The sequence below is a fragment of the Anoplophora glabripennis genome, unplaced genomic scaffold (assembly GCF_000390285.2).
Source record: "Anoplophora glabripennis isolate ALB-LARVAE unplaced genomic scaffold, Agla_2.0 scaffold690, whole genome shotgun sequence".
NCBI classification, from domain to species: domain Eukaryota; kingdom Metazoa; phylum Arthropoda; class Insecta; order Coleoptera; family Cerambycidae; genus Anoplophora; species Anoplophora glabripennis.
The window spans coordinates 7,963-80,051 of record NW_019416782.1 but is presented as its reverse complement, the minus strand read 5'-3'; the positions used below and the strand labels follow the sequence as shown (position 1 = coordinate 80,051).

Here is a 72,089-nt window from a genome sequence, read left to right as displayed (position 1 = left end):
CTGTTACACTGTCTTTTTTTTCGTTCGCAAAAATTTACCGCATAAATGGCGCAAAATTCAAATCTAGCATGAATTTTGGGACACCCGTTATTAGTTGGGAATGCTTGTTTTCCGAAATACAAAATGTTTATCAAGATGTTGATGGATACATTTTTAATAATTCATTCAATTAATGGCAAATATTCAACAGGTATACGGAGATACTAAGAGGAATTGTTAATTTAATTCTTTATATAATTTCTAAGAAAAAGTTACCTTTTAGTTTATTTGGGAAATGAGTTGTTTTTGAACTTAAAATAAGAATCATCCCTAACAATATTCATATTCACAAAAAAAACATAAGTATAAGCATTTTTGTTCAAAATATAATTTTTAATATAATGTAATCGACTTACATAAATAGTAACGTGATAACTGCTCGGTTTTCGAATATAGTCAAAAATTGTATTTCTTTGATTTTCTTTCTTTTACTAACTAAATTCTTATTCAGTTTACAATTTTAAAATTTTTACCGACAGTGCCTCTCAGTATATCCGCCGCTGATGATTAACAGATTTGTATACCAATTCAGTGAATTTCATTCTTTATTGTGTAAGTTATTAACCCAGGTTTCATCTTTCTACATCATACACCTTCAGAGATACTTGAATAAGTCTTATATTATACTTAACTGGCAAATTAAACATCTCGTGACCCATATTGATGGAAATTGTGTTTTTTATTTTCAGGAATTTGGCGTGTGCAATTGCACACCCTATATAAAGAATATCTTAATATTGACATATTGACGATTTAATATTTCTTCAAGAAACTTTCTATTGATACTATTTCCTCTAATATTTTGGCCTACTGTTATTATAATTTTTGAAGAAAAGTGAGAATGAATTGTAAATAAAAAACATTTGTAAACAGTATGAAATCATAAAAAAAGACAATTTTATAGACAATAATTAAATCTTACCGTTTGTGATACAAAAAAAGACCACCGGTTAACTTTTTTAGTAACTATACATTCGACAGTACTAAATTGGAATTACTATATTTCATTCAAAGTTAATTTGATATGATTTTTATGAAAATTATTTCTGGACATCAAAGAAAATCGCAACTTTAACTGTTGTCTATATTAGACAAGATACTGTTTAATTGTATATAACATGCAAAAACTATCTGTTGTTTGTAATTGGGCTCAATTTGAAAAAAGTCCCAGTTTAAAACTGACAAAATGTAATTGAAAAAATGTATACCTATATCGGCAATAGAATATTAGTTACAAAGGTAGAGACACATTAATTACAAAAGGTATCTTATGATCTTAAGTAATGATAATTAAGTGCTAGATGAAATAGTCAAGTTAACATAATTATATGAAAAAAAATTACAGCGTATACTTCATGCAGGATCGTTAGGAATTTTCGGAATGTTTTCATTTACTTTTTTTACACATCAGAGACAGCCTTAAGGTATCTTCTCACTGTCGTGAAATTTGCAATTTTTTAACAAATTTTCACATATTTTATCTTTTTTCTCATATTCAAAGAATGCGAAATTTGATTGGGTTTGCGACGTCGTTATAGAAAGTTAAATTATATTTTAATGTTTCTGACAACATTTTAGCATTCCAACCTAAAAATCGTCCTAAAGATTGTGGGTTATTCCTTGTAAAAGAGTTTCAGACTGACATGAACCTTGTCAAATAATTAAATCATTTAACTGAGACAGTTTATACCTATTTCTTTTATTAAATCTTGTTGTTTAAATCTCTGTAATAATGTTTCTCTCGCACAAAGAAAGAAAATGTACATTTTATAATAACAATAATAATATTACCTATTCACTTTTCTAGCTTAACCGAATAATTTACTATTTACATAAATTTAAAAATATTATAAATTTGTAACTAATTATGTATTTACATTTAGTTAATAAAATATAAGACATTTTTTTTCACAGAGGATACAATGCTGGGTATTTTTTTCTACATATTTATTAAGCATGTGGAAAAAAATAGATACAAAATACTGTCATGGTGACATTTATATACAGGGTGATTCAGAACTTATTCAAAAAAAAAATTCTGGATGTAGAGGGGACTCTTACAAATACAATTTTGTAAAGAAAAAATCAAAAAGGGCAATTCGAAAATTATTTAAAAATACACTTCTGTACGGCACTGGAAACTGGTCCACTGTAAAACCTGACCTGGTGCAATACGACCGTCACGGCGACAGTGAAAAAAACAGACAAAAACTTGAAAGAATTTCGCAAGGAAAGGAATAAATAGAATTTTATAGCACCTATTTTATATCAGCAAACTCAACTGATTTTGTTCAAATTCATTTGTGGCTTTAAATAATAAAATAATTTGACATGCCTGATGTTACAACAACTGTTCAAAATTTTGTCCACCGACGTGTAAACACATTTGGGTCCGTCTTACTCAGTTTCTATGAACTAATACAAATTCTGTCTTGTTTCACCATAACACAAATGCTTCACCATAATAAAAATGTTTTCTTGCTTCATCATAAACTAAAATGATATCCATCAACTCCAAGTTGTTATACACGCAAGCCATTTTTGACACTAACTACCAAAAAACTCTTGTAAACATCGGATTTCAGTGTTCTGAGTCGCTGAGGCCACGTGGCTCTCCATGCGTATTACGAATGACGCTAGAGACTACAGTTGTCCAGCTATGTAATGGTTGAAAGCACTACAACTTTAATAATTTTTTTCTCGGAAACTATAAGGATTTTACAAAATTTTTTTTTACAATATTGACTCCATATCTCATGCCGCATCTATTCCCAAATTTTTTTGGATAAGTTGTGAATCACCCTGTATAGTGCACCGTCACCATCTTCAAAAAAGAGGTCGCAAAATTGATCTGAAATCGAAAATCAAAAAATCTGTCTCGAACTTATCATCCTCGAATTAATATAATTTACTTTAAGTTCAAGAAGTTGATATCTTATTGCGTTCAAGCTCACGTATAAAGTTAATTTCGAAAAAATTGTTTGAGTACCATATTCTATTTATGTCTATCTACCAAAATAAGTAAAAAAAAAAATATTTCGATTTATGATTTGAGTTTCAAGTTAAATGACAATTTCATATTCCATCCCTTAACAATGCGAATTTCGCGACTGCGAAAACTTACCTTAAACCATAAACTAAAAATGGTTCAAAACGTCCATTCATGGATCATTGGTGGATATCCCAGGAACTTTCAGTTGAAAACAAATATCCCAGTGATGTCCATTATACATCCAATACTAGCATACTTTTTCCGATTTATACAGGGTGATTCAGAACTTATCAAAAAAAAAATTCTGGATGTACAGGGGACCCTTACAAATACAATTTTGTAAAGAAAAAATCAAAAAGGTCAGTTTGATTTTTATTTAAAAATACACTTCTGCACGGCACTGGAAACTGGTCCACTGTAAAACCTGAATTCGCACAATGCGACCGGTATGGCGGCGTGATAAAAACGGACAAAAACTTTCGCAAGGAAAGAAATATGTAAATAGAATTTTATCGCACCTATTTTATATCGGCAAATTCAAATGCTTTTGCCTTTATTAATTATTAATAAAATTAATTTGTGTTTTTAAATAATAAAATCATTTGACATACCCGATGCTGCAACAGCAATTGTTCAAAATTTTATCCACTCACGTGTAAACACATTTGGGTCCGTCTTACTCACTTTCTACGAACTAACACAAATGATGTCTTGCTTCACCATAACACAAATACTTCACCATAATACAAATGTTGTCTTGCTTCACCATAAATTAAAACGATATCCATCAACTCTGAGTTGCTATACACGCAAGCCATTTTTGACACTAACTACTAAAAAACTGATGTAAATACCACAGATAACAGGTAAAAACTACCGCAACGACGGATTTCAGTATTAGGAGTCACATGGCTCTCCACGCGTATTGCGAATGACGCTAGAGACTACAGTTGTCCAGCTATGTAGTGGTTTAATGTGCTATAACTTCAATAATTTTTTCTCAGAAACTATAAAAATTTTTTTACAATATTGACTCCATTTCTCATGCCGCATCTATTCCCAAATTTTTTTGGATAAGTTGTGAATCACCCTGTATATTCATCTCCATATAGGCGCGGCTTTTCAATTTCAATATGCGTACCGTCGTTAACTCCTATTGCAGTCGGGAAATATTTTTTCGCCGCCCATTTCACTTTGGCTTCCATTTTCGCGCGATGGAAACATGATCCAGCCAGCCGCCTTGTCCACAATGAGATGAGTGTGGTACTGAAGATTCTGAAGACTGTAGGCTATGTACATCACAGTTCCTCACCGATACCGCTCTGAAAGCCCGGATCTGCCATGTACCATAAAAAAACTTTCATTTTTTGTACTGGCGAAAACGCCTCTCCCCTGGTTTCGATTCTCGCCAATAAAATAGTCGGCTAACCACTGCACGTTTATTTCGCCAAACCGAAAGAGGGTTCGAAAGTCGCGCCCTCACGTGGAGTACTCCGTTCTTTGTACACTTTTCGTGCGCGTAGGTACGTGCACCACATCCGCCATGGGAAATTCGAAATTATAAAATTACGCGCGCACTTCACAACTAAAAACAACTTCGCCCTACAAATGCTATATACGAATGAAATAAATAATTCATATTTGCTACAGAAGCTTCTCTGGACTAGATGCATATTTTCTGAAGGAAATCCTTCAGTTTTAAAGCAAATGTTACTCTTTATGAATGACAAAAAGAGTAAAACCTTTTCCTTTGGAGCAACACCATTTTGCTCCAAGTCCAAATCTTTTCCTTTTTTATGAAGTAAATGTTTTGATTTCTGCAATTAAAAGCAAATCCTCTTCTTTATAAATACGGCCTATTGTCTCTAAACGACCGTCCATTGAACGTCATAATATCCATTAATGGACGTCCACTGTACCGAATATTTTGTACATCTCAGGGATATCCTTAGGACGTCCCTATAGTAGACGTCCAATTAGTGGTAGCTCTTGACTTCCATACCAAATTTAGGCATAACAAAAGAAAAATCATATAAATATAAATGGGTAGTTTTATTTTAAGTAGGTACTATTGAAATATAGGGAAAATGTGCTCAACATTATTTTTATAGTGAAAAGTCCATCTTCTGCTTTTGTCCGAAATAAACTTTTCAATTACTTAGGTGTTATTAAAGTTCTGTATTTCTCGCACCATTGATTTTTCAATAGATAGCATTACAAGTGCTGTTAATCTGTCTTTACAATCTAATTTACAATATTAAAAAAAAAAAACACATAAGAAACAATACGTAGGTAACAAAATTTTACACCACATGTAAACAAATTAAGTTTAATAAGAAAAAAAAAAAGGGGTAAATAGCTACTACTTGGATACTGGTGGACTAAACAGAGCGCAAACTGCATAGTAAATATGCACTACTCCCACTCCGTCTTTCACTGCTGCGGGACTGTAACCATGACCACCGCTGTAAACACTTTCCATATTTAGGGGCGAGCTATGAGGAGCCCACGTAGTCAGTGTCAAATGAACTTTGCAAGCCGAGTTAAATTACATTACAAATATAACATTTTCTTTTTGTGTTTCATAAGGCTAATCTATTTAATTATTATCTAGATTATATTGTATACTAAAGTTTAAATTCAATTTTTTTACTATGAAAATTCTTTCCCCCGCCCCCCACCAGCCGCCACTGCACCTAGGAAGTATATCAGATGTCCCTAAACGGACATCCATTGCAAGTCTCAATATCCGTAACGTCCTCAGGATGTATCTGTGCTATTTAGCAAACGACATCAACCAAAACTCTCCTTTTGACTGCACTTTAACATTTGCAGTTTATTTGTAAATGTACAAGAATTATCATATTCTGTTACTATTCTGAAATAATTGAAAATAATCAAAGTGGACTCTTAAAAGTTTCTAATCAATAAAAAATAAGTTAAATATACTGATTTACTGATATTTGTTAATCTCTCTTGTTAGACAAATCTAAACACGACATGTAAAAAAATACATTTAAAATACAAATCTCTACTTAAACATGCCATTAATCAAAGGTGTGGACATGCTATTCTCACATTTTACACGCAACCATGTGTAACTATGCAAATTGTTGTGATCATCGAATTATGTACATACAATACCTTACATGTGTATGCTTTTAAATTTAACGTATTATTTAAAATTTTATGGTTTTAACTCATTCTTTTCAGGTACCATACATTTATCAGATAACGCAGAAAACACTTTGTTTTCGTCTTATTACCACGATGAAGTGGAAATAAAACTTAAATACGTTACATTAAATACGTACGATAAAAATATTATTAAGGTTGTAAACAATTAACAACTCAATGCATTTTTTTAACTTTATTTATGGCGCATGTTTTTAACAGTTTGAATATGTCTTTCACAGTTCAAAAAAATTAATCTCCCGTCTCTTTTAATTTTCTTTTGACGGTATTATTTTCCTGTAATCATTGTGAAAATCATTATTTAGGCGCGTCTTTGACGACAAAGTCCGTAAAGTATTAGTTGTCTGGAAATCTCTTAATTTTAAATTTGTTACAGTTCGTACGATACTTGTTGACATAGAATTTGAAGAAGACCCCTGCATCACTTTCTTGGAATTATCCGCATTTGGCACTCGAGGTAGAAAGACATTGACGGCGTGGCATTTACCGTAGCAGCTTACAGTGCATACTGTGTTTTGCAGTTACGAAGGCGTGTTTCTTCGTAAGTGTATCTTAGAATTCTATATCAACAAATATTGTACAGACTGTACCTATTCTCCTTATTTTTTCTGATAATACAGGAACGTATGGAATTTGTATTATGGATTGTAATTTCCCATTGCTGACTAACAGAACTTTCCATATTCTTAAAAACTGTTTTCAACAAAACTTTCAGGGTATTAATTGTTTATTAGTACATTTTTCATGAATTTAAATTTATTAATAAATATTTAATTTTTTGAATTTGGATCTATCGTACAAACATTTAGTTATACCTTTCCTTGTACGTGAATTGGTTTTTTATAAACAGTTTTTAAAGAATTGCCATCTTTTTAATTAAATATCTAGAAAGAGTAATGTATTAATGTTTTCTATTTCCAAAGTAAAGTTGGTTCATTGTTATTAATATTATCTAGAAAAATATTCCTCAAAACCCAGACAGACCCAAATTGCAAAAACATCGTGGGCATACGTATCTCCACCAAATGGGGTTTTCTTTATTTAATTTAAATTAGTTTTTTTTTAAATCCATAAAAATATTACTTTAAATTGGTAATATTGAAGACCACATTTCCATTCCAAATTAATAATGAATAACCCTTGACTGATCATTTTGGCGCAAGAATTTATTTTATTTTTTTTTTCGCATGTTGCAAAATCTCCAATAAATACCATAAAGAAACCGAAAACTATTCAACGAATAAATTACTCCAGACAATACAATATTCGTATTTAAATTTGCCACATGGTTCATAAAAACTTGCCATATTTATTCCATGAAATTAACAGTACAGTAATATTATTAAGAAAATATTTGTTAAGAAAATACGAAAGGAGAGCAGTAGATTATTATAGCCGGTGCTGAGACTCCCCCCTCCATTTTCGACCTTGGGGTGACCCTGGGGTGACCTTGGTATGACCTTGGGTGATGTCATCCGTGACCTGGAAGACATTGATAGAGGTCATGGTGACCTTAATTTGACCTCTGCATTTGGGAGGAGGCATTCGACATTGAATGACTTTGAAGTGACTTCATGTCAATTAGTGACCTTCATTTGACCCCTGCCGAGTTAAATAGTAGTGATAAATATTTTATCAATCACCTTAACTGACCTTTGTAATTGCCATACATAGAAGTGGTGAATGAATTGAGCTGAAATTGGTATGACGTATTCGAATTGTAGTGGGGGATTTTCCATATAAGGGAGTAGATCACATTAGAGAGATACATTTAGTTCAGTGTCAAACATAGTAGTTAATAATTTGGTTAAAATTTTATTGCTTAGTTCTGCCCTGTATGTTCGTTAATTCGACCTCCAAATTCCTATAGGGTGTTCCTGGCTGGGTCAAAATTAATACAAATGAACTAAAGGACGATTCCGACTATTTCCGCAGATATAGCATGTTGAAGATCTAAAATAGTTATAGTATCGGTAGCAAATCTATACGTTTTTAACTAGTGATGACATATTTGTATAGCACAATAAACGAATCACGTGAAACTCATTCTTTCGTGGCTACTTTGATAAAAAAGATGTAAAATTAGTAATGTGAAAAAAAAATGTAGAAAACAGAATATAATATAGTTTGTTGTACTACATAATATACATATCTCTAATCTATCTAATGTTAATGGATATCTACTATTAATTATATAGTAATTAATAATAATTAATGTGAATATTACAGATTTTTGTTTCAGAATAACATTGTGTTTATATTTTACTCCAAAATCGTGCTCTTTTGCAAAACTTTTCAATAACAATATGTTTTTTAACTGCTGACACCCCCTCATACTGTAGGGTCGAAACTTTCAAATTACAAAAAACAAAAAACTGTACTTTTTTGTCAATAACCAAAAATGTGTACCACATTTTACTTATACTTTATCTGTTTAAAAGATATTAAAAAATGTATATTGTTAACAGATCCTATTCAAGCTGCAGTTAAATAAATTCATGTTCACTATAAAATTAAAAATTTTGCAAGAATTTTTTGTCTGAAATACAATTTTAAAATGCATTATAACTATCATAAGTCTAACAAAATCATTGCCATAAACATTTTACTATAATATTCTTAAAGCCTCAGCAAACATTCACTAAACAAAAATATTTACAAATTATTTGGTCAAAATCTATAGCGCCAATTGTATCCAACACAAGATATATATACAAAGTATCCACAAAATGGTGGACAATCTCTCGAAATTGGATAAACCTTACAAAAATAATATCGTAAGTTGGCATAATTTTTTATATAAGGCTCACCCTGTAGATTTATTAGTTCTTGATGTTGAGAAATTTTTCATTGTAACTTTGTTATAATATTTGAGTAAAAGCTATGTTATTCGAAGCTATTTTCACTAAAGTACCATTCAATTTACTGATACTTCTTCGGGATCGGGAGCAAAGTTCACTCGGTTTTGACTTCCAAAAAAATGGATAAGCCTATTTTTTAAATTATTATTGTTGCTCTTTAGATTTCCGTATATTTTTAAGTGTAAATGATATACTTATTTGATATCCATACAGCCAATCATTTTCAAGATTAATGTGTTTAACAATAAAAATACAATAGTATTTTTCCGACATAATAGATATCTAATAATAAAACTTGAAAACAACAATTATTTTTTGTCCAAAATAAATGCATAATGGCAATTAACTTTTGATGTTAAGTACGTATTTTGCTACATAAAGTACTTACTAATTTTTGTTTTCATGTATTTATTATTACCTCATGTCGAAAATAGGTTATCTTTATAGTTAAATATGTTTATCTCGAAAATGGTTCGTTACATCGATAACAAACAAGTATACTTTTCACTTACGGAAATCTTAAAAACGGCAATAATTTTTTTAGGTCAGACTACCCAGGGTGCTCTGCTCCTGAGCCCCCATAAATTGAATACATTAGTAGATATTGCATTCACCCAAAAATGTAGTGAAAAATAAAAAAATTATAACAAAAGATCGATATTCAACTATACTTCAAGAGCTAATAACTCTACAAGATTAGTCCAAAAAAAAAAGAATACTTATATAAATTTGTGACGTTATTTTTGTAAGTTCTTCTTGAATCCGTATGTGAATATGCCTCATCAAATATTTCTAAACGGACAACATCAACACGATACGACATTTGTTTACGTTTGACAGATATTTTGTAAGTGTCCACATCATCTACATCAGCAGGCTTAACAGATCTAGATATTTATTATTCATCTTATTAACGTTTTGTTTTTTGTTTCAGAAAATTTGGGCTCCTAGAATTAGCAGCCCCATACTGAAAGACAATATGCCACCACATATTCAGTATTGTTGACAATTATTAAGTAAGTTTATATATTTTCATTTAGATTTTATCAATGAACATAAAATACCATTACCTTTTATCTTCCTAGATAAAAATCTATCTTAGTATATTTTATTTTAAAAATGAGTTTATCTTTCTTATGTTCATTTGTCTGAATGTTAGATTACACATCTTTTATCTGAAGAATGGGTTAGGTAAGAGATAATTTTGTGATTGGAAGACCCCTTCAAAAACTTTGGATATTTTAAGTGATGGGTCAGTTTTTTCGAAATAATACTACTTGTTCCCTACAATACTAATCCGAAATTATTATTTTTTTAAATCAAATAAATAGTCGAGTTATATTCGTTTTTTAAACTGCGTTTAAACTCTTGTACACCGTACAGTTTCCAGACCGAAGTTGTATCAGTGTTGCCAGATGTTACCATTTTAAACCTATTTTATGGAACTAACGGAGTGGCATTGCTTTTGTATGATTTAAAGTCACTATATTTTTTTATATTAACGCAGAAGAGCCGCCGAACATTAAAACACATTTCCTCTGTTTTTTAAAAATTTATACTTTTTTGCATGATTCATAAATGTTGTTAATCTTAGAGATTTGAATTATTTTTTTAAATAATTTCAAGTTTTTAATAAAAAGCATTTGTTACTGTATTATTAAAGTACTGTCTTTAGTTTATGATATCTATGTTAATGTTTACTAGCATCAACCTAGTTTAGGTGAACGGTCACTTTACATATTCCAACGAAATAAACAATTGCACACAGTCACGGCGTGACGTTAAGAATGTTAAAACTATTCAAAAGTTATAACATTCTAAACAAAATACAATGTTTTACTCTTTTTTCTTACACAGCCATTCCATGAACCAAATCAATGCTAGAGATCTTAAATTGATCCAAAACAACATAAAACATAACATAATTAAACCACGAATGATATGTGCTAAATGAAAACTATTTTATAATGTGAAATCCTGTTCTGCGTGAAAGCATGTCTTTGGCGGGGGGTGCAGTTCAATCTGTTTCGACTAATGGTTGAATACTTTCGTAGCTGTACATACTTGACCATTGTTTACACGATTGGAATATTAGAGTTGATATTACGAATATTTAAGAATGCCTTCTGGATTAGAAAATGCTCCAATTACTTTCCAAAGAATGATTGCTAACTTGAACACATTAAAAAAATTTGTTTAGTTTATTTAGATGATATAATAGTTTTTTTAACCTTTTTGCAAGAACACATTACAAATTTAAAAAAGATTTTCCAAACTTTAAGAAATACAAATTTAGAAATACAGTTATACAAATCAGAATTCCTGAAGAAAAACGTTGAATTTTTAGGACATATTGTTACTCCTGACGGAATCAAACCAATTCCTGACAAAATTAATGCAATCAGAAAATTTCCTATCCCTAAGACACACAAACAAATAAAATAATTTTTAGGCCTATTAGGATACTACAGAAAATTCGTTAAAAATTTTACGAAAATAACAAAGCCACTTACAAGTTGTTTAAAAAAGACCAAAAAATTTAATTAACACCTGAATACATCTCATGTTTCAAACACTGGAAAACTCTGTTATCAAATTACTTACAACGAACTTACAACTGACGCATCAAATTTCGCAATAGGCGCAGTGTTTTCGCAAGAAGGACACCCCAATGTCAACAGTGTGGTAGCCGAATAGGAAACAATGTCAATTCGATATAATTTTATTACATTAATTTTATTTCTCAATTTATCGGTTTACGATGCGGTGTTTGTGACACGGTAGGTAATTTCGCGACATTCTCCTTAAAGTATGTTTTTGCTTGAATCGAAGTAGACTTTGTATAGGGCATGTTGAGTTTCACTAAGTTTCACAATATTTAAGTATTTAGTGAAGGATCTTTGTGTAGGGAATAACATTATAAAGTTATTTATTTCAACGTTTAGTTATGGTACGGTGTGTTTGTGTCTTTACTGTTAAATTTCTCTGTGATTTTAAGAAAAAACATGTATGTACAATATACATATACGAACCACAGACACTATAGCTTCGCCCCAGACCACTACTGGAAATTTCCGAATTGCCGATAGAGTACACCACCAGCAGAATTTTAGGAAGAATCAAATGCAGCGGCCCGCATTCCTACGTGTATCCTAGCAACATATTAACAACACTTTGGCAATGTTACCAGGCGTACCTACTTACGGATTTATTTTGTACACTTTTTTATCAACATCTGTTTTTTGCATTACTGTATTTACTTAAATGTATGATGTAGGTATTGATAAAAATGATTTGAAGAACCAACGAATATCTATGTAGTTCCATATGATATTCTGCAGCGGTGTCACAGTTAGGTTATTTAATCATAATTTCGTTAATTAACTACTATTTTCATTTTTTGGTATTGATGTACTGCAGAAAATATATATTTCCAAATAAACTAAATTCGTAATGATATTTTAAACAGCTTGTAATATAATTTTTTTAATATTTGATGATGATTATATATTTATTTAATATACAAAGTGGGTTATTAATACGTCGCGGAATGTAGTTACATGTTTTTTTGTATTTTGACATCCACTTATAGGTTTAATAATTAAATATAGAAAGAAACTTTGAATACAAATGTACGACATTTCCTTTATTTCTTTTGACATCAATATTTACTGGCATAAAATATCTGTTTAAAGTAAAAAAATCATTAAAAAAATTAAAATTCATCCTTATTGAAATAACAAACAACGATTTTTATAACTAACCTTTACAACAACATAAGGAGAATACCTAAAAACGAAATAACATTAAAATACGAGGGGTAAACCGCTCCCTGAATTCTGTACAAAAACTTCTCTATACTGCCTCAAACTTCCTCGGACCTTCTCTAGACTGCTTCGTAATTCCTCCACATAAATGTTTAACATTCTCCGCATTTTTCTACAGGGTGATTCATTAACAATGGGAAAGTCGAAAGCTGAAGATACTACACGTGAAATGGTGACGATTGGTGCAAACATGCCTTATCTGAAAGTTAATAGTTTCGGAAATACAGGGTGTTGAATGTTAAAATTTTGAATCGTTTTTTTTGCGATTGTTCTGAAAATATGTAGGTTAGGAACTTGAAAATTTGTGAAGCTATATTTTTTTAGGCGACAAATAAGATGCGTGTTGTTATTTCAGCATTGCTCGTAGAGGGTGCCACTTACGACCAATTTTACCGAAAATTTAGTTAATAACTTTTTACCCTTTATGTCTAACATGAAACTTGATTCAAAACCTGAAAGAGCAATCATCCATTAATTGTGTATTCTTGTTTCATTTCGATATCTCGATCCGTTTTCGAGAAAAATCGATTTAACGAACACTATGTTTTGATAATACGAGAAATTAAAAACAAAACAAACCAAGTGTTTCTTCGTGTTATTACAACAATTAACAATAAAACAAATACAATTCGTAATAATGATTTAAAGTCAGTGTTCGAAGAATCCACCGTTGACATTTACACACTTTACACAAGAAGACATGTGGTTCATGCACGACGGAGCTCCACCGCATTTTTCTTGGCCAGTGCGTGCATATTTAGATGCAGTTTTTCCAAATCGCCGGATTGGCTATGTAATCATTTTTGCTTGGCCATCCAGAAGTCCGGACTTCAATCCTCTTGATTTTTCTATTTGATCTCGAATGAAAGATATAGTTTGGCTCCTGTGAAGAGTTGTGGCAAAGAATACAAATCGCTGCCAACGAAGTCAGACGCCATCCCAATATGTTGTTTCAAACTCGAAGATCTCTCAGAAAACGTGTAAAATGTATCAGTGTCAACGATGGATTTTTCGAACAATTACTTTAAATCATAATTACGTATTTTATTTGTTTTATTGTTAATTGTTGTAATACCACGAAGAAACACTTGGTTTGTTTCGCTTTTAATTTCTCATATTATCAAAACAGAGTGTTCGTTAAATCGATTTTTCTCGAAAACTGATGGAGATACCGAAATGAAACAAGAGTACATAATTAATGAAAAAATGACAGCTCTTTCAGATTTTGAATCAAATTTCATGTTAGACATACAGGGCAAAAAGTTATTAACTAAATTTTCGGTAAAATTGCTCGTAAGTGGCGCCCTCTACGAGCAATGCTGAAATTACAGCACGCATCTTATTCGTCGCCTAAAAAAATATAGTTTCACAAATTTTCATGTTCCTAACCTACATATTTTCAGAACAATCGCAAAAAAACGATTCAAAATTTTAACTTTCAACACCCTGTATTTCCGAAACTATTAACTTTCGGATAAGGCATGTTTGCTCCAATCGTCACCATTTCACGTGTAGTATCTTCAGCTTTCGACTTTCTCATTGTTAATGAATCACCTCGTATAAAAGATAATACTGCGCATGCGTTTACCGTTCACGCATGCGCAGTTTGGTTCCAACTTCCCGACTTCCTCCAAACTTCCTCCAGACTTCCTCTATTTCACTGGTATTCCTAAAAACTTCCCCGACTTCTTTCGGAATTCCTTTCATACGGAATTTCTTTCAACTTCCTTAACTTCCTTATAACATCCTCCAACTTCTTCTCGACTTCCTGGGGACATTTACAAAAACTTCCCCAGCGGTTTACCCCTCGTTAAAATACCTATAATTTTTAAAAATTTTCAACATGCAAGTAATTGTGATGATACAGTTGAAAATTGAAATACAGTTTAATTTGTTTTATTTTTCGTTATCAGAATAACCCATTTTAATATTTTTAAATTAATATGAGTTATTCTGATAATGGTAAATCCCATGTATTTTTAAAGGAAAGTTCGTTTCTGTAATTTTTGTCTGATTGTATGCGAGAGAGATAGATTTATAGTGTGCGTTAGAAATAGAGTGACTTTGTCCTCATATAGGGCTTTTCTCTCTGTGTCTCTCTTTCTCTGCTGTCTTCAGGAGTCTCTGGGGCTTCCCCAGCATATTGAGGACACCTAGGGTAGAAGAGTGGAGCAGAGCGTGTGGCCTTTTTAGTCTTCGTCATCGGGCTAGGACGTCACAATGTATGAGAAAAAAACGTTTTTTGCTCGTAACTCGGATATGGCTGGAAATATAAACAAATCTCCCCTTGGTTCTGAGTAGAGCACTCGGTGGATGAGGCAGAGCGGGGTGTCACAACATATGAATGAAAAAAAAAAAAACAGTATTTGCTTGTACCTCGGAAATGACTCGAAATATCAAACAATCTCCCATGGTTCTAATTAGTGATCGAGTGAAAAACGGTCGAAGTCTACATCTCGAAAAATAAATCGGGACCAACAGTGTATGACATCATATAATAAAAAAGTGTTTATAACTCGGAAACGGTGCGTGGAATCGAAAAAATATTTAAAAAAATCACCCGACACCTCTGGTTCTAATTGTCCGTTCTGCGTAGAATGCAAAAGGTCCGAAGTCCGTATGTCGAAAATAAATTTTGGAAACAAGAGGTGTGTGACGTCATATAGTAAAAAGGCCGTATAACTCGGAAACGGTGCGTTGAATCGAAAAATAATTTAAAAATTCTCCCCACACCCCATGGTGTGATTATCCGTACTGCGTTGACTGGAAATAAATTTCGCATTTTTAAATTTTTTGAAATAAATAATTAATAAGGTAAATTCATAGTTTTAATTCTAACCTGATTCATTTTATTTAGCATTTAGCACAAATGTCATTTCCAAACAAAAGATAAGTTCCATTACTCTGCAATTACATAATTAAATGCATTAAATTTATTTGGCAGTTATTATTTAATATTATTACCGAGTAGAAGAGTTACCACGCTAAATTTTATTGCTGGATGTCGGCTAACAAGACCCTGCATCCTTTTTAGGTTGCCAGTTTCCAGCATTTAAAGCGCGGTCTGAGGCGATAAGCTATAGTGTCTGTGTACGAACCAAGAAAGTGAGAGATTTGACAACTATGCATATCAGAGGTTACAGCCTGTCCAGTGGCGGGGTATGAAAAATTACAAAAAAGAAGTATAAAGAAATTTGGTTCAATTTTCACGAAGGAATTTGAGTAAACTTATGACATGCGTTTTTAGAGGTCAAAGGTAGTCTCTGTATAAATATAATTGCCTTTCAAAATTACTCCTTGTATATCATACCCTTCAATAAGTTGTTGATATTTCAAAAATCTATTCGTTTTCGTTTTCAGAATGGATAATGACGTTTCGTTTCAATAATTAGTTTTGCCAATTTGAATTTGTTTTTGTATCTAGTCCCATAGCTTGAGATATCATACTCGTATCATGTTTATTATATGTACATATTACTACTTCTTTTGGTATTTTTGTAACCAACAAATCTAAATTGAATCACGTCTTTCACCGTTTAATAAAATAATGGAGGTCTCTTTTAACGATATTATTTATAGAGACATAGAAAGTGATCCACAAATTTTCACTAAAATAACAGGACTTTTTAAAAATAATTACAACAAATAGTTTTTTTGACAGACCCGATTTATTTTATTCAAAATAGTTCCCTTCCAACTCAAAACGTGAATTTGCACGGTCTAAAAGCATGTCAATGAGTGTTTTAGATCGTCGGTCGGAATGTCCTTTAGGATGTCAATACAAGCCCTTTGGATTCTACGTCCACAAAACGCTATCCTTTCATCGGCAAATGCATTTTTCTGAAAAAGTAAAAGTAGTTCGGTGCCAAATCAGGCGAATACGGGGAGTGATTGACAGTTAAAATGTGATTTTTAGTCAAAAAATCGGTTACAAATGTCGATAGATGAGATGGCGCATTATCGTGCAACAAATGCCAACTTCCTTCTACGCGATATTCTGTCTGAATACGATACACCAAACGCTTTAAAACGCCAATATAGAATTGTACATTAAAGGTTTGGCCCAGTGAAACGAACTCTTTGTGGACAATGCCCTTACAATCGTAAAAGCAAAAACCAACATTATCTTCACTGTTGATTTTTCCAAACGAGATTTTCTGGGTTTTGGCTCGTCTGGCGCCTTCTACTCGACACTGTGGCGCTTGGTTTCTGGATCATGTTCAAAACAAGAATTAACAGATATGTGCACGGATTATACAGGAGCTTCAAAGGCTATTGTATATAAGAAGTATAAAATTCAGAACAAAAAGTGCTTGGAGAAGTACTACCGCCAAAACCTAAAAGCGGAAGAAAGAAAATAGAAATTGACGAAGATGCGAAGTATGCCATAAGAAGAACTGTCCATACTTTTTTATGTAAAATAAATTAACAACATTACAGAAAGTGATGTCAGCTGTTAGAGAAAACGACTTAATCCCCAAAATGAGTAAGGAAACATTGCGGAAAGTGTTACATGGTATGAATTTTATGTATGGGAAAATACATAGGAAGAGTATTCTTATTTAGAAACATAAAATAATATGTTTCAGGAAAATTAAAGAATTTCGGAAGCAAGGAAAGAAGAATTATTATGCAGATGAGACATGGGTCAACAAGGGGCATACGGTAAAAAATGTATGGCAGGATGAAAACGTGAACATGCACGGCAAGCAGCTATTGAAGGCTGGTCAACGGGCTTAATAATGCCATCCGGAAAAGATCGCCGTTTAATAATTACCCATATAGGAAGTGAAGACGGATTTGTGTTAAATGGTGAATTAATATTTCAGTCAAAGAAAACGGGAGACTATCACGAAGAGATGAATGCAGAGGTGTACGAGAAGTGGTTTGGATAAATTATTGAAAATTTGGAACCAGGATCTGTCGTCGTTATGGATAATGCCTCTTATCATAGACGAAAATGCGAATTATCGCCACAACAGTCATGGAGGAAGGTAAGGATTCAAGAATGGTTACGGGACAAAGGTGTCTCTTATGATGAAACGAGCTTAAAAGCAGAATTGCTTCAGTTTGTCAAAATACATGCCCATAAATATAAGAAACTCGCTGTGGATGAATTAGCACTAAGCTGTGGAATAACCATACTAAGATTGCCCCCCTATCATTGCGAACTAATCGAGTTAATTTGGGCACGAGTTAAAGGGGAAATAGCTCGAGAAAATAGATCATTTAAATTGGCTGATGTTGAACGCTATCTTAAGAAAGCACTAGAAAACGTTACAACAGAAGACTGGAGAAAGTGTATTAATCAGGCTGAAAAAGAGGAAAAGAAAATGTGGGATGTAGATGTAGGTTGATGAAGTCAGCGATCTTTTATTATCAATGTCGGTAGTAGTGATAGTGATGAGTGATAATGGAGGACCGAACTGACTGGGTGATTGTCTTTGTGATAGTGATAGCGATGAGTGATAATGGAGGACCGAACTGACTGGGTGATTGTCTTTCGATGCGGTATTATTTTTGGAATTGTTATTATGTTTTTTTTCAATATTATTTGTGTTATTACTAGAAGAAAATTTTATTTTGTTATTTTCTTGTTATATTATTATATCTGCATTTTTTAAATGTGAAATTGTTACATTTTTTTCATGATTATTTGTGTTATTACTTGAAGAAATTTTTATTTTGTTAATGTTAGAATGTTGTTTACTGGAGAATTTTTAATTTAATGTGGAAAATAGGGCTACTGGCGAAGTACCCACTATAAAAAAAATGGTAACGCACCATAAGCAATACATATGTACTTCATGAGTGGTGTGGAAACTTGCTTTTATTTATAACGTTCTCTCATAATGTCGTTTAGTAGATTTTTTAAATATCCATCATATTAAAGGGTAATACTACTGTTCTTGACCCCTTCAGAAAAGAAAATCGTCCCCGCATATGTTTCAGACCGATAGGTATAGTCTTTCCGATATCAATTGAAGAACCAACAGATTGACAGTATGTACCAGGTTCGGTCGCTGACGCAGCAACTCGGCATTGAAATATTTGAAAAACTTTTTCCCATATTTATTTAGCCATACCCATATACAGGTCTGGTCGAACTAAACGTGGAGGTTGTAGACCAATTGAAGAATGCGAGCGCGGGCAAAGGAAAACGAAGACAGGTGCATTGGGCTACTGGGCAATAAATCACAGCAGTTGACAAGTGGTTGATAAATTGTCCAGCAGTGCAGTGCAACAATACGGAATTTGGTGTGATTTAGGTAATTTTAATTTATTATAGGCACCTTCTATCAATAATTCATATTACAATTGCGAAAGGGAGAAATAAGAGGAATATTTTGTTTACTAATATTATCACAACATGGCATTTTGGAAACCTTTTGAAACGGAACAAAACGAATTTACCACCAATATAATAAAATTGTTTGAGGACATAAATAATTAAAATATGTTGTTGGCCAAATGAACATATAATAGAAATTTTCTACACATTATATACAAATTATTATAATTTCTACTCGTAGCAGGAAACTTTTTTAGGGACGCCTATGAAACTCATTAAATTTGATTGCTCGGTTTTTTTATACATGTTCAACTGACTTCGGAAATATTATCTCAGCTGGCGGATCCCAGCCAGCGGGTCAAAGCCAGTACAGGCCCCGCGAAGTGAATTAATTTCAACATGAGTGATTTATTTTTGCACTCAATATTTAGTTAATAAAAACCAAGTCTGAGTAAAAAATGACTCAATAATAGTTAAGGACCCCGCACATTTTATATGGAAAACGGTCTTCCGGTAAAATTTGCTAAAAATTTGGGAAATTGTTCGTTTTGTACCCCTGATCAAAAGTGTCAATGGGGTCGAAGCTCAAAATGCCCATCTTTAGGCTATACGGCAATTTTTAGTGGCCAAAAACGGCAAAAATTCATTCAGCGTGTCTTCTCTTTCGCTTTATTTACATTTTTTCTCTAGAAATCCGCTTCAGTTATGAACTGCGAACTCTTGGAAAATCTTTGGCAACTCTTTGGCAACTCTTGGGAACTCTATGAAAAAATGCATGAGAGTTCCGAGTTCATTGAAGGTTATTAAAACCACAAAATAATATTGAGACGGTGTGTATTAAATCTCGTATAATTGTGCATTCAAAAACCCTCTCACACAAATACATATACACACATATAATTAGACATGGACATATTCCTACATAAAATACTCACACGCATACAATTTAATGAAAACTTAAGGGACTGTACAAGCATTAAACATAATATTTAAAAAAAAAATGAATTTTTGCCGTTTTTGGCCACTAAAAATTGCCGTAGAGCCTAAAGATGGGCATTTTGAGCTTCGACCCCATGGACACTTTTGATCAGGGGTACAAAACGAACAATTTCCCAAATTTTTAACAAATTTCACCGGAAGACCGTTTTCCATATAAAATGTGCGGGGTCCTTTAAATGATATTAAAGAAAGAGTCAACTCAGAATAGTCAAAAGTCACTCAATTGATAGTTAGTAGTAACTCGAATTTGTTGTTACATTATTGATATATTTTTTCATTGTATGAATGACAAAAAAATTGTTTGTCTAGTAAATGTAATCCTTATCTTGTATAGCTTATTTGTTTTATTTGTCTATTATTGTTTATCCCTAAGTTCTTTGTCTGGATTTTATATTTTGATTGCTCTATGTTATGTAGTATTTATATTTTTATATTTAATGTTAGTTTGTCTTTTCCTTTTAAAATTTACTTAAGGTTTTCTGTTTTACCTTATCCTATAATAATTGGGACTCTGTCCCGTTGGATATTGTAACTTCTAAATAAATAAATAAATTATTGAGTAAAATTGAGTGAAATTTGAGTGAAATTTTTTAAGAGTGTATTTTTGAAAAGCCCCGATTAATTTTCAACCCACCTTATATATTTTGGGTACAGCTTATGAACCATTTGTGGGAATTAATTTATTTTTGGTAAAGGTATGTATCACTTGGCTAATACATTTGAAGTCAGAATTGCATAATATTAGAAAAATGCCCTTACCTTGTATATTTTTATTTCGTATAGAATACTGAAAGTATATGATTCAGTGACCATTCATTTGTTTCTTGTCAGACTTTTCTCTCTACTAAATTAAATATGAAATTCTTTTAACACAGATATGCTACATTGTAACTGAACTAATTTGACATGATTACATTTTACTAGTTATCCAAAGTTTACAAATAAAAGGAAACTAGGAAATAAATCTATATTATCTATTATAATAATTGAAATATTTATAATAAAGTAGATATGCCTATTAACGACCCCAAAAATCGGTACCTAACACTAACTTAAGTATCATCCAACACTTCAATCGTGTTTCGTGTTATATTAAACAAATACCTATTTAAATTTATTTTGAAGTGACCATTTATTACTTTATCACAATATATGTTAAAATGCGGATGGTATGGGTGAGAATAGACAAGACACTCATTAGTGACGCAGGTAAGTTGAAGTGTTGTGATGGGCGTAAATTACCGTGGTTAAAATTACTCTGGAAAGTACACCAGTTAAGAGTGTTTTATCAAAAATCTTTTAAAATATGCACACTTGTACTTATGTTTCCATATTTATAATATTACTAGATATATAAAGGGTATTTTTGCGACTTACATTTTATTGTTTATAAAAACTGTTTAAATAATAAAATTTCTTATAACACTGAATTCTAATCTAATCGTCCTTACAAGGCCAAGTAAGAAGAAAATATATTCCTATTATTTAATATATTTTATTCTATTTGAACGTTAATATGATTTTCGTGACTTGTACCTTCTTCTTTCCATCACCGACTTATTAAAAATTTTTATAGTGTCGGTGATAGGTACTAATACCTACTACCTGACCTATTAACTCACTTCCATTTCATTATTATATATTTTTTATTCAGTATAGATAGGTTTTGCAATTAAAATATTTTGATAACACATTATATTTCTGCATAAAATCTTTGATAATATAATCCAAAATCTACTTATACATGAACATGAACTCACCGTGACTATTTGCAAATGTTTCGAAAATTATTGCTGATGCTTACTTCCTTCTGTTAGTTATTTTCTAACCACGTTTCATTTTTGTATTATTTGTTTGGCAGTTTTAAAAACCACAATAAAATAATAACTATTAGAATATGGAACAAACTTAAACAATATAAGAATGCTCTAGCGTTGGTGTAATGTATGTACAACGAAGGAAATTATACAAAATTAATTAAAGATCCAATCAAATCAATAGAAAATAAAATTTATAGAACGTTATGTAAATATAAACAAGAATATCAGAAAATGGGAGTAAAAATTTAAATCCATATTATAGTAAACCACCACACTTTTAACGTTTACCAAAAATTTATAAACGTAATGTATTTTTAAGACCCATTCCATTAATTCTCCTTGTAACAAATTGGCAAAATATTTGTTATTATCAAACCTTTATTTGGACATTTTGATTGATACATTAGACATAGTAAACAAACATTGGAAAAACTTTCTTTTAATAATTTTAATACTAGTCACTTAATGGTGAGTTTTGATGTGGTTAGTGTATTCACTAATGTACTAGTAGATAAAACATTGAACATTATCCCTACTAATATTATAAATGTGAATGTAAGTTTATTTGTTACGCTTTCACGCGAAAACTACTTACCCGATCATCATGAAACTTTGTACACATATTCTTGGAGGTATTAGAAGTAACATAGGATACTTTTTATTAAAACATTTTTTTTTACGAAAGATTTTCTATATTTATTTACCCGCGAGCGAAACCTACTAATAATCCCTACTAATATAAATGTGAATGTAAGTTTGTTTGTTACGCTTTCACGCGGAAACTACTTAACCGATTATCATGAAACTTTGTACACATATTCTTGGAGGTATTAGAAGTAACATAGGATACTTTTTATTAAAAAAAAAATATTTTTTACGAAAGATTTTCTATCACTGCGAGCGAAGCCGCGGGTAAATGCTAGTCTAAAATAAATTAGAAGATGATACAAATTTGTTAGAATTATCTCTAGTATAGGATGTATAATGGAATTGAAGTTTATATATAAAAATTATATATTTTCAATTAAATAATGAATTTTGTCAACAAGATTTCAATAAAAATAATAAAAATAAATTATCTAAAATAAATTATCTAAAATAAATATTCTAATAGCAAGCCAGCAGTTCTGGGCCCACCCCAAGGTTGGTTGCAAATTCTAGAAGGAGCAGTAAACACTAATAGAGTAAACATAATATATCTCTAAGTATGGAAACAGGCAAAAAAACAGATTTAATCTGTTAAAAATATTTATAACGAAGTCATTATAAATTTTGAAGACCAATACAGATTTTCGAAACGTAAGGAATTTTTTGAAGTACGGGATATATAGCGATGTGTTTTTTCTTTTTTCTTTTGGCGCCTTAATTTTTTTAAATTTTTTCACATGTGGCAAAACACCCAAAAAAATTGACATAAAGAAAAAATAAAACTGTGACACAAAAAAATAACTTGAGATAGTATTTTGTGGTCTGAGGATAGTCTTAATAGACATCAAACTGTTTGAAATCGGTTTGAAATTTTGCAAGAACAACACTATCTACTAAAGTTTGAGACTGTGCACAAACGTTAAATTCAAATTGCGCATGCCCTGACGGTCACGGTCTGGAAATAAACCTATCGAAAATGTACATGATTTTTTTTCTGTAATTGTAGCAAGTTTATTTTTCTGCTCTTTACGACAGAGTAGTAAATAGTCGATATTAGGTTAGGTTGATATTAGGAAAATTTACATTTTTTTTTTAAATTAATTTAAATTATACTTATATAATTTATTTTCTAAATTATCATTTCTAGGTATTCAATAGAAACTTTCATTCATATAAAAACAATAGTTATGTTATATTTCTTATTATGGACAAAGAACATAAAGTATGCATAAGAGGGTCGTTAATAGGCGCGATTACCTTAATTAGGTATTTTCTTTAGATAAAAGTATTTTTTATACAATGCTAATTTAGATACATTATTTATTTTTTCCATATTAATGTAAACATTTCTTTAATTTTTCTTTTTTTTTTATTTCCGCATAACATTATATAGAAGAATCTTAATGTCACCTTGTATAGCTCAAATATTTACTAGATTTCTTATGTAGACAATGAATAATTTAATCAATAAATCAATATCTTTTTCCCCAATTAATAAACCACCCCTTTGACGGATCAGTTAACTGCTTTTAATGGAACCCATATCAAAGATTTTTAACGTAATTACTAACTTTACAGGAACGCTTCAGTAAATATTTGTTATTTTCTAAATAAAGAAAATTATTTTAGCTAAAGGAGAAAATAAACTTTGTTTAATTTGTTATTTATTTGACTAATAGCTTAAAAGGGTTAATTGATAGGTGTAGCTTTATACTGTACAACAAAAAGCTGTTTAACAAATAGACCATGTTCGAAAATATTCAAATATAGCTGAAGATGTTTGACTAGAGATATTTTAAATTTATTCAACTGTGTGACAAACTTATTTCAAATAAAAAAATAATACTAACTTGGAAAGTACTTGTTTAGGACAACTGTCTGAATTTTCGAATAATTACAAACTAAACAGATTCATCTTTGTGAGCAACCGTATTCTTTCGCAAATAAAGATTATTTTTAACTCAAGGCTGCAAGAAAAATGAACTAACATCGTGTCTTAATTTGATTATTGGTTTTCTGACAGCAATAGTAATTATTACGTTTATGTTCAACGTAGGTACATTTAATCGACTACTCAAATACGAGTATAAATATAGTTCGTGTGTAAATAAATTGATTGATATGTAAGCACAAGGACAGAACTAGTTCAGAAGTAGTTAGACATGTAGTTTATGTGCTGGTGACACTACATGGCCGTGTGGTATACAAATTTGTAAGGAAACCAATTTGATGTACGCAATTTTTATATTAATTCACTCTTATGATGTTTAACTTTTCTGTCCTGAGTTATAGTTATATACATATAGCGAAGGCCCAAAACATCATGATGTGGTCATTTTTCATTAATCCCAATTTTTTTTTAAGTCTTACAATTATGTTAATAGAACAACATATTAAAATGCACGAAGGGCACATAGTAAGGAAAAAATGTTATTAATAATCAACGTCGCAAAAATGCGTTTTATCTGTTTTCCTTCAATATCGTTAAATTAATGAAACTCCATGATACGCTCGGAAAATACTTCTCAATTCATGTATAATATCACAGACAAAATCATAATATGCTCACGAATTTCGGTATTGGACAGGTGAATCGTTGCTGAAGTTTCAGTATCTAAATTTTATTTCTTTTAATTTCATGGACTAATTTTCTGCGAATTCATATTTTTTCTACTTTTTATTTTGTAAATTGTATATTTACATTTACATGTGCAACAGTTTTTTGAGTGTATTAAAATTTGTAATTGAAAAAGAATTTCTTATTATTTATTATTTAATATTAAATAAATAGTACCTATTACAACAATGTATAATAATTTTTTAATAAATTTTCTCTGTATTGTAATAAATTGTTTATTTCAAAATATTGTAGTTACTTTTATTTAAATTTATTACAATTTATGTTATGTAAGTGTATTTATGGGACAGTTATAATACTTAGAATTACTAGATATTAATACAAGAGGTTGCTAAAATTGTAGTTTGTCCAAAAATAATAAATTACCTTAAATTTTAAATAAGAAATTTGAATTCCTCTAGCTTTGTTCTTTCAATTGAAAAAAATCCACTTGTTTGCATATCGTAGTTATTGAAATAAGTTGACTTAGAAAATCGTATCGCGATATAGACGTTTTAGCGGACGTGCCCGCGCAGTTTCTTGTCTTTTCCCTCACCTCACCTTAGGTTTTTTTCGTTTAATTAACACTGAAACTTCCAGCAAGTAAATTAATTTATGTATTTAGAATCTATAAGTGTTTTTCAATGCTCCTTCAAAATTCGTCCGTAGAATTAAAAGCTAGTCAAATTTGCATGCTAAAAAGTAAGTTTTTTTGTTTTTGTAATATACAGGGTGGTTCACAACTTATCCAAAAAAAATTGGAAATAGATGCGTCGTGAAAAATGTCAGTATCGTAAAAAAAAAATTTGTAAAATCCTTAGTTTCCGAGAAAAAAAAATTGAAGTTTGTGTTGAATTGGCGTTGTGCACTGTGCGCAATGCACTCTCTCTCTCTCTCTCCACGTGGTCCCAGGCGATTCCGATTACTGAAATCTGATTTTAATGTTAACGTTTTGCGATAGTGTTTACATTACTTTTTCAAGCGTCAAAAATGGCTTACGTATATAGCAATTCAAGTTGATGGATATCGTTTTAATTTATGGTGAAGCAAGACAACATTCGTTTTAATCTCAAATGTTGGTGGACAAAATTTTGAATAGTTGTTGTAACATCAAGAATGCCAAATTATTTTATTAATTACCTAAAACTACAAGTTAATTTTATTAATTAATAATAACAATACCGGCAAATGCAGTTGAATTTGCTGATATAAAATAGGTATAATAAAATTTTATTTATGTATTTTTTAGGAAATAAATTATTTCAATTTTTTGTCCAATCATTTTTTATTACACTTTGCCGCCGTGCCATTCGTCGACTGCATGCTTTCTTGCGCAAGATCAGGATTTACAGTAGACCAGTTTCCAGTGCCGTGCAGTAGTGTATTTTAAAATCATTTTCGATCTGCCCTTTTTGATTTTTGTTTACAAAATTATATTTGTAAATTTTTTTTATAAGTTTTAAATCACCCTGTATACTCATCAAGTTTCGTAAACATGCAAGATCAAAAAAAAATTGCCATCATATCAACACGTACCTGTATAACTGTCAGTGTCTCAGTAAAGACCCATTTGTCCAATAGCGCGGTTCGGATGCTTGTTATTATACATGGATTGAGAAGTATTTTCCAAAAGTTTCATGAGTTTTATTTAATTTTTAGAAAATTGACAATAATTTTAAGGATAACATCGGTTTTTGTAATTTTTTGTTAATTGTTAAATTATTTTCGCAATTAAAAAAAAATGGAGCGGCGTAAAATTTGATTAGAAATGATTTCTTGCATTTTCTTTACAGAGTACGATCCAATCGAAATATTGAAGAAAAACTGCGTAATTTTTGCTCGTAATTCGTTAATAATTTTTTTTCTTACTATGTGACGCTCGTGTATTTTAATGTATTTTTCTATAACATATTTGTAGCCAATTTGTAAAAAATGTTGGGGTTTATGAAAAATTACTACTTCTAGAGACCACACACTATCGGACCGGACTTTTGAAATAACCGTTGTTTGGTCGCAAGTTCGATAATTTGAAGGTTTGTCACCCAATAAAATCTGTAGGGGCAGACGATCGACGGTCTTGTTGGGCCATGCATCAGTTTATAAATGTCTGGATTACTGGGTTATCTAGATAATCTGTCGGCAATTCGTAAGTTCGGTAATGTGTAGACTTGTCGCCTGACCAAATTCAGCGGCACAAACCGTCCGGTGCGGCGGTTATGTGAGGAGACAAGAGGACTGTCGAACTCCGAGAAAAAACATACAGGGTGTCCCGGAAATGGTGGGCAATCTCTCGGATATGGATAGATAATGAGAAAATAATGTCAATGTAAAGTTCATATAAAATTTTTTCCTCTGGGCTCACCCTGTAGAGTTATTAGCTCTTGAAGTTGAGAATTAAAAATGGTTTTTTTGCTGTAACTTTTATATTTTTCAATAAATTTTGAAAATTTTTTGGCTGGATCTATAATTTTTTAAGTTGCTTTGGATGATAATATGAAATCCTCGATAATAATTATGGGGGCCCGGGGGCAAAGCAAGAATTTTTTGTTCCACTATACCCCAAATTTTCCATAATTTTATAAAAATTTATGGTATTATACTTAAAAAAGGTATACTTGTTGAATATCTATAAAGTAGATAAACCCGTTTAAAGAGGAAGGTACCTACCATTTAATTTGAGACATTTTATTTAATAGAAACACAGGTTTAATCGTAGTTGGCTTTTACATATCAGAATAAAGGACAAATAATTTGCAATAGCAGTGTTCCAAATTATGAGAATTTGGACTTAACTAAACTAACTAAACGAAAAGTGCACGACAATCAAAATTTTGTAACTAATATAATTCATAATAAATTCTCAATATTAGTTCCACCATCTCTTATACAAATACGAGCTCGTTTAACAGAAGACTGTTGCACTCTCCATAACATTTCAGGATTTTGTCGTATTTCATTTGCACAATAAAAAATCCTTTCTTCTAATTCTTCTCTAGTGGTTACAGGTGTGGAATAAACAAGATTTTTCAAGTGTCCCCAAAAGAAAAAGTCAAGTGGGTTCATATCTGGAGTTCGGGCAGGCCAATGAATAGGTCCACCGCGACCTATCCAGCGATTAGGATATACCTCGTTTAAATGGTCCCTTACTGCAGCTCTAAAGTGAGGCGGCGCCCCATCGTGCATGAATATCAGTGCATTTCTGGTTTCAAGATCAACATCTTCTAACAGTTGTGGTAATTGATGCACAAGGAAATCTAGGTAACGTTGACCATTCAGTCTAGGGGGTAACACAAATGGACCCAATAAGTAAGGACCAATAATTCCACTCCAAACATTAACATAAAATTGTCTTTGGTGCCTAGTTTCAATAATAGCGTGTGGGTTCTCATCAGACCAATAATGTAAATTATGGGAGTTAATAACTCCATTCCTCCCAAAACTTGCTTCGTCAGTATACAGAATTAATCTCGTAAACATAGGATTTTGCTCATGTCTCTGAAGAAATCATTGAGAAAACTGTACTCTTGCACGAAAATCATCAGGATTAAGAGCATGCACTTTTTGGATATGGTAAGGGTGAAGAAGCTGTTCTCTAAGGATTCTTGCAACAGTGGTCTTTGGAACATTGGTAAAATAAGATAATGACCTAATGCTAACTGTTGGATGAGCAGCAACTTCGTCCAGTATATTTTCCTCTACTTCAATTGTACGTGCTGTTCGCAGGGCACCCCTATTTGCAGTAACAGGAGCAAACTGACCTAAAGACATTAAAATTTATTTAATATCCATTTTGTTTAATAATAGTAATCGCATTTTACCAGTTTCTCTTAATCTTTGATCAATACGTTCGAAAGTTTTGCGATCCGGAATCCTTCTATTAGGATAAGAATGCTGATAAAATCTTCTTGCTGCCGAAGCATTACAAAGAGCCCGCCCGTACATTAAATGCATATCAGCATATTCTTCATTGGAATACTCCATATTTTATAACAAATTAAGAGTTATGAGATGAGTCTTAGATTTAAAACTACGTATTTGACAAGTTTGACAATTTAATTGCCTTTGGCATACTCTGACATGTCAAAGCCAACCACGATTAAATCTGTGTTTCAATAGGGTATTTTCACTTTTTTTTTTTTACTTGAAAAATAGAAAGTACCTAAGCCATATATAACTAATGAAAACTTTTTTTGTTTAAAAAAAATCGCTATAATAGTTTTAAAACAAATATAAATATAAGTAAAATATTTGGCGCGAAAAATGCCTAATCGAGTACGACTGGTTGCCTAGACTATTGTGACGTAGGAACTCATATCAACAAAGCAGCTAAGTACAAGTACCTGTTGAGGTTATTTTATTTACTCCTGTTTTTATTGAGATTTTGCCAAGTTTATTTACTTTTTTTTAAATAATAATTATATAATACAAAAAGTAAGACATGTACGAATCACAAAATAAGTGGTGTTTTGTGCCCGGATGTAAAAATACTTCAATAAGTGCCCCTAATAAAACATTTATACCGCAGAATTATTCACGCAAAGTCAAATTAAATGGTACCTTCAAACGGGTTTATCTCAAAAAATATCTATTTTATGGATATTCAACAAGTATATCTTTTTTACGTAAAATACCATAAATTTTTATAAAATGGTGGAAAATTTGGGGTATAGTGGAACAAAAATTTTTTTTCTAGAACCTTTGGTGGGGAGTGCTTTGCCCCCGGGCCCCCATAATTATTATAGAGGATTTCATATTATCATCCAAAGAAGCTTCAAAAATTATAGATCCAGCCAAAAAATTTTCAAAATTTATTGAAAAATACAAAAGTTACAGCNGGGCCCCCATAATTATTATCGAGGATTTCATATTATCATCCAAAGAAGCTTCAAAAATTATAGATCCAGCCAAAAAATTTCAAAATTTATTGAAAAATACAAAAGTTACAGCAAAAAAACCATTTTTAATTCTCAACTTCAAGAGTTAATAACTCTACAGGGTGAGCCCGGAGGAAAAAATTTTATATGAACTTGTGACATTATTTTCTCATTATCTATCCATATTCGAGAGATTGCCCACCATTTCCGGGACACCCTGTATATTAACTTCTTAATATTATAATAAAAATGTTCCTTTATTAAAAATATAGTCATATATAAAAGGTTCAGCCAAATTACTGATTCCGCGAATTTATATAATTTTTAATAATTATGTGATAATACTTTTCACATATTTCATATACAGAGCGTTTATAAACCTAGATAAGATGTTTTAATGGTAGATAGAAAGCATTAATAATGAACATTTTCAATATGGCCCCTTTTTTCTCGTTTTTTTGTAGTAAACAGAAAAATTTTTAAAATTTAATCTAGCATGACACATGCGGTATTCGCTGAGTTTGGAATGTACAGCGCGATGATAAAGTTTGGAACAAAATGCGTACCTTTTATACTGAGTGACTTAAAAAAAAACACCGAGACAGATCGAATAAAGTTTTCTCTTACGAATACAGCGATGTAAGGTTGATGGGTCTATCGCAAGTAACAAGCGAGATATTGCGAGAAAATGACATTTATTTAAAAAAATTATTTCATGTCATTTTTCATAAAAGAAATTTTTATTTGGAAACGAAACAAATGCAAATAATTAACGGAAAAAAAAGAAAAGTTTCCAAGTTTGGCAATAAAAATTAGGGTTCTTTTTGTTGGCACTCAGGTCACTGATAAAAAATTATTAAATATCGGTTTTCGGTCGTTGCTGACAAACAAAAACACCACAGTTGTAGTGTGACATTTTCACATAGTAGTACGTTATTATAACCTTAATAAACTTCGCAAAATCACTGAATTTTTCGGAGCTTAGAAGGAATGGCACATTTAACTGAACGTGAAAAGACAGAGATCTTAATGATGGTTGGATATAGTGATAAGCTACGAACCTATGCGAAAGCATGTGAGCTGTTTAATCACACACATTCTGACAGACCACCAATTGCACGAGCTACTGTGAGTAAATTGGTCGCCAAGTTTACAGAGACTGGATGTGTAAGAGATAGGACACGACAAGGTCGACCTCAAATCGCTGAAGAAACCAAATTAAATGTATTGCTGGAAATTGAAGAAAATCCCCATCAGTCAACGATACTAGCCCTAAACAACAATGTGGGCCAATCATATGTTGTAAAGTAGCTTCGTACAGAACACTATCATGGATATAAAGTCTAGCTGATACACGTATTAAATGAGGTAGACTCAGACCGCCGGTTGCAATTTTGTGAACAATTGTGATGAAAATCCAAATTTTCTAAGCAATATAATTTTTTCTAACGAGGCCACATTCTGTTTAAATAGTTCAGTACATCGCCATAATAAATCAAATGACAATCCCCATTGGGCGGAAGTCAGCGTAAAGGAAAATCAAAAGTATGGGTGGGAATCATACGAAGGCGATTTTTAGGTCCTTTTTTGAAAAAACCTCACTGCTGCTAGATATTTAGATTTTCTGCGTTTTGAGTTGGTGCCGGCTGTAGCAGTCCTTTTCCCCAACGCTGCAGACGGCGATATATCCCGTGAAAATATTTGGTTTCAACAAGATGGAGCTCCACCTTACTTTGGCTTAGAGGTTCGGCAATATTTTGATGATACATTTCCTGAAAGATGGATAGGGGGAGAGGATCTCTTGGCCCCCGCGTTCCCCCGACTTGACTCCTGTGGATTTTTTTCTTTGGGATTATTTAAAATCTAGGGCTAGGGTATACTTCAATCGACCAAACAATTTAGCAAACTTACAACTGAGAATTCGTACTGAAATGGAAAGAATCAGCCCAGAAGTTATTGAGCGTAGTGTGCAAAGTGTTTACACTCGCGCGGGCCAATGCTAAATTGTTGGTGGAGGACAATTTGAGAATTTACGTTAAATTTCGTTAATTATTTGCATATGTTTCGTTTCCAAGTATAATTTATTTTTATAAAAAATGACATTAAATAATAATTATTTGAAATAAATGTCATTTTCTCGCAATATCTCGCTTGTTATTTGAGATAGACCCATCAAACCTTACATCATTGTATTCGTAAGAGAAAGCTTTATCCGAATATGAAAAAATATACAGGGTGTTCCATAAGAAAAAACAAATTTATTGGCCGTCCAGCTTTTTTGGGTCACCCTATATACAACTGGGTCATCTTAAAAGATACCCGAGAACAAAATCGACCTTCTCAGCATTTTTTTTTTAAATCACTCAGTATAAAAGTTATGAATTTTGTCCCAAACTTTATCATCACGCTGTATATCATTTGCCTAGAATAGGATGGATGCATTATAATAATAATTATATTCTTTGAGAAATTAGAGATTTGTTTAGTAAATTTAACAGCGCAAACATACTTTTTTCCTGGCAACGTCCACAGAGTAGTTGTTGTTTTCCGCAAGTCTTGTCTGTGAGGTTGGAGATCTTTTACATGCCTAGAGTTTTGGTATCAAAGAACACTGTTTGACTTCATTTGTTAGGATTTTTTTTAGGATTTTTTCCTATTAACGTTAATTAGCTTAATACTTTTATAATAGAGCAAAACTGAGAGAACAATAACATTGAAATCAGAAAACGTACAGATTTCAAAAGTATAAAAAATACAGCATGTTCAGTTTCAAAAATATAGATGCAAAAGTACCCTGCAACTTTTATATGAAATTTTTCCCCAAAGTAAAAAAATAATTAAATCACTGGGTTGATCACTTTGGGTGCAAAATCCTGCACATTGCTAGTTTCATAGGTATTCATTCATTCATAAATAAACAGTATCATCAACCAATTACTGGGCATAAATGCATCAAGTAGCCCTTTTTGAATCAATAATATCCTTATTTGATTATTACAAGAACTTCAAGAGAATAATTAATTTCCATGTTTTTCAGATTTCTCAAACATTTTTTTAAATTTTTTTGCGTGAATAAAACCGTTTCAGTAAATAAAATTTAAAGCAAACATAAATGTGTCAAACAACTTACCTTACAAAAGATAACATATACGAAAATTTAATTAAAAGATTAATAATAAAATTACATAATAATTCAATGTTAAAAATAAAATTAACAACATATTAACTTACTTATAAACGAATATTATTGCTGCTACTAACAAATGTTCAAAATGGGCACCATTTGCCTCAATACATGACCTGTACATGTTAAAATATTTAATTATACAGGGTGATTCAGAACTTATCCAAAAAAAAATCTGGATGTACAGGGGACCCTTACAAATACAATTTTGTAAAGAAAAAATCAAATCAAAAAGGGCAGTTCGAAAATGATTTAAAAATACACTTCTGCACGGCACTAGAAACTGGTCCACTGTAAAACCTGATCTCGCACAATGCGACCCGCATGGCGGTGTGATAAAAACGGACAAAAACTTTCGCAAGGGAAGAAATATGTAAATAGAATTTTATCGCACCTATTTTATATCGGCAAATTAAACTGCTTTTGCCTTTATTAATTAATAAAATTAATTTGTGTTTTTAAATAATAAAATCATTTGACATACCCGATGTTACAACAATTGTTCAAAATTTTATCCTCCAATGTGTAAACACATTTGGGTCCGTTGTACTCAGTTTCTACGAACTAATACAAATGTTGTCTTGTTTCACCATAACACAAATGCTTCACCATAAATTAAAACGATATCCATCAACTCCGAGTACACGCAAACCATTTTTGACACTAACTACTAAAAACCTATTGTAAACATCACAGATAACAGGTAAATATCGCAACGACGATTGCAAAATCCGAATTCAGTATTCGGAATCGCTGAGGCCACGTGGCGAATGACGCTAGAGACTACAGTTGTCCAGCTATGTAGTGGTTGAATGTACTATAACTTCAATATTTTTTTCTCTGAAATTATCAGGATTTTACAAACATTTTTTTACGATATTGATTCCATTTCTCATGCTGCATCTATTTCCAAATTTTTTTGGATAAGATGTGAATCACCCTGTATGCACTGGAGCTGAATCATGTCTGCTTTTAACTGATCATATCCATTTCTTATGCGACGTATTAATTGTTTCTTTGAATTTATTTGAACTTCATAAACATAATTTTTAATTATGCTCCATATGGAGAAGCCCAGGCGGGTGCTCTCGCTGCCCATGGAATAGGGCTCTGTTTGCCAATCCATGTTAGGGTAGTTGACATATAACCAGTTTACAACTACCCTACCAGGAGCTCCATCTAATTGTAACCACATATTCCTCCTTAAGGCTAAAGGTTTGTTATATGCAGATACTTTTATTGTTAAAAATAATAATTATGTGATAGAAATACTAAAGTATAGACTAAGATTCCTGTATAGAGAAAGTTTCCTAATCGTCGGATATTTATTGAGAGTTTTCAACGTTTGTGCGAAATTAAGTTGACTTTTACTTGGAAATTAATTCATGTTCTTATAATAATCAAATAATATAGCCGAGCGGTTCACCCCTAAAAAAGGCATGAACCGACTAAATTTTTAAAACAAAAACCTACAGCATGAAACTTTTTTTATTTCATAAAGTGTATTTCTCTAATATCTGATTTCGACGTGGCCAGTCAATTCTAAACAAAAAAGTTATAAAAAAAATTACTTGCCGAATGGCTTTGAAATGGTTTTTATTGTAAAATGGACCAAAATAAACACTTTCTGTTCTTTGACAAAAATTCGAGAAATTTAATGTGAAAAAAATGACGATTTCGACAAATTTTCGGAATTTTTTCTCTCAAAAACTACTGAACAGATTTTAATTTAAAAAAATAATAATAATCAGTAGATTTTCTACTTTAAGATATATTTTTTTGGTATGGGTCAATCATTTTATTCAAGGTCTAAAGCGAGTAAAAAAGTCTTTAAAAGAAAATTATGATAACACTTCAATTTTAAATTTTCTTTTTACAATATCTTCGATTAGATTATATTTACAATAAACATTATTATGATTTTTTTAATCGATGTATGTTAACAATACAAATGTTCAAAAGATCATTTTATTTGGTTTTGTAGCCGGAGTAAGGTTTTTGCAAGTAATTAGTAAAATTTAAATATTCGATTTTTCTTTTTTAATTAATTTTTAAATAATAAGTTTTTCGTTATTTTCGACAAATTCTTGAGTAGAAATAATATCATCATCAATTTCGGATTGAACATTCTGACATTCATCTGAGCACGCACAGACTGCACAGCATTACAGGTTCGATGACAAACAGTTACAATTTTTCGTAGAACATTTTACAACTATTTTCAAAGCCAATCGCCGAAAAATATAAAAAAATATATATATATAAATTATCAGAAAAATACACTTTATAAAATTAAAAAAGTTTCATGCTGTAGGTTTTTGTTTTAAAAATTGATTCGGTTACCTTCATTTAGAAGCATCTTTTTAGGGGTGAACCGCTCGCCTAATAATATTATTGTTTCAAAAGATGCCACTTTAATTTTTATTTAAATTAGTTGAAACTAGCCGAAATATTTCTAACTGTAATTTCAAAAATCCATAGCGCACAGTATCTGGCTAATTTGAAAGGAAAAAGAAAAATCCTATTTGCCGTAAAACAGAAACAGATATCGACCAAAAGTGGAAGACATTTTTTGTTCCCATTGGCATGCCTTTTCAGAAAATATAATAAGTTGCTATTTTGCACAGGACCGTACTATTTTATATATATATATATATAAAATAGTCGTATGAGTTTCCCATATCTCCGCCGCTGGTTGTGTAAAAGTCTTGATATTATAGTGTTTATGAAAACTTGACCCAATACAACGTACACCAAATTTAGTTCAAATACCTCTATTGTTTCAGAAGATATTTACAGTGAATGATTTTTTTAACAATTAACACCCTATAACTGAAAACGGTTGAGATTTCGGAATAAGTTTATATGACAAAATTTCATTATTTTTCGTTGTACTATCTGCTTCCGAAGTATCATAGATTGAAACTGAGGCACCCTATATGTATTTTTTTAAATTTTTATGGTCTGTCACTTGAAGTTTGTTGTTAATTTTATAATTTATATTTACACAATCACATGAAGTTTTATTTTTAGCATTTGTAACTAAATAATTCTGTATTTGTTTTTGTATTAACATTATTTAAGGGAAATATATTTAATAGGTACTACTTTTACAATGTCAGTTTTATAATTTTTGCGTTGCCCATAACCAGGCGGCTTATATACAGAATGTATCATAATTAATAGCGCAAATTGAAACAACTGTAAGTACACGATACTAGAAACAAAAAAGTCTTAAAGTGAGAATATTCCTGACCGAGAAATAGTGAAATGTCTGGCGTTTTTAGGAACTGAAATCTTGAAAAGTAAAACGTGTAGAACAAAAGTAAGCACAAAAATAAAGTTGTCCTAGTTGTTCTGTTTATTCATTGTTACCATTTAAATTTACTCAAATAAAATAATAACTAAAAAAAGCGTTTGTAAAACATGCGTTTGCTGTTATCCTAACTCCGCATTTTAAGAATTATTTTCACGTACTTATAAATAAAAAAGTAAACAATTTTATATGTAGGACTAAGCAAGTAAATGTCATAAACATATTTACTTGTGGAGTAATATATAAAAAAAGTTAGTATTTTCGTAGATTTTACTACCTAAAACCTTGATGATTTGATCGTTTTTTGCACCTGTTTATTCGTTTTACTGTGGCGTCTTTGAAAATACTCAGGTGACATGACATAACATTCCTATTATTTGATAAGCTTTAGATTATTCAGTTATTAAATGTTTGAAATTATTTGTCTTTGCGGAAAACACTATTTAAAGAATATGGCGTCCTTAATGAATATGTTTCCGCGACCGAGTGGTTTACGAGATAATTTAGAATTTGTGGATACCATCCACCACTGACTTGATTGCCATATTATTTAACAAATCTATTTATGATATCAGTATGCAGAGTACAACAACGACATTCCTATAAACTTTTTTTTCAAAATAAACAAGTGTAATATTTTTTCCTAACAAAATTCCTAAGATTGGAATCAATTTTTAATTAGTTAGATACTTAAAAACCACTAAAAATAACAAAGACTTGCTTCAGTGAAGTTCCCTAATTGTGGCTATCTACATACAAAATTTAACCGGGCACTGGAATTAAGAGGAGTTTCTGCTGACGAATATTCCCTGTTCGCGGTTAAAAGCATAACAATGTTAGGAGCACTGTTAGCGACGGAGAAAATGTGAAAATCAGTATAATTTAAAGTTTTGCTTGCACAAATCCAGTTTTATTTTAATGAAAGGTAGCCGAACTTTTCCATAATTATATGATCTACCTATTTGTTGAAATATCATTATTATGAAATGGTATATCCAAATGTGTAAAAGAATATTCTATTCAACGTCAAATAACTTTATTTATAGTTAAAACTCCTCAAATTCTTGCTAATTCCGATGCCAGTCCTTTTTTCAAATTTTAGGTTTAGGTAGTTAGTAGTTACTATATAGAAGTTGCACTGTACCAGGACTACCAGGCTTAAAGTCTATGACTACAATGGTTCTTGAGTAATTTATCAAAAACAGTTTCTCGTCCTATCATTTTTATTTCCTGAAAGTTTACTGGAATGTCTCTGAATTTTTCAGATATAATGACATAGGTATATAGGCAAGGGTCGGCAACTGGCGGACCGCGGTCCAGGTCCGGACCGCGGAAGGTAAAATACTGGACCGCCAAAAATTTTTTGAAAGTATAAATTACTCAAATAAATTATTTAAAAAATGTTTTTTACATTGAAGTGCCAATTTTATAATTTTTTCTAGTATTTTACAATTATGTGAGTGTTTTGAGTTCTCAATTAGTAAGCAGATTAAATTTGAGTCCAAATTAAGATAAAAAAATAAGAAATATGAATTTTTTTTCTGGACCTCGTTAAAAATTTTCAAAAGTATCCGGACCCCACCTAAAATTCCTTGCCGACCCCTGGTATATAGGGTGTAACTATAATATTTGTACAAATTTAATGGCAAATTCTGTGACAAATGAATTAAAAAGGGATCATATAGACATGTGCTCGGACAGGCTTCGTTTTCAAGAAACAGTGTTCCAGTTTGAAGAAACCATTTAACTTTAATATTTTTTGTATATTGTATATATAATAACGATTTTTTACTACCTATTTAGATTTAGCCGAAGAGGAAAGTTTACTCAATTTGAATACAATTATATTTGTAATTTGTTTATATATTTGTTCACTTATTAGTTTCATGATAGTCCTAGAATGTTCTTAGAAGCTTAGAGACTGTTATATACCTACTGTTCTTAGAAACCTACGGAAATTTCCAGAAACAACAAAAAATATATGCGAATGCGCGGGGAAAGTTTTAAGTGTGTAAATTGTTGTAGAAAACTTGTATAATATAGAATAAAAGATATCTGGTACAATATTAACCCATGGAAGAACCTCGATGTCACTAAGTGTTTCTGGATTTCTGGGAGAAACGATATCTTTCGGAAATAAAAATCCCAAAGTTGAATAAACCTAAATGAAATATAAAATTGTTCGCTTCACACAAAGAAATTATATTGTAAATACAATTTTAAATCCAATATAATCATTATAAATCAGGAAAAAATCAGTAGCGTAGAGATTTATTCTTTAGTTCCTAAGAAAATTAAAAATGTCGATGTTTATTTTTATTCCTAATTGCTACATTGTAATTAAAGTGGCATTTACAACAAAAATAATTATGAATGCTTTTTGTGAAACGAGCAAATTTTGAGTTTTCTATTTTATTTTAAATGCAATCAACTGTGTAGTAATCTTATTTTAGAGATATATTAAAAACTACCTCAAATTTGATTCAAGATTCAAAAAAGGTGTGAAAATATTAAATTACACAGGCTCATAAAGAAAAAGTCCAAACCCAAGAGACCCACACAACGTGAAATTTTTGGGTGAAAACGCCGAAATATGGGTCAAAACCGATTTTTTCTTAAACTTTGTCAAAATGCATCATTTTAGTAGTATTTTGATGGCTGAATATAATACTATCGGTGAAAGAGTAACTACAAAAAACCCCATTTTTCGCCCATTTTTGCGTAGTGTGTAGGAAGAACGGGGAAGGTCGTCCAGAGGTCTCCGTGCCCTTAAATTGATCGTCATGAAAAATCTAGGTGAGCATAATTCGATTTTTCCAATATTTGTCCGACTTACCCCTACTTAAGGGATGGAAACCACCCCTAAAACAAGAAACGTGAGAAAATGGTCGATCAATTCTTGGTAAAAATTGGCGGGAATTTGAATGGCAAGGAAGAGATCAGGGATGTTCTTCCAAATATGGTCAAGGTGAAAAACATCCCCCGCGTGGGGGTAAAACCACCCCTATTGCCGAAAACCAGCGGCAAATGATGTTCCCTTCATGAATTGCCTTTTTTGTGCCACTCTTCCTTATAAATCCAAATGATATGAAATACATGCCCCCGTAATTCGTTCTTCTGTCGGATTCTGGTCAGTTACTCCTACTGAAGGGGTGGAAACCACCCCTAAAACAAGAAAACAGAAAAAATGGTCACCAAAATTTGGGTAAAAATTGGCGGAATTCCACATGGCAAGGGTAACATCAAGAATGCCCTCCTAAAAATGCTCAAGGTGAAAACACCCCCCGCGTGGGGGTAAAACCACCCCTAAAAACCACCTCTATTGCCGATAGCAGACGGGGAATGATATCCACTCCAAGAAGTACTTTGTTTCCCCCACTACCCGACAAATGATACGAAAGACGGGCCCCATAATTCGATCTTTTGTTTTACCCCCACCCGGGGGGTGGGTTTATCATGAGCAATTTTAGAAGGACATTCCTGATTTTACCTTTGCCATGTGAAATTCCCCCAATTTGACCAAGAATTTATCGACTATTTTCTCATTTTTCTTGTTTTAGGGGTGGTTTCCACCCCTTAAGTAGGGCAAAGTAGGGCAAGTAGGGTAAGTAGGGCAAGTCGGGCAAATATTGGAAAAATCGAATTATGCTCACCTAGATTTTTTATGACGATCATTTAAGCCCACGGAGACGTCTGTACAACCTTCCCCGTTCTTGCTACACACTACGCAAAAACGGGCGGATTTTGCGGTCACTCTTTACCTCAAACCTCGAGATTTCTCAGAAAATCCACTATTTGGGTGAAAACTTGCCCAAATATGGATTAAAACTGATTTTTTCCCAAATTTTGTCCAAATATATCATTTTCATAGTATTTTTGAGGCGCTGAATACAATGCCATTAGTAAAATTTACGCATGACGTCGATATTTCTCAGAAAATCCTCTATTTGGGTGAAAACTGGCCAAACGAAACGAAAATGATATATTTGGACAAAATTTAGGAAAAAATCAGTTTTGACCCATGTTTGTGCCAATTTTCTCCCAAAAATTTCACTTTTCTTCGAAATTCATCGGAAAGTCATAAATTTTGACTAAAGGATCGTGTTTAGCGTATCGAATTCCTTCGGAAACGTGTTTCTTGGGTTTAGACTTTTTGTTTGTTTTATTTATTAAATAAAATTAGTTGTTATTGAAGTACCACGTTATTTATGAACTAAATAACTATTACAGATTTGCATGATTTCTCTCAACTGTTTTCTGCAACTTGAGTAAACCACATGTTTTCTCTACTTTTAGACACTCACCCCAAACGACGCATTTTCGGGCATTTCTTTTGTTTATAGGGACATTTTTGATAATGTGTCGCTTAGAATCTACCATTAAAGTTTTGCCACAAATTTTACGTTAAAATTATAACTCTTTGATGAAATGAAAAGTTGATTACAATTCTTTCAGCTTTGAAGTAAACAATATTGGTTAAAATTTTAAACCTCGTTTTTAATAAATTTTCACGTAAAGATTTCAATTTAAGTCATACGTAGATATACTTCTGTATAAATAATAAAGACGACGCCGGTCAACACTTTCATCCCCCTGGTCTCCAATTAGTGTGCCCGGTTTGATTGTAATTATTATGGTACTACAGCTTCTAGCTGCCGGCATTACCCTTGTCTCCATTGTGTTGAGCTCTAATGGGATCATGTTACCTGCCCTACATAAGAGCGCTCCAGTCTATATAAATGTTGGATCAACCATCATGCTTTCCTTCACCCGTGCGAAAGGAAGTGGTCGGATTTTCACATTATTATTTTTGGATTTTTTCCATTTTTGCAGTGATTTTCTTTTAATTGAATTACTTTGTCTCGTAACCATTACTTCATTTGGTCCTTTCGACATGCGGATGTAGGGCATTTTCAGCTTGCACATTATGCATAGTCGATCGCTAATACAGAACATGGCGGCAATTTCAATATAAGTTTTGTTTGTAACCATTTTGTGCGATTTTGAAAGTTCATATCATCACGATAGTCCCCCGATTTAGATTTCGACTTAAAAATTACTTTCGCGTTTAATATAAAACCATTCCGAGCTCTTTGTTGCTTTCATGACACCAAAAAATGTTCATGAATGTTCGAAGAATGAATGTTCGTCTCATTCTTGTAAATTGGGCGACCCTCTTTCCGAAATTGTTTCACTCTTCTTAAAATAACTTCAAGTCTCAGATGTCATTACATGCAATTAATAGTTGTTCAATTGGTCTTTGTTTTGTACTACCGGAATCCTATAGTGTGCAAAAGCTTACCCTAACTTTCCCTACCACCATTATATCACATCTTAATAGATGTGAGGTATGAGTAGGTGTCGTTTTTTCTTGAAAATACCATTTTGAACGGTTCTTTATAGTACTTTTCGATCTAAATTTATTTTTGATCATTTTTTAAATTCATGAAGCCGGATTAGTTTGACAATTTGCGATATCTTTGTAATCACACTAATGCCAGCTGTCTTTGCAATTATTTCTTGTTCTTTTCCAAAAGAAATTAATACATGTAATTCCATAGTTGAAACAACTTTTCCTCAGACTGTCCAGTTTCAACGTTCAGATAGACAATAAGCTCCAGAGATAGTCTGGTAAGGTTGCTGTGAAGTAGCACATCTTAATTCACTCGTCAAGTGAAAAATATTTTTTATAAAGTTAATTAGTAAAATTTGGCATAATTCTTGTTAATTTACACCCAAAATGTATTTAGCTGCAGAAAAGTTAATTGTGACAACTGGCATGACAGCAGCACACTTAGTTTTTCTTTGATTGATTGCAATCATATACGGTGTGAGGTGAATGGTAATACATTTTATTTTTTTATTAATAAACGAAAAGTTTTAAAGGAAAATTGCTAATGAGGTAAAAGTTTCTAAAAGAACCAGTTTATCTAATGCGTATTTTTGGATATCGAGTTTTTATGAAATATAAAAGTTATGGCAAAAAATGGCTTGAGGGGTGGTTATTTCAACCCCTTTCGAGGGGTTAAAATTTTCGAAAAATAGTTGAAAACTCGCATCTGTATTAGTAAACAACCTGTAAAAAATTATATAAAATACCTCGTTCGGTTTTCAAATTACAGCCAATTTTCATAATTTTTTTGGAAACTTTAATGGCCCATATCTCTTCAGGGGTGAACATTTTACTAAGGCGATTTTTTGCAGATCGTGTTCTTTTGAAATGTAGATTCACTGGTATCATTTATGCTACTCCATTCAAAAACACCCTGTATACAACTTGGCAAACTTTAAAAATTTGAAACAGTATCTACTGTTCCATAGCTCATTTCAGAAAAAGAATATCTTGATTAAAAGATACACGAATGTCATAAAAAATCTCGCAATTGTTCCTAAAATCGCAACACGAGCAAATTGTGCATACATACATGTTTGAAAATTTGAGAAAATCTGCAATTTGTTGTAACAGTAATCATACTATAAATATCGAATTTTTACACAATTTGTTCCTGTCTCGATTTTAGGAACAATTTTGTAAATTTTCATGACTATGTTTTTCCGGGTAGAGGTAAGTAAGTCTGTTTAAGGTAAACAGTTTTGACCATATTTTCCTTATTATTAGAGACAGATCTACCACATTTTAAATCACTCTTATCTAGACAATTCGTGCAAATATAAAAAAATGTTTTATAAAGCAAACCCTTACTAGATTTACGTTGAGAAATCATGTTCATTTGTTTTTGTAACATAGATATTAAAAAGTAAAAAAGTTTCCTACAACTTCTACCCTCACATTTTATTTGTATCGATTTTTTATGAAAAATATAAAAGTTGATAATTATGGTGTACCACCCACCAAGTTATTCAAGGTGGCTCCGTCTCATTCTTTGTATAAAACATACTCTAAAAATATATATCTTTTCAGATTCATGAAAAAGCAATGACGGGACCCTGGAAAACCTGTCTGCTAATGAGCTTCCTAATTCCATCATGTATTCCAACACCCCATCGAGGTCGGCATCACCCTCCAGAACCTCACGCGGAGGCCTATCACATGTCAAGAGACCCCTTCGATCCCCACCGCGACTCCGAAGAGTTCAGGCGAGACGCTCCCGATGACAAAAGAGAATTTACTCGACGAGATTCCATTGATGACGATCCTCTGGTGGTTCAAACAAAGAAAGGTAAAGTCCGTGGAATCACTTTTACGGCAGCGACTGGAAAAAAAGTTGACGCCTGGTTGGGAATTCCCTACGCGCAGAAACCTGTGGGGAACCTGAGGTTTCGGCATCCCCGACCCATGGAAAAATGGGAAGCCGTTTTAAATACCACTGTTCAGCCGAATTCTTGTGTACAAATAATAGACACTGTGTTTGGTGACTTTCCAGGAGCCACTATGTGGAATCCTAATACTCCCCTCAGTGAGGACTGCCTTTATATAAATGTAGTAGTACCAAAGCCACGACCTACTAGCGCTGCTGTGATGGTGTGGGTTTTTGGTGGTGGATTCTACTCGGGAACAAATACGCTGGATGTATATGATCACAATATTCTCGTCTCCGAAGAGAATATTATACTAGTATCCATGCAGTACCGCGTTGCTTCCCTTGGATTTCTCTACTTCGGTACGTCTGACGTTCCTGGCAATGCAGGCATGTTTGACCAAATGATGGCCCTGCAGTGGATAAAAGACAATATCGCTGCTTTCGGGGGTAACCCCAACAACATAACCCTCTTTGGTGAGTCGGCAGGAGCCGTTTCTGTTTCTTTACATTTGCTATCCCCACTATCAAGAAACCTGTTTTCTCAAGCTATAATGGAATCTGGGAGTGCAACAGCCCCATGGGCTATCATCTCCAGGGAAGAGAGTCTCCTTAGGGGTCTTAGATTGGCCGAGGCTGTGGGCTGTCCTCACGAACGCAGCGATCTAAGTGCTGTCATAGATTGTCTCAAGAAGAAAGATCCCGTTGAGCTCGTAAACAATGAATGGGGTACGCTTGGAATATGCGAATTTCCATTTGTTCCCGTAATTGACGGCGCTTTTCTAGACGAACACCCGGTACGTGCGCTAGCCAACAAGAACTTCAAAAAGACAAACATATTAATGGGCTCCAATACAGAAGAGGGTTATTATTTCATAATATATTACCTAACGGAGCTATTCAGAAAGGAAGAAAATGTTTATGTGAATCGGCAGGAGTTCCTGCGTGCCGTCACAGAATTAAACCCCTACGTTAACGCCGTCGCCAGGCAGGCCATTGTGTTTGAATATACCGACTGGTTAAATCCTGATGATCCGGTTAGTAACAGGAACGCCCTCGATAAGATGGTGGGTGATTACCATTTTACCTGTAATGTAAATGAGTTCGCGCACCGTTACGCGGAGACGGGGAATAACGTCTACATGTACTATTACAAACACAGAACCGTAGCGAACCCATGGCCGTCGTGGACGGGCGTTATGCATGCGGACGAGATTAACTACGTGTTCGGCGAGCCCTTAAACCCTACCAAGAGTTATACGGCCCAGGAGGTAGACCTCAGCAAGAGGATAATGAGATATTGGGCCAACTTTGCCAAAACGGGAAATCCCAGCTTATCACCTAACGGTGTTTGGACACCGACTTTTTGGCCTTTGCATACAGCTTACGGCAGAGAATACTTAACACTCGATGTCAATTCCACTGCTACTGGCCGAGGGCCTAGGCTCAAGCAGTGTGCCTTCTGGAAAAAATACCTACCTCAATTGCAACAACTTACAGGTACGTGTCTAAATTTCAATTGCATGACTGAATTTTAATCAAATAATAACGTTTTCATACAATTGCTTTTAGCGAATATATGGAAATTGTGTGATCATTTTTATTTGTACAAGGTACATACAAGATGTCCATTTAGTTCTTCCATCTGCTTTACCTTTTGTTAGAGAAAAATTCTCGTTGTGGGGTTATTTAAACTAAAAAACGGCTCATTTTAAAATTAACGATTTTATACAGGGGGTCGTAAAACAGTATAACATATAAAATAATATTTTATCAAATTTCTTTTGGTCTGAAATGCGAAATGCATGTCACTAAGTTGTCGTTGTTTTTTAATATTTTTTAGTCATTAACAACTGTACATGCAAATTTCAATATCTCCTGTGTCATGGAGTTTATTTTCATAAAATTGTAGAGAGTTACTTGGCTAGGTCTAGGTGTTTCACACGAAAATAACACTAGAATAAAAACATTTTACACGGGGTACCCAATATTAATTTCTAAATGTCGATATCGTCAAGATATTCAATTTCTTTTCAATTTTTTAAATGGAAGACCCTATAACGTATGTAATACAGAATTATCTTTATTTTCATAGCAAATATACACAAACGGTGCCCAAAAATGAAACCTAGTATTCTTTGATTAATTTTAAGGAGAGTCTTTCCTATAAAGTTTTTATCTAGGACCCCTTGTTAAAAAGGGTGTTAAACTTAAAAAATATTTTTAATTTTTTTAATAATTTAATAATTAGAAATTCGGCGCATGTATTTATGTAAACATTGTCCAAAATCTGGGGCCTTTTTCTAAAATTTAGACGCTCCAGTGACGGACACACAGAGTATCGGTGGTAGCATCTAAATTATAGAAAAAGGCCACAGATTTTGAACAATATTTACATAAATACTTACATGTGCCCCATTTTAAATTATTTCACTCACTAGTTTCTAAATTATTAAAAAAAAAATTAAAAATATTTCTAACGAAGCGTCCTAGATAAAAACTTTATTGGAAACCGTTTGTGAATCACCCTGTATGCATATTTAATATTGGAATTTAAATATGAAAATTAGTCTTAAAGAAAATTACAGCGTATTTTTTTCAAAATTATATTCTCTGACTTGTTTTTTGTAAATGTTCGTTTAGTCTCTGAAAAATGTTACAATGAGAAATCTTCATTATCATTCTGAAACTGTCGTTTCTTTATGCAACTACTGAATTTATACATTTTTAGGGGAGGGTGTCTTTTTTTACTTTGACAAGTACATGGAAAAAGTTATACTAGGATTAAGATTAATCTACTTAAAGTATGTATTTCAACACTAACTTGATTTTACTTATTCCTCATGTATACGAGTAGTAATTTATTTAAAGATTTTTCTTATTCTTATATAATAAGATCAAATAATGAAAATTATTTTGAATCAAGAAAGTTTATTTAATATCGGGTGTGGTTATACTTCTTTAAAGAGATATTTTTATTCAGATAAGAATTACTTGTCCCAATAACATTTTTCTGAATAATGTTATCTTTGTTTGAACATTTTTTGACTTTTAAGTTCAGTTAAGTTAAAGCAAATACTGCAAATCTTTAATACAATAATATTGAATAAAGTAGAGTATATGGGATTAAGAATGAATAGAAAGTGAAATATATAATCATAATTCTTCATTTAAATAACATTAATGGTTCTTATGAATATACTGCATTTTTGTTTAATTAGACTAATACTTAATTATTTACTTAAGGTACGCTACGGAAAACATGTTTTAAAATAGAAATAATCAGTTATAATTTTTATACATAAACAACTTGATAGAAATCAATTTGAAGATAATTAAAAATGAAGTAATATTTATACCTGATGGATCGAGGATCTGGGAAAATTTTAAACTAAATTAAGTGATGTATAGTTTATTTATAATGTAACTTTGTTTTATATAAAAAAAATGCTCAAATATAAATTTTGCTTTTGAGAGTAATATAATAACTCTCAACAATATGCAATATAATAAAAAAACCTTTTCACATTGGTTGTTAAATACGGCTTATTTATATACACTTCATTTAATACCTGCATTTAAATTAAGACCATAAATGTAATATAATTTTATAGATTATTATACGGGGTGAGTCATTTTGATGATGCATATTTTGAAATCTCGGAAACACTAACATACAGAAAAACGGGTAAGTTTTAGACAATTCTGATGTTAATTACATATTATTTAAAAAAAAAAGAAACTTATTATAAAATTTTTGAAATGTGAGACCATATCAGTGAAAATTTGTATCAGAACTTTCACTGTGGACTAGGATTTTCCCCCACAGAGCCTAGTCCGAGAGCAACAAAAACAGATCAAAGATCTGGCGGCTACTAGATGTTAGTATTTAGGTGGTGGAACTCATTCATTTTAAGTATTGTGTGAGAGTACTGTAATGCATATGATTTAGCCGTTTCAGAAAGATACAATGCTTTTGCTAATTGGACTTGTCACTTTACGATATTATTTTTTTATTTCATAAAGCCATATGTTGCGAGGAAAGGAGAATTACGGATAGAAATGCCATTGAAGTAGTAAGCTAGTAGCCATAATACACAACATTTTGATAATTTGAAAAGGAAATTGCATAATTGGTGCGTCGATCAGTTTTAAATAATTTTATGATTAAAGAAACAATCTGAAGGCGTAAATTCCAGATAAAAATTCCTTATTTAAGTATTTATTTTACATTATAAAATAACCCAGTTTTACTGAAGAAAATGATTCATTCATGAACGTTACAAATGAGTACCTTTATAAAACCTTCACCAAGTTATGTAAAAAAAATATTTTTGTGTTATTGAAAATGAACAGAACTATTTTTAATTTTATGTAGTTTTTTATAGATTATAAGTTGCTTCAATTTCTAACAAAGTTAGTTAGCGGCCCATCTACAAGCCTTACGTCACTCACGTCAATATTTTTACGTATTCCTTAAAGGTATCAAATTAATTGAAAACAGACAAACTTTCAATAACTATAATATAAGAAATGTATCTAAATAACATCAAAGAAAACCACGTATTGAAATCATTAAATAATATTGCAAACTTTCAATTATCTCACTACAACACCTAACATTCCCAAGGAAAGATATCATTCTAAGTGACTTCAGAATCACCAACTTTATTGCCTTCTAAAGGTACACAAACCAAACTTACCAGATCGACCATAGTGTATCAGCCACTCACCCACTCAACCGATACCGATTTCTGAAAAAAATTACGTACAGGATCAATCCAACTAGACACATAGTTGTTTACAAAAGTGACAATTATAGAAGATTTGGAAGAACTTCATCGAAAGCCCATCACAGAAGACAAATATGACATTTAGATTTAGAGTAAAGGAAACCTTTGATAATAAAGTTCTGAAATCAACAACTCTAAACCTGACGGCTGACTCAAATATGATAGCGATATACTCGTATTTATTATTTGGCCTCATAACAACAACGTTCTGAAATTCTTAACGAAATAGAAAAGTACCATTCCATTTTGAGATGTTTTTGTCAAAAGGATATGAAATGACGTCACAGGGTTTCGTTACCTCAATACATGCATAATATAAAACCGCATGGAAAAATGTATTCATTATTACATTTCGCAATAATGACTGTGAAATCTAATTATCTAAAAGATAAAGGAAAATATTGACGTCACTATAGAAAATGAAAATAACTTTAAACTAAGTGATAGTGATAAGAAAAATATATGTAAGAATTTTTATTACAAGATAGAAACTATAAAAAAAAAATATTTATATCACATTTAACACATCAAAGATATTTACAACTGTGAAATCAGCTTCATATGATATTTAAATTTCTACCATATTCTGTTATAGTTGCATTTGTGACCTATATAATCCATTGGTTGCGGCAAACCTTCGAATGTACATAAAACGTACATCATGGGAATAGAGAATGTCTTTTTACGGCATATGTGCCCAGAATATTACTCATGCAATGATTTTGAAATGAACAGAAGAGGCCAAACCTTCCATAACTTTATTTTATAGGGCTTTTAGGACGTTAAACTGTATTATGTACGTTTTATTGATTGGCAATATAAATATTTATCTTCAATCTTAAATTACGGGGAGAGGCAAATAGATGTTTATGAAAGTTTAAAAGTGGAATTTATTATATTATATTACTGATAACAGCAGCACTAATTTTATTAAAAATAAAACTATTAGAAGAAAAAGATGCCCTGTGCAACTATATCAAAAAGGATCGTAGTCATATTTATTTTTTTCAAGACTATATTTCTTAAGTTTATGATATTTTTATGTTTATACAGATAATTAAATACTACACTCATAAAAATTTTATGTAAAATTACAAACTAGATCATTGGTTATTTTGACACCACAGTAGGTAATGTTAAATTACATCACACAAGTGTAAAGTTATATTAATCATGTAATTTTACACTATTTGTGTAATTCACCCAAAATGTAAATTTGCATTATCGATATGTGTATTGTGTATATACAACGTAATTTGACCAAGAAACAGGAAAACTACATAATATTTTTTAAGAAGAAGAAAAAAATCTAGGCATTATTATTTTGTAACATTTTTAGAAAGAATACCTTTTTTACATACATACTTAAATATTTTTCCAAAACAGGTGTCGGCATACTTACTTAATTGAAATAAAATGACACAAAATAAAGTTAAAAGGATATATTAATGTAGTAAATGACACATATTCTCTAGAGAAAAATATAGATTTATGATTTATTCCTAAAGATAAATAATAAGAATATTATTTAAACTAATTAAGCTTTCTTAAAATAATAGATTTAAATGAACGAAGTCAATAAAACTCAAAAATATATATAAACAATTTCTGTAAAAACCATCTCTACTTATTTAAAGGACAAAGCATATTCGCGAATGCAGCTAAGAGCTCGCCCTCTGGCGATGACAAGTGATACTAGCGAAACAAGGTAAACATTTCTTCTGTGTGTGACATTTCGTTTTGTATTTTATTTGAAACTGTGTTTAGTGTTAATTTTTTGAACACTGTTATTTTAAGAAAATAGTGTGAGGAAAACTTCAGCATTTATGTATAGAAAGAAGAAACTGTCAAACTATTATTGTTCAGTTCAAGGTTGCTCTTCATGGTCCAAGAAACATCCAGAATTAAGTTTTCATCAAACCATTGAAGAAATTTTCAAAATATTATTGCCGATAGATAATACTCCCTGAATTTCATGAGGGTTTTTAGTAAGTAAGGGCACTAGTTTGCAGACACAATATAAATTTCTAAATTTAAATTAAGTTTGCCCAATTTTCCCATACAGTACCACATGATCAGCGTTAAAAACTCCTTCTAATATACAACGAGAGTTTTCGTTGGCATATATGTAAATAGGAAATGTATTCCACAACGGATATGTTCATTGTTATAACCTAATAAAATGTACATTAAATTGTAATGCTAGAGACAAATAAAGTAGACAAATACTTGCCTTAAAATTTATTTATGAAATATTTGAAACCTATAAAATAACACAAAAGTTAAATAACCGCAGTTTGATAACAAAATTACTAATAATAATGGCAAATAAGACACATGTTGTTCAAATGAATGAACGGCAATGTCAAAATTACCTTGTCTCGGAGCTTACTGCTTTCGCCGCTTGGTGCGCTTGCATCTTAAAAATTATCGCAGATAGGGTTATTCACGCAACTGGTTCATTAGAAGGATGCGAAGTTACCATGATAGGATTTTGTTGAAAATTTGAATACATGAAACGCAAAAAGTTTGATTCAATCTTCCTAAATTTCTTTTTTATCATTGGTAGTAATAATAGTAACAGTGGCGGCGCGTGAACATTGATTGAATGTGTTCTGCTTAAGGTTGTTACATTTGTTGAATTGAATTCCGGGATATTAAGTGCCCGGAGTCTCTAAATGGCGGCGCAGGCGAAAAATTTTAAAATTTTCAAGGTCAAGCGTTTTCCTGGCACTTCTGAATTTCAAGGAAAGACGAATTTATAAAAAAATACGGATTTTCACAGGAATGATTTTTGAAATTGATACCTTTTTGAAATATCCATTTACGAATTACCTACTGATGGTATAATAAATTGGAATAAACTAAATATATTTTATTAAATTATTGAATATTGTTTATAAAAAAAATCGTTTGTGAAATTTACCAACGATTCAACGAATTTTAATTTTCCTCGGCGTGTTATGATTTTTTCTTTATCTTTTTTTATATATATGTACATTATATTATATTCCGGGAGTTATACGTGCAAATCCGAAATCCGGGACCATACAGCTAATTCCCGGTACAATCACAGAAAATCCCGGTCATACCAATGTGGCTAGATGTTCTTTTAAAATGTCGTCAAGATCTACACTAAAATTTATGAGTCCACGAAACACATCAGGGTTGTCCGAATTTTCTGTCTCGTCGTGTCCGAGAAGTGCTAATTCGAAAGCTCCGCAAAATTTTATGCAATCTATGATTTTAAATAATACATGACGATTTTTCATTACCTGTTCATATGTTTCCGTATATTATCCCAATATGCAGAATCTAACTGACTTCTTATGTTTATTTTACCTAAAGACGTAATGACTTAAATCTTTCACACTGTATATTGTCCATGCTTTATCCCCACCGAAAAGTAAGCACGGAAAACAAAACAGTGAATATTTTAAATCACACCCGCACACCCACTCTGCTTTTGTGTATACATTATTGTTTTTTTATAACTTTTACTTCTTTTATTTTTAGTTTATCCTCATAAGGCAGAGAACCAAAGTTTTTTTTTAAACGAAACGCTATTCATTTTAATAACTATAATATCCGTAGATGCCTAAACGAAAATATTCACACGTGCCGCTCGCAGAAATAAACCACCACATACCACGTACGAAATATTACTGCATTTACTACAGAGTGCAGACTGCAGCGCTGTGACTATTGCAGCCGCAAAAGCCCCTATCTCCGTGTACTGGGTCACGTGCCTGATCAGCCAATAAAAACAAAGGACGCATATAATTGTTCGCTGTCCACACATTGTGTATATGAGGTTGCATATATTAAGGAGCGTAGTTCGCGTCGCAATAAATAATAATATAAGTTCCTAGATTTATTTTAGCGCGAGTACATTTGGATTCTTTAAATATTTTGTTGATATTTAATATGATTAAATACATAAAATTTTATGTGTTCTGCAGCTCCGCAGCTCTTATGGTAAAACCGCCACTGAATAGTAATGAGGATATCTCTCATTAAATGTGCGGCATGAATTTCAGGTTCAGAACCTTGAACACTCGCCATGAAAAAAGAATAAGTTTAAAATATCAACCATTTTTAGGAACACAGAAACGTCAATGAGTCTTTTTTTGTTGCTTTGACAGGGCATTGCCTTTTGATTTAATGGGTAACTATGAGTTTCTTTCACGAAACACGATTTCTTGCATTTTAAACAGAAAAGTGGTGATAAATCAGAAACCATAAAAAATAACTATAGCAAGCCTTATTTGTACTGACGTAGATTTTCTAATAAATCCAGAATTGCGAAAATATACAGGATGTTCCATTTAAAAAAATAACTTACACATGTTTAAATTCTCTCTGGTTTGTCAATTAGGTAGTTTTCATGGTTCTCTATAAAACTGGCTAATTTTGAAAACATCGTAAGGAAACCCATGACTACTACTTTCATTGACCCAAAAATAAAGATCTCCGCGTGAACTGTTTCTAGAATACTTTTGAAGCCAATTTTTTTAAAATCGCATATTGAAAACGACTAATTTTAAATATGGAAAAGTTTATACAAAGTGACCCTAATATTTAACGTAGAATCCAAAATGCAATAATATATAGGGTGTTCCATTTAAAATAACAAAGTAGGTGGCAACTTCCGGAATAAGCGGAGGTGCAACAATTTTGAAAATATTTTCACTGAAAAGTTCATGGCCGGTAACCTGGGTATTCAAATTTTCAACAAAATCGTAACATATACCAGCTGCGTGAATAACCCTGTATATTCAATTTTACACACTTTCATTTTGGTTAGGTCTTTATCCTTCAATGTATAAAATTAAATTTAATGAGTTACCAAATAAGTTTTCATACTATCGAAAACCATATAAAGCTTGAATTAATCCAAGACTGAGAGACTAAGTATGACGACCAATGAAATAAACCATATGTACTTAGACAAATGAGATATATTTTCTTCCATAAAATTGACTCCTAATTTAAAATGATTAAGTATAAGGAAAATAATTTTTCATATATCATATATATTCATTTCGGGTAAAAGTTTTACTGCGGTTTTCATTTATTTCATTTTCTGGATGAAAATTTTGCCCTAGTTGGCGCGTCTAGTTCTATTTTAAGGTGAAATCTTTGAGCCATTTCGAAAACAATTCTTGAGAATATTAAACTAAAAGCAAAATATAGTGTAAGTAAAACAATAATTAAAATAGGCCTTAAATAGTAAGCTACAATATGGATGTATGTGTGTAAGGGTTAGGCAAAGTTCAATATTGATTAAACTTTAAATGAAGATATACGAAGAGATTTATATTAATTTGCATTAGTCATATCATTTTTAAACCTCAGTATTTATTTAAGTTATATTTATGTAGTTAAAACATTGTGCCATATTATTATACCACAAATTAATCTAAACATGCCTACTGAACAATTAGCACAGTTTTCTACACACGTCAGATAACACCACATCGAGTGATTCTCTTGGTTCAACTAGGTATTGTGATTTTATCTCACAGTGCACATCGAGCGGCGCCTCCACCATTTTTTTATTTAATTTTTAATTGGGTATAATTACTATGTTAGAACCGTACATATTTTTCAGTTAAGAGCCAGGAATATCTTACTGTCTACTAATGTAATTTTCACTAACAAAATTTGACAAACACACTTTACATATAACACAAGATAGAAAAACAAAACAAGCATATATTAAAGTATGTTAAGTATTCAACTCCAAATCTCGACGTCCATTAAGACGTTTCTCAAAAACGTAAAGACCTATTAAATTATTACCCACTATTAATGTATGGGCAGGAATAGTGGGTAATATTTTAATAGGTCCATGTGTTTTTGAGAAACGTCTGAATAGACATCAATATTTGGAGTTTTTTCAAAATTATTTGCAGCCACTATTAGACGATGTTCATGCGCGAAGGGGCTCCTCCCCATTTCAATATTGATGTATGAAATTATTTATCCATTGTGTTTAATAATAAATGAATTGGTAGAGGAGGGCCAATTTCATGGCTACCACGTTCTCCAGAGTATGTATTCCAGAAATGCTTTTTCGTACAAACAAATAACAATCGTAGACTTAGAAAGTGTGTGGAGGTGGAAGGTGCCCATATTAAAAAAGTATTTTGTAGTTTTCTTTCTTGTAAATTCACACAAAAAAAATTGTCTGTACTTTTCATGCGACATATTATGTTATCATAAGCTGCCACATAATAGGAATTTTCTAACCTCAAAACCCCAGTATACCATTGGCGCGAATGTGCAATTTTTTTGAAAATTCGTGATATCTGACCTTAATTGAGCCCTTTTTTTGAAGTTAGAAAAAGAACCAGCAATTCTCGAGGATTCACGTTCGACGGGGTCTTAACCATATAAATGAACATTTGAATATAGAAAAAAATTGTTTGTATTTTTCCTTATACTTTATCGTGAATTTTTGATTTTTGACCAATTTTTTTTGAGGTTAGGAAATTCCTGTGGTGTGATAGCTCAATTCTCACACCAGATTCGTAATCAGGAGGCAAAAATACTACGGATAACATATGTCGTATGAAAAGTACAGACAACTTTTTTTTGTGAGGCTGTTATTTTTTTACCTTACTTTAACTTATTCTTGTTTTGTTTTTCTATTTTGTGTTGTGTAAAATGTGTTTGTCAAATTTTGTTAGTGAAAATTAAATTAGTAGACAGTAACACTTTCTAGCCTATTATTTTAAAAATATGTATGGTTCTAATATAGTAATTATGTCCAATTAAAAATTAAAAACAAAAAATGATGGAGGCGCCGCTCGATGTGACATAAAATCACAAATATTTCCTAAACTGTTAATTTTACCGAGTTGAACCAAGAGGGTATTATCATTGGCAAATTCTTCAGGGAACTTATTTTTAATGCAGGCAGATTGCGATCATCATCCATGCAAAAATTCTGGGTAGTTAACCATTGGGCATAGTCCGTCTCTGGAGTATTGGGCATAATGAAGTTTCACTTACAACATCAAAAACATGCTGCATGTGTTATCGATCACCAAATTTACATTATGCCGAAGTTAATGGTTTAGAGATTGTAAATAAAAATAACTTTTAATTTCCCCCTGTTGAGGGACCGTAACTTGTTAACGAAGGCCCGTATGAAAAGCAATGAAAATAGTACTATAACTTTTTTCTTAATCAAAAACAAGCATATATCCTTTTCCTAAAATGATTTAATTCAAGTACATATAATATTAGCAAATAGATATATTATTATACCTTGAAAATGAATAAAACTTTATTAATTGTTTATGATTTATTATATGTATATAGTCAAAAGTATGGAAACTCCCAAAAATCTTAGCGGGAAAGCATTTTTGGGATAAATGGTGAGGACAAAAGTCTCATTATTTTTCACGACGCATCCAATGGTACCTTTGACCTTGAGTCAAGGTCAAGATTCAAGGTCATATCAGGATCAAGTCGGTTTTTTAATGGCGACCCTCCTCTTCGACCCCGGAAATAGAAAGAGCAGAAAATTCTGCATCCGAATATGTCATTGACCGTGACCCTCAAAGTCAATGGTCAAGGTCAGTTCAATTCTTTCAATTTTTTATTTTTAACCACGGAATCAGAGGCTGTGACAGTCTTTGAGTAGATACCTGATGGTACTCCTTAGTGACCTTGACTTTGAGGTCAAGATCGAAAGAACATGTCAGGGTCACATCGGTTTTTGGAGTAGCGACCCCTTATTTCGACGCTAGAAATAAGAGAGCCTAAAATTACACATGTTATTATGATCCTAAACTTGCCCTTATGGTCAATGGATAAGGTCAGGTAGAGGTCAAATGATTATTCCGGCTAATTACAGTAAAAATTAAAATTTGAACTCGAACAGACCTTGACTATTGACCTCGAGGTCACGGTCAATGTCGTACTCGGGCGCAGAATTTTCTGCTCTTTCTATTTCCGGAGCCGAAAAGAAGGGTCGCCATTTAAAAAAACCGACTTGATCTTGATATGGCCTTGAACCTTGGCCTTGACGTCAAGGTCAAGATTGCTATTTGATGCGCCGTGAAAAATGTTGAGACTTGTTCTCACCATTTATCCCAAAAATGTTTTCCCGCTCAGATTTTTGGGGGTTTCTATACTTTTGATTAACCCTGTATTTAATTTCAGCTGAGCATTAAATTAATTTTTAATTAATTAATTATATCAGCATTAAGAAATAAATAAACACAAGTAAATTACCTATATATTGTACTGGATAGACTTGGTTCTATTTTCTGTAATTATTATAATAACACTGAAACAGGGAGTTTCATATTCAATATTATGGCGAAGGTGCCGGACTAACCGTATTGATATTTCATAATATACTGAACAAAATGGGTCCGATTTCAAGGTAACTTTTCAGGATAAAAATAAACGTATTTAGATCAAATTACCAGTTAACTCAGCGAAAAAAAAATTACCATTCAAAGGTGGTATTGGTAACGAAAATTCTCTCCTAAATCTTGGTGTCACCAATATTAATGATTTGTTTAAAATGAACAATGACAAATCGTTAAGTCTACGCTTGAAATAATGCCATAGCTGTTTGGTTGAATGGGTCAGAACGGAATGTTATGTTTTAATGTAATATTGATGTTACTGTTTTTATAATTCTTAATTTTACCGTCATTTAATTGCCAACATGAAGGAAATAAAATTACTGTTCCAAACAAAATTACTGATCACGTGGTTTGTAATCATTTATAATAGCTTTGTACCAGTACCAGGGCATTCGGCACCCGAGGTAGAAAGACATTGGCGTCGTGGCGTTACCGTTCATCCGATTGAAATAATATGGGCTCAAGTTAAAAACAACGTAGTAAAAGAAAAATGTTTTATTTAAATTATATCTCAACAAATATCGTACGGACGATATGTTCCATTTTTGACAGTATCACCCATATTTGAGAACACATGGGTTGGTTTTCAAATTCTTTTTATAAGCTATAACTTGGAAATCTACTTACCTACCGTACGAACTTTATGTTTTCATCCCAGTTGCATGGACTATACTCAGTTTAAAAAACTGCCGAAAATTATAAAATTGTATTAGACTTTTTTAAGAAAAAGAAAAAACTGATAGCTTAATTAAAATCTACATATCCATATTTGCTATTATAAGCAGGTATATTAAAATTAATATTGATCAAACATGGTATTGCTTTAGTATTATTTTTTTTTAATGCAGATATTTGGAATATCCTGTACAATGCCAATAAATAATTCATTACATTGAGCTGTTTTAGACTAGAATTTCTAACAAAAGGTGATCTTTATACGAAGCATCCACCAAATTCAATTTTATTTTTAAACGTGATAAATAGATGGTAAGTAGAGACAATCACTATAGTGTTGCATTAACAGTAAATATAATGATACATTTATTTAAAAATAAATTGACAAATATCAAAAATTAAAATTTAAGCAAATTATTTCATTGAAAATTTTGTTACTTGTTTTTTTTGTTTTTATTATCTACTTATTTGTAATATTTCTTTAATATTCTCTTTACTTTGACTTTTATTTAATTACTTTGAGTAAATCTTGCTTAAGGTTCATATTTTCAAGATTTATTTTGTTTATATTCAATAGGAGTGAATTTTTATGTAAAAAAAGTTATGTCAAATATATTTGTGGAGAATGTCGTAGCTAACAACCTTTAACAAATAATCAAAAACTAACATCACTAATGTATTTAACACCTTCAAAAACTCACCTATACTAAAATTCAATATATTGCATTGTTTTTTCTGGGAAAAATTATGACAAAAATTTAATTAATCTATCTCAAACACAAGAGATGATAGACCCATGGTTCATTGGAAGAAAAATCTTATTTTTTGATGTTCTGTCAACTGCTGAAATTATGAAAACTACGGGGCTGGACATAAAAAATGTTAGCTAATGAGTTTCATTCTGTAATTTTACCTAGAGCTTTTAAATTCTTTGTTTGAACTGATTTTATGAACAATATGATGAAATAATGGCTTTGCAGAGGGTATTCTAAATATATGCACTTAAAAAATCATACTTACTAAATCAAATACCCTACATAAATATGAAATTTTGGTATTAGCAAATAGGTATGGATGCATATGGTTCAATAAAGCTATCAGTTTTTTTTTTCTAAAAAACATTCCTAATACAATTTTATAATTTTTGAGTCTTTTGAACACAGTAAGCCATGAAATTGGGGTGAAAAATTTCTCACGGGAAGGTAGATCTCTAAGCTATAAAAAGAATATGAAAATCAACCAATGCATTCTAAAATATAAGAACTATGCTACTCAAAACTTCAAACACGAAATTTCAATTTGAAACAAAATATTTCGTGTTCTAAGTCGAAATTTCTTGTTTGAACATGAAATTGTATGTTTCGAGTTTCAGTTTCAAATTTCGTGGTTGAACTTGAAATTTCGGGTTCCAACTAGAAATTTGATAAACACCGAATAAATAAAACGTGGCCTTTCTACGCTTACGAAGATGCATGATCATCATATTATCATATAATATATGATATTTACAGCTAAGCATACCAAAAATTTCTCTATAATTGTCATAAATTAATTGAGAATTTCCAATTTTTCTTCAATCTAACAACAAATCGTTTCTGCATGAGCGCTATTTGACCCACAAAATAATATTATGCCCATATAAATTTTGGGCATTAAACTAATGGGTGTGCTTAGAACGAGGGGTAGAGATACTATTTTTAATTATTGAACACTACATTATACAAAAATTATTCGGATTCCAAATTTTAAACATCAATCTTCCCTTTTAATCTTGCGTCCGTGATAGAAAATTTCAACCACCGTCTGACCATAATAAATTGTAGTCAAGTCAGGTTCATTCCTCACTCTAGTTTAATTATGTTGGCAAATTGTCTTTGTTTCTTTGTATGTAACAATGGGTAAAGAAAGAAATGGACAGTTGTACCGTTACTAAGGCATTTGTTTCATATAATGTTCTCTGTTCTTCATGCGCAAAATATAATTTAAAAAATGGTATAATGTTATCTACTCTCAAAAGTCTCAAGTGAAACGTTCTAGATTATGACGCCAAAAATATGTCAAATATGCGTTTAAGTAGTACTTATATACTTATTGTTCTTTAGTACCTATTACGCGTATATTATGAAATCAAACACTGCATTCCCCAAAAATAAACTACCAACGTCAACGTGGTGATTATAAACATTGAGACTGATTACACAAATCAATATAGAATCAAACTTCTGGAAAATATGCGTCCTTAATAATATTAAGTGATAAATTTCAAATTCTAATAACTAATGACTATATCAGACAAACATCTTTTATCTGTACTACACATCTATTTGAATAAAATAATTTTATTGAAATACGAGCTTTCTAAGATATTCTTTTATTTAATTTTAAAATATTTCAGTACAACTTGGTACAGGGCGATTGTTGGGGGAATATAAGCTCAGTTTCTTTACCTAAAACAGAGATCATTAACAACACATTAAACAGATTTTTCTTTTCTGTAATTTTTTTTAGCTTTCCAATTTTCTGCAGTTACAGACGACCGAACATTTAGGGGTAAAATTTAATTTTTTTGCTATTCAAACATTTATTTTTCTCCAACCGTCACAAAACCTATGATATTTTTGACTGTCTGTCTGTCTCTAAGACCGAGAAAAAAAATGGAATCCTAGCAACAAAAGTATTCCCTTTTAATCCTAGTAGCTAAAGTTTTAATTTATAAAAGTTTATTCAACAATATTTACCAAAATCCACATTGATATTAAATACACAGTTTAAACATGTATCAAAATTAAATAAACCACTGAAACTGCCACTACCGTCATTCTTCGGGAAATTCTCAAAGCAGTCCAACAAGTTTTCATTAATAGTTATATTATTTTCAGATGTTGTGGAATCAGAAATGACAACGGTGCTTGGTTTATCATTACCACTATCAACTTTCAGTATTCTTTTCGCAATATTTTCTTTATTTAAAAGTGAATCTTCAATGTAGCCTTCCGCCACAGTGCTCGATCCCCATAAAAAAGATTTTTATTTTTTATTTCAAAGTTTTCAAAGATATTTAATCAAATTGTACACACAGTATATGGACTACGCACTATAAAGGGGAATAATATTGTTTCCATTCTACCAGTGGCGGAGTTATTGGTAACCACTAACCAGTGACATTTATTTAGCAAAAAAGTGATTCGACCCTGGATAAAATTAAACAAATTATCATTTAATTCTGAACAATAGTCGTCCCTTGATATTTTTTCAAATCTGTCACTGTTGCTCCACAAATAAAATTCTTAGGATCTATTACTTTATATTTTACGAAGATTTTGTTTCTGGGGGAAAATACAAAACACGCTCGGCTTTAAAAAAAATTCTCCACCTTTTCCAAAACTGCAATAAGATAGTAAAAAACGGCTTGATATGGATTGCAAAGATGTAAAGTACCTACAATTAACAAAAAAATAAAAGTAACTTTATGTAAAAAACAGATTTTCTTAATAATAGACTGCCCTCACATTATTGAGTCTAGAGTTATTGTCCAGGAAATATTTCGAATTAAATGTCAATTCTTCGTGAATATCTACTAGCCTAGCATAAACTTAATTTTTTTGGTAACCCGAAACAAAGTAGTCGAGGTGTGTTAGATCTGGACAACGCGTTACAAACTCACCTCGTCCTATCCATCTATTCTGACAATTTGTATTAAGTTGAAAATACATTTGTTTCTCTTAAATTGAAAGGAAGACCATGCACAAAGTCAAATAAATCATTGTTCAGGAACTCAAGAAAAGGTTGACCATTAATTCTACTTGGCAGAAAACAATATCTTCCGTTATACGTATCCATACGTTCTCTGTGAATTTACTACTCCTCTTCAAATAAAACACGCCTCATCTGTTGATTCTTGTGATCAAAAGTGGAGATCCAAATTGTCAAGAAGCCATCCACAGAAAGTTAAGCTCTTCTGGATCTTGTGGATGTAACTGTTGCGCGAGTTGGTAATGAAAAGCTTTTTAATGATGTCTTTTTAATGTCTTCCAGATGGTAGTTTTTCTCAAATGCGTCGTTGTGCGAGTGCTTAAACTGCTGTCTTCGGGCTCCATATTCTTGTTGTCTGCCACATAAGCCCTTATTATGTAAAGGCTAATGCACACTTACCAAAACCTTGCGATGTGGACGCCGGCGATTTAGAAATCTTCTGGCATAATATCGAACACCTTCTACCTAATCTCCATTGTAGTACCGATAAAGGAAATTGATATCTGCTCATTCGCAAATTGAAAAGGCATTGTTGCGACTTTGAATATCAAACATAAAACCGCTACCAAACATTCACCGAAATTACAAATCACACAAATTGGCAAATTCATCTGCATTGATCTAACCTTGTTCTCCATAACAATCTACTGATTTGCTTGAAATTCTAACAGAAGTATCAATGAGCCTGAAATTTTCTGAAAACCAACGGTGACGTATACGAAAAAGTCTCAAGAGACAGCTTTTGTTTAGAATTCATCCAACAATAACTTATTTGATTTTGTCCAGGCCCGTACCACTTTTTTGCTGAATTAATGTCACTGATTACCCATAACTCTGCCATCGGTAGTTAGAAATTTAATATCATTCCATTTTACGGCCGTCATGTATGTACTGTGTGTGCAAAATTTGGTTTAAATATCTTTGAAAACTTAAACTAAACTTAAAACAAAAACATATTTTTTTATTATAACTCATACCTTATACCTTCTTTTTTTATATGAAACTTTTTGCTTAAAAATAATTTTTCTATTACCTGTTTTATTTAACGCACTTAAAATGGGGACAATATTTAAGCAAATAAATTATCTATTTACTTATACTCAAGGTTATAATTTCGAACTAAATAAAATTATTTTACTTACTTACTAATAAACATGTTTTTATTGAAAAATGATTTCATTAATTCCGGATTATACAGATATACCAAATGAATGTATTCTTGATCCAAATATAATTTTTTCCATGTACTTTTCCTGATGCCGAAACTATAGAACTGTCTACTGCTGCTTAAATTATATTTACAAAAAAAAAATAGTTTCTGGAATTTGGCGTATCTACTTGATTACTAAATATTCTTTTGATTAAACCTGTTATGAAAATGTACCTGTAGTTTTATTTTGTTAAAAAACAAGGTTTACAATTTTATTTTCTAACAAACTTCTATTATATTTTAGCTGAACTTCAGAATACTCCATCTAACAAGGATTGCAACAACCAGGCGTCTTCAAATATACCGTTATGGAGTACCACTGGTGTCCTGATATTCATAGCAGTAATAAGACAGACACCCTTCCAATAAACATTGATGTAGAAATCGGAATTTCTCCACGAGCAGATGTAGAAAAATCAGAGCCTTTTTAACATGTCTGATATTTGTCAGAGGCAATATGGAATTAATGAACTGGTTTAGATTTCTGCTTTTGCTATGTAGAATCAATCAATATCTATGTCTAGTTCACTCTGGATCAGAGCCATAAATATATGAAAATACCTAACGGAAAAATGTGTGTATGTTATACCGCTTATTTTTGGGGGTGATATTTTATTTGTATACTTTATAAACAAATCGAAAATGTAACTTAAAATTGTCTCATTTTTTTTTTAGTTTTGAAACTTAATTTTCATGATTTTAAAAACAATATATAGGTATATATATTTTCTGAATTTGAATAAATAAAATGAGAATTTTTATAATTTTGAACGTCAATGAAGCCTCCTAGCCAAAAATGACGTAAATGAAAGTTGTTCAGTTCATTGGCGGAAAGCGGTTGCTGACCTTGAATTTGACCTTAACCGTGACCTTGAAGGTCAACTTCATAATTTTAAATGGTACCCTCTATTTTTTTATCCTGGAAATGGACTCGGAAAAAAATTTTTACATCCAGACATGATCTCATCTGTCAGGGTCAAGGTCACAGCGCATTCAAATAATTCGTCACCCCTGCAGCAACCTCGGAATAAGATGTTTGCTCCCAAATTCGATGGGATTTTCATCAATGTACATACTCAGTCATGACCTTGATCTTAACCTTCAAGGTTATTGGAAGGTCGACTACAGAAAGCTACCTTAATGACCTCAACAAATGTGTTTAGGGATGTTCGGGACCATGGATCGGTGATCTTAGATTTAATCTTGAAGGTCATTTGAAGGTTAACTTTGTTTCTTTTTATATCGGTGCCTGTATTCCTGAGTTAGATCCTTGGAAAGGCGGTTCTACACCCGAGTACGTTGTGACGTAATCATCTTCCACAAATGGTGTGATATTTTTAATTTTTTTTTCAATTTTTCACCGTCAGTGAATCTCACTTACTTTGTAACGTACTCAAATATGTCTTTTTCAATTATCAAGCAGAGTTCTGCCTTTGTTGAATAACGAGTAATTTTTTTCGTTCTCCCCGCACCCATTTGTCACATTATTTGTTCTTGGGATTGATAATACAGAACCTTCATAAATAATTAGAAGCCACGTGACCAGTAATTTTATTTCCTTCACGTTGGCAATTCAATTACGTTAAAATTATAACAATAAGATCAAGATTTCATTAAAATCCAACATTCCATTTCATCGGCTGGTGTTTGATGTAATTTTTCACTTGATTCTATTCAATCAAACAGCGAGCGTATTATGTCGAGCGTAGACATGACAGTTTGTCATTGTTTATTATGAACGAATTATTAATATTGGTGAGAGATTTTTAAATTGGCTGTACCAACAATGTATTGTTGGTTGCCTAAGATCGGCGGTCACGTGGCTTGTAAACATTTATGAAAGCTCGGTACCTAACACCAATATATTACATTGATCCGTTATTAATTTAATTGCATATTGAGAAAGGCAGTATGGCGTCAACGTCGGAGCAACGTGAACTCGTTGTGACCTTGACCTTAACTGCAAGGTCAAAGTTAAGATCACATCCGGATGTAAACTTTTCTGCCAAATCTATTCCTATGGTAAAAAATAGGGGGTCCCATTTAAAATTATCAAGTTGACCTTCAAAGTCACGGTTAAGGACAAATTCAAACAACCGCTTTCGCCCAATGAACTATACAACTTTCATTTAGGTTATTTTTTAATCGGAGGCTTCACTGAGGAGATATTCACGTGTATCGATTAAAATAGGACACGAGGTATATTTTTATGAAACACTAAAACAAGATTACCCTATTGTCTGTACACTTATTATCTTAATATTATTAATATATGATATTATNGCTGTGATATTAACTATGACACGTTGAAAAATATAATTGGTTTATATATTGAAAGATTGCAAACTAATGCATGAATCTATTCATGATTTATGCCAGGTTCATCGTTTTTCTTTCTTTCTTTTTTATTTTCGTTAGTTTTTAGTGTTTAGTTGAAGGTCTATTCTTTCTGTATGTTTCCTGTAATTGGGTATTTTATTTCCTGTTGGAAATAAAGGTTATTATTATTATTATCATTATCATTATCATTGTCATTGTCATTGTCATTGTCATTGTCATTGTCATTGTCATTGTCATTGTCATTGTCATTGTCATTATCATTATCATTATCATTATTATTATTATTATTATTATTATTATTATTATTATTATTAGTCAGAAAAATTAATGAACAAAGAAATTCAGGATTTCATTAATGTAAAATCTAATTATTATACGTACATACCAATATAATAGGAAATTGGTATTTCTAATATTTAGATATTAGATTTTAAGAATTCAAAACCTGTTTTTAAGACAAACGTACCATAACTCTTAGGGATAGCAGAATATTAAATGTAATAGTAATATAAAATGGTATGAAAAACGAGGTGGTTTAGCGAATTTTGACAATATATTTTTTACGTAAAATTAATAAGTGGGTACATAAGAGAATCTTAACTAATGAGCTCTGAATCCTAACCTAAAATATATTAAATAAAATATTCTAGGTTTGCAACATAAAAACGGTAGGTATGCTGTTGCCAAATTTCTATATTGGTTGATTATTTTTTAAGATATCTGTAAAATTCAATTAGAAATCAATCGATTAATCAATTAATGGTACAAAAGAAAAAAATAATAAACATTGATCATTTTCGAATGAAAAAGTTTTAGCGTTGAATGTGAAAGAAACTACAATACCTATAATATCAATATATACAAGATTTATTAATTTTAATTAATTAATACAATTATAGTTAATGATTTCAATAAGGGCAGAGGCCACTGATATTTCTGGCACGTACATAATCTAAAAACAACAAACTGCATCATTATTCACAACAAATAAAATTAAAGTAGTTTATATTTTGAAATTGCGATTTGTTGATAAAGTATTTTCTTTATTTTTATTTTAAGTTTTTCATTTTGCTGTTAAAAAAAAGTGATACTGAATAAATTAAAAACGAAGTATCACCTCCTGTCCTATTGAATTAAATGTAAATAATTATTTGCCATAAATTTTTGGCCCTCTTCCAGAGTCAAATGGAATCGCTTATGAAAATGAATTTCATAAACCCGGCCTTATTTAAGGGCTGCAATGCGGTTGGAATTGTCGAATCGCTAAACGGATCTTTATTTTGTAAACTTTATAAATCCGTTCATGACACTTATACTGAAATTATCAAAACTACCATATTTATTTTTCAATTTTTAACCAGTTAATTAATTATTATCTAGAGTTTTTCGATTGTAGACACTTTTTGAACAAAAGTACGTTTTGTGACAACCTATAGGTACAAAAAATTTTAGAGAGTAAAGAATATACTTTTTCACTATAAAATTTATTGCTAATGTTGTATAAGCCAAGCTTCAACTGCATGTAATCAATTGCAATTTTAAGTCAAAAAATTCTAACCTACACTGTCCGAGCAAATATACAATGTGTACCATTGAAGGTTGCATCATCAGTTTCTTTATTTTTCTAACTTTCGTTTTCGTTTTGTTCTTATTGTCATTTTTTATCATATTTTTTATTGCATTTCTTATTTTCATTAATTACATTTTGTTGAATTAATTAATTTGTTGATTATTCTTGTTTAAGAATTTTTGTTTAAAACCGAGACACATTTAGTGGTTACCCCCATATTTAGTTCTGATTCTGTTAAACTTTAAGAACTTTAAGAAGTCAAAGTAATACTAGGCTGCAGCATATGCAGATTTTTCCAGAAGAAAATGCTAGTTGAAATTGCTGTTTAAAAAAGCATGACGACGTTATTCAGGGTAAGAAAAAATGTTTCTTAATAATTTATTACCTACATATTGTCCTCAAATATCTCAAAATAGATTTGAAAAATTTTGCTTACATACCTATCACTAAATGTTATCATTTTGCTACACTAAATATAAGTTTTAAATGACACGGCAATGAAGTTGTAAAGCTTTTCATTAATTATAATTTTTTACCTAATGCTAGAGAATACAGTGTCATTAGACTTACAATTACCTAGTTATTTTAATACAGTAGATATTATAGTTTAACAGTTTATTTATTTATATTCTACATATGTAAAACTTTACGCAAATAAAAATTATGTAGGTTTTTTTTATGAAAAATAATTTACCTAATAAAAGACATTAAAAAACTTCTATAAATACACGGTCAAAAATAGATTATGGTGTGGTTATGGTATATTTGCATAATTTCAGTATATGGGTCAGTTACAAGATGAAACATAACTTGGATGGACCACGATTGTTTATGATTTAGCCTAAGCCTATATTTGTTCAGTATATGGGAGCAAAACCACATAATTTAGATTACCAATAAAGGGCATTGTGAATGCTTTCACAAACAAATTGATTTAATTTAAATTTAAAAAAAGAACATATTAGTATTTCGGTATTTCGTCGATGTTGTGGAGCTTTTAGATTTTTGTATATTCTATAGAAATCTTCTAAATATCCTCCTCATCCCTCTATTCATATTACGTACGAGGATAATATTTATTTCATAATTGCATCTGCTCCGTACAAATTTATTTTTATTTCATAAAAAATGGAACCATTTGGTAAACTTGTTTGTTTTCATCTGTGTATAAATAATTACTGAAAACAAACGTATTAAATTAATGAAATAACTTTCTTCAATTAGTTTCTTACGTCAGTATTCCTAACAATTTTTCACTTATTTTAAATGTTTAAAGGAATTTTCCAGCATTCTGTACACCAACATGTACATTTCCTACTTTTAAGTACCCTTTAATTTAAGTATTATTGGACCATTTCGATTTAAACAGCTGCCATACTTATAAGATCGTTTTCTGAGACTTAGTTTGTACCTTTTTTATTGTTACAAAAAATTGTATAAGCTTGCAACCGTAAAAAATTAAGAAACAAACATATTAAATAGCTTCATGGATAAACAGAAAAAAAATGCTTAAATTTTGTACTAGAATAATATTAAATTTGGTAATTACAGAGATAAACATTTTACCTAAAACTTATTACAATAAAATAACTATATATAAGTATACTGATGTATAAGATGATTTTTGTTAGCCGGGAAATGATACATCAAATTATACATACTTCGCAGTAAGGCTAAAATCAACCACTCGGATATTTTACCACATGAAAAATGAAAGTATAGGCAATTGTTTTGCCCCAACACGTTTGTCATACGCTGAGATAGTGTCAAACACTTCAATTCTAATATCTTTGAAAGCATGATTATACGACACATTTGTCATTAAAAAAATGTATTATGAATACTTCACTACTGCCTTTCTGCAAATCATATTGATGATAACGATGACGAATGTAAATACAAATATCAATTGCTGTATACTCAGCGGTTCAATTGATAGGAAGTCATTTAGATTACACCTATCTTAAAGATGTGAAAAAAATTTTAATGAGAAATATTTTTTGAAAGCTTCTTACGCAAATATATTTACAACATTACTTGGCAAAACGAAAGATAAAATATCGATTGCATATTTGCCTATCTACATAAAAATTGCAAGTCATTCATTATATATCGTACATTATATAGAACGGGAAATTTTTTTATTCCCCAATATCGGCATTTCGTAAACTATTAAAAATGCAGAGATTAAATTTAAAAAAGGTTTCGTCATTTGATGCAATTAACGACAAAACAAATAACTCCAAGAAATCTGCTGTTACTACTGAAATATTCTGAAAATCTTCTGTTATAAAAAAGATTACATACCATATTTATTACTTAAGATGTAAATTAAAAGCCGAAATTCGGCACTTTGGTATGAAAGCAAACTCTAAATTCAAATCCGAAAACTTCCCTTCGCTTTTCTCTGATTACTACCACGTAGCAATTGCTTATTTTTGTTTTTTTTTTTTTTTTAAGTAATTAATTATTGAATATAGCGCTAGGAAACGTAATTTATAGAATTACTCCAAACAAAATTCTTCTTGCATGGAAGAGGCATACAAATGAGAGGCAACTTTTATTTAATTTAACCTAATCCATGTCTCATTTACGACATGCCAATAGTGGAAAATGAAAAACCCTGTGTGATTCACGATATTTTGCCCCCTCCCCCCTTTAACTTTTAATTTTTCGAAAATAATAGTAGAAAAGCAAATGAAGTCCAAACAAAATGGCCGCGGATGTTAACTTGTTAATTTAAATGGACCACCCTGTATATTTTTGCATGTTTAGATAGAACGCTCCCTGTCGAGCATACCTAGTCATATATTATAAGGTTTGTTGGGTAAATCTCTAACAATAAGAGAGATAATATAAAAAACGAAAAGACGGTTTTTTATTAAGAAAATAAGACATTGTAAATGTTAGACTTCTTTCAGGCATTTCTGCCTTTTTTCCAATTACGTAAGAATTTGCAGATTTAGTTGTAAGATATTTTGGCATATCGAACATTAATACGGTCCAAAATGCGTATAGGTATTTTAACTAAATCTCATTAAATGTGTATTTCACATTTTTTTATAATTCTTAAAACAAAAAAGTTAATGGGTGGTCAAAATATAGTGAATCACCCTGTACAATCTATTATTTAATTATACTGTATTATTTGTAATATCAACATTCTTCTAAAGTTTATTTCACGTCATTAATAATATAATTGTATTTACGATATATTAATAATAGGTACAATTATTTTATTTAATTTCAGAATATTTTAAATACGATTAGAAGACAGATAAGACAGAATTTTTTTTTATTGAATGCTCATGTTTACGTACATACGTATATACAGGGTGTATTTAAACGAAGGAGCAAAAATTCTACCAAGAAAAAATATAGTGAAACAGTTATCTTATACATTGGCTTATAAAATGCAAGCTCAGTAGGTACCTAGCTCTAGTTTTGTGCTTTTATCATAGCCCCAGATCCATTTTTTAAATTAAAAATGTCATGCCACTAAATGAAATAAGACACTACAGTTTTTCTCTTCTCTTTAACTCAACTTAAGAAAACGTGCTGTAAATTGATACTGTTTGGAACCATGTCCAATGTAGTGAAATTAAATACCTAAATATTTTTGATACAGAGATGTATGTTTTGAAAGTAATATATCCTCGTCGTAAAAGTGTAGGGGCTCAAAATATAACATGTCACAATATTACCGACTATAGTATGTTATATTGATTATCATTGTTCTAAAACAAACAAACAACGAATACACATTAGATCACCTGTAAAGTAACTTTACTTTTCAAAAGGAAGCAAAATGCTTCTTACTTTTATTGAAAATATTGATGTCTCATTAATTTACCTAAAATCACAAAACATTCAGCCAATTAAACCACTGTTGCCAATTTGAAACTAATAACTTTAGGTCTGCTACTTGTCTTTGCTGCCTTATGAAATCATAATAAAAATAGACGACAAATAACTTTTAATCGACGACCCGGTAAAAAACGACATATTTAACCAAATTTTCGTTTTTTGCCGGAACGGCCGATTCCTTCTATCCTAGTTTAGTGTATAGAAATCTAGTGCCTCTGCATTTGTAGTATTAGCGTACCGGGTGGGAAAACGAATATTTCGACCTCTGTTTTGAGGTTTCCTAGAACAAATCCCCCGGTCGCCATTTTCTTATGCTCGCCCCGCATTTTAATACTCAGACATATCCATATAATGGTGCAAAAAATACTACCTAAAATACATAATTAAATTTAGAGCAACTCTAAAACTTTGTAAATATATGTATCAAATCCTATGTTTAGCTAATTTTAGATGATTACCGCGGTCAGTGCGTGTACCTATATACTTCAGTACAAAAGCACCAAACAATGTTACCAAAAATGTTTCAATGACCCACTTGAAATATTTTTACCTCTGGTAGGGTTATAGAGTATTTTTTAAGTTCGTGTCATAAGTTGTACCTTCAGCTCATTTTAGGCCCTTAATGAACAAAGAGTCTAAAGCCACAAGCTTTCAAAATACTGAATATTAAATTTTAAAAAAATGATGATAGATTGATGATACGAGACTTATCTAATTGGTGTCTGTCAATCACTGCATATACTATCACTAAGATATATTTTTGTTTAATATGATTTTTATTACATCCATAGGTAGAGAAATAAACCGATGAAATTTGCAATTTTTCTATGCCTATCTAAAAAAATACCACTTTTATTTACATTTGTTTAATTAAATTACAAACGGTATTTTAAAAGTCATTAAAAAAAAATCGATGGGCGTGTATCTCTGTGAGGGGGGGGGGGGCTGTTATTTTAACGTCCCCTATATAAGAGATTTTCCACATATTCTAGGACACCCTGTATAATTTTTTTTATTTAAAATAATTTTATCACGAAGTTGTATAAATCTGAAACTATTCTTTCCATAAAAAATATATAGATATACTTAGGTATTTTTAGATCAAAGTACAAATAATTTTAAATACAATGTCATCATATAAAGTTGAAAAAAAATCATTGTTAAGATTTTTTAATTTTCTAAGAATAGTGGTGCGGTGGCTCTTGATATATATTTTAGCGGTAATAATGACTTTTTTAACCTTGATAACTACGCAGTATTTAAAATTGTATTTCGATGAAAAATTTCGTATCAGTTACTTTAGATTTAATATATCTTCCTTTTCCACTGATTAATAGATGTGCTTTTTAACTCATTGAATTTCTGCATAATAATAATTGTCATTAATTGAATGTTGACCACTATTATTAATTGGTTGCTAAATTATTATCCCAAGTTACATCAGTCTACGTCAAACGTCTTCAGAGGTATATTTTGATAAATGGTGAACTTTGGTTGAATTTCAGCAGCCTGTAGTCACTGGCTTTAGATATGTGGTTTATTAAGGCTTTTTGATCCAAAATCAT

General features: G+C 31.4%; 2 protein-coding genes across 2 annotated transcripts; both read left to right on the top strand.

Annotated features, from left to right (window-relative positions):
* Positions 1 to 17,845: 17,845 nt before the first annotated feature.
* Positions 17,846 to 18,271, top strand: LOC108912486. The gene has a single exon (XM_018717718.1). The coding sequence runs from the start codon at positions 17,846 to 17,848 to the stop codon at positions 18,269 to 18,271; it is 426 nt and encodes a 141-aa protein (XP_018573234.1).
* Positions 18,272 to 24,859: 6,588 nt separating this feature from the next.
* LOC108912487 (acetylcholinesterase) lies at positions 24,860 to 63,302 on the top strand. Its single transcript, XM_018717720.2, has 3 exons — positions 24,860 to 24,885; positions 43,587 to 45,423; positions 62,992 to 63,302. The coding sequence occupies exons 2-3, from the start codon at positions 43,602 to 43,604 to the stop codon at positions 63,114 to 63,116; spliced, it is 1,947 nt and encodes a 648-aa protein (XP_018573236.1). The 5' UTR covers positions 24,860 to 24,885; positions 43,587 to 43,601; the 3' UTR covers positions 63,117 to 63,302.
* Positions 63,303 to 72,089: the final 8,787 nt, after the last annotated feature.

Bases quoted from the DNA above. Each gene is read 5' to 3' on its own strand.
- LOC108912486 (XM_018717718.1), top strand. From the start codon at position 17,846: ATGGATAATGCCTCTTATCATAGACGAAAATGCGAATTATCGCCACAA.
- LOC108912487 (XM_018717720.2), top strand. From the start codon at position 43,602: ATGACGGGACCCTGGAAAACCTGTCTGCTAATGAGCTTCCTAATTCCA. The intron at 45,424-62,991 runs GTACGTGTCTAA...ATTATATTTTAG, and splicing joins TCAATTGCAACAACTTACAG to CTGAACTTCAGAATACTCCA.